Raw genomic sequence first — 72,089 nt, 5'->3', positions numbered from 1 at the left:
TTCCTGTCCAAATTCAACGTATGGATCGATGCACACTCTAACGGCTGATATTGCCCACAACCCATTGCGAGTTGGCCGAGGATTCAATTAGAACTACAAACAGGGATAAAAAGCGTTAAGAAACTAAAAACATGACAGATGTTTGAGTCCGACGGTTAAGTAGAGAAGTTTAGATAAAGGGGTTTGAGTGATCAGTATTTAATAGTGTTGCAGTACTCGAGATCGGCCTTGGTCTCGAGTCTCGAGACCACTTTTTAAAGGTCTTGGTCTCGTCTCGGTATCGACCGCATTTTTACTCGGTCTCGTCTCGGTCTCGGGCGAAGATGACTCTGGATATTGTCTCAAGACCGGTCAAGACCACAGCTGAAGGCATATAAAGAGCAGAGAACTCCACCCTGCGCACACTCTCTCTGTCTTCAAAATAAGCACATAAGCTCTCTCTGATACTTCACATATTAAGCTAAATCAAAAGTTCAGAAAACCGATTCCATGTTGAATGTTGCGCGTTCGGACTTCGGACAACTGTTTTGAAGTATACCGCTCGGTGTGAATTGCGCTCAAAAAACGTTTGACCAGCTAAACAGCTGACATAAATCATACATTAAATAAACAGGAAACAATTTCTATCCAGTTATGAAGTGTTTTCTGTGTGACAACCTTCCGCGATGTTCTAACAGCTGTGATTCACACACAACGGGTCTGCTAATGTCCGATTCACGACCAATTGACTCATTTGAACCGAATCATTTTAACGACGGTAATAAGAACTGATCTGTTCAACAATGAACTGAACGAATCAGTTTAATCATTTACTCAGAACACCTCAGAAATGAGAACACAAGTGCGCTTACCCAATTTAGCAAGAGTGAAGAGTAAAAATTATTAGTTTTAACCATCTACAGCAGGGGTCGCCAACTGGCGGACTCCGGTCCGGATCCGGACCGCGAGATGCATCCATCCGGACCGCGAAGCCTTTTGACGCAATGAAATAAATAAATGCCAAATGCGATTTAAAATAAACAAATAATCACAGTTATATCAGGCAGTTCAGTAGAACCCTTTTTTCCTATGTTGCCACGGTTGCGTTGACAGTTAAAAGGGGTCGCACACCGGACTGAAGCTCAGCTCCGCGTCTCAGGTATCTCACACCGAGACGCACATACGCGCGAGCTCCGTTAATGGACTTCTGACAGAAGAGCTGCACGATGGTTGTATCTTGTAGCACAGGGTGAAATCAGTATGTACATGGACGATTTGAGGGAAATGTAATATAAATGTAATACATCGTGCAGCTCTTCTGTCAGAAGTCGATTCAAAACTGAGCTCGCGCGAATGTAAGCGTCCGGTGTGAGATCCTGAGACGCGGCGCTGAGCTTCGCTTCCGGTGTGCGACCGCGTTTAGGCTACGTTACTATGCTCACTGTATGTTCAGACGCGCAGTCACGCGTGCAGTGAAGAGACTGAGAACAGAAAGCGGCGCGCAAAACAGAGGCTGAATCAGAAATTGGCCCCTTAACCCTCATTCACTATATTCCCTACGTTAGTCCACTATTACAGTTCACTTGAAGGAGTGAATGAAAATGAGTGCGTGAAGTCGCACAGCTGTTGTGTGTACATCGGCTGTACACTCGATATCGCGGTGCAACATGTGATTGAATGAGTGCACTCAAACATCCACTGTGGTTTCGCACACCACTATATGGCTGTCCCCTAAAATAATGCCCTATTTAGGGTATAGGGGCGATTTCGGATTCAGTCATACACATTTTTATCCTCAGCAGTCTGAGGTAAGGGCGCAGAAAAATTAGCCAATTTCTCCCATGCACTGAAGTTCAGACAATGTAGCAGCCTATATGCAATTTATTATTATTATTATTATTATTATTATTTTTTGGAACCAGGTATTTTTATGCTTCCGTTCCATCTTTAAGTTCAACTCAGCTCAGCCTTTTGAAATGTTATTTGAGGTTATTTACGTTTTTCTGGATTTAAAGGAACAGTTGAAATAAAGAGATACAATGTTTCTTGCACTTTTTCATTTTTCCAACACTGGTGGCACTTTATTTTTACCTGTTTGTGTTTCTGGATAATATTGCTAATGATTTTTTACCAGTGCAATTTGAAGCACAGAGAGAGCAGTGCTGAAGATTGGATAGCCTACATTTAGTTAGGTAGAGACTATACATGTGAATGAACATAAAATTATGTTATGAGATTTCTGTTTTGTTTTTTAACCAGGACGGTTTGTGTTCATTGATTGTTACTGTTTATCTCAGTTCAGCAGAAAAAGCAATTTAGTTGCTAGTTATGTTGAAATTAATGTATTTTCAGTGCAGATTTAGAGATGAAGGCATTTTTTCATTCATCATATTTTTGGTCAGACATGGCTACTGGTTGAATTTAGATATTTTGTACCAAAGCAACTTAAACAGAACAACCTCAAAATGAAATACATTTTGTGAAGGATTACCTATGTTTGCTTTAACAATATGAAAATACGTGTTTATCTATATGAGAACATATTATATTTTGTTCAATAAAGACATTTTTTTTTAATCTACACTAATTTCTTTAGTCTGGCAAAAAAGACATCAATTCATGTTTTTAGGTATATAATTGTCCGGACCTCGGCCGGTGAGGAAGGTTTTTTTCTGGACCCCAAGCTATTTTAGTTGAAGACCCCTGATCTACAGTATTTCAGCTTATGTATGTTGAATGTGTAGTAAAATAAATAGTCTAAAATCATTTAGTTTAGACTGGAGTGAGGTGAAAACAGAACAAAGTTGTTTTTTAGCTAGCTGATCATTTTATTAAATTGTATATGGCAGAAAATGTGGCTATTTGTTAACTGTTAATGCTATTTCGAATATTGATATGATTATATACCAAAACAATTCAACCTGTTGGAACAAAAGAAACATCAAGATAAGAGATCATACTTAATATTATTATCTTATGTGAGATATAACATAAGATAATAAAAAATTATTGTTTCGTTGCATTTTTTAAAAAATTGTGTGTGTGTGTGTGTGTGTGTGTGTGTGTGTGTGTGTGTGTGTGTGTGTGTAGGTCTATCAGCCACCACCAAAGACCATTTATGACTCAGGAAAAACCCTGCACATGTGAGATATTTGTTAAATCAAACTGTAGTTAATCAAAAAATGCAAGTACAGGGTTTCTTTCCCTTTTTGTTGCACAATAAAGCTGGACAATAACATTTTCAAATTGTAAATGAAAAATATGTACATATATAAAATAATTTGCTTAAGCAGCATACTAATGCATATCTGTATGATACATCTTCCACCTCCTGTTATTCACATTCATTTAAGACATAATGGACTGTGTCTGAGATTAATACCTCAACGAGATTAGCATTCTTAGGGAACTTTGAGTTTTTAAATGGGAGTGAGCGCTTTTCACAAAACAAAACACAAAGCTCTGTTAGTGTCAGTTTGGTGTTTGTGTCCACAGACTGTAAACAATACGATACGACAATACATTGACGAAAAGTTAAGTGTTATTTGCTTATAGAAGAAAAAGATTAATTCCCACAAAGCTGCAATGCCTTTTGATTATTTGATCAAAACTTCTCTCATGGTACACTTACTTACCCACACATACGAGAGAAGTGCCAATCATATGCATATTCCACATTTTATCATAAGCGTGGGGACATGCACTGGTCTCGGCCTGTCTTGGTCTTGGTCTTGGTCTTGACTCGGTCTCGGCCTGTCTTGGTCTTGGTCTTGACTCGGTCTCGGCCTGTCTTGGTCTTGGTCTTGACTCGGTCTCGGTCTCGGCCCTTCAAAGTCTTGGTCTTGTCTTGGTCTCGGTTTAGGTGGTCTTGACTACAACACTAGTATTTAACCTGACAAAAATATATTTATTCAGTGTTGTCCACATTATATTTCACCTGCAGCAGAATTGTGAACTTTTGTAATGACACGTTTGGCCATTAACTTTTAAATGCATCATTATATTTAAACTGCAAACACGAGAGTCTCTGCATTAAAGACCCACAAATGGGAGATCAACGTGCGGCTACATTTCTCTCCGATATGGTAGGAGATTAAACTGAATGAATGTGGAGGATTTAAACTGTGTGAGGATTGACAGAGCAGTTTAAGCGGTGACGGGATACACGTAACTAAAGCTGCCTTCACGTGCTTTCGGAAGTTTCCTACTTCCCACTTCAGAAGTCGTGATTACAAGCTTGTTGTGTTCAGGTGCTTTGTTGTCGGAAAGAATGGAGGACGCAAGGTTCATACTTTTATGCGTCTTTGGAAAATGTTATTTTAACACTATAGCCATTTCAGTCATTTCCCGGTCCCAGAAAATAGAATCACTGGCAAACACTAGCAGCACAACACAAAAGCATATTGTTTATAATCACATTCACAAAAAAGGCATAATATAGACAATAAAGGCTGCTTAAAGACTAAAATGGCAATAGTTTTCAGCCATACATGACGCTATTGTATTACTTTTACCGCATTATCTAGATAGTCAGCTTGTTCACTATTCTGGAATGATGGTCGACTAGATGCGATTTTCGATGTGTTTAAAATGCACAATATGCTTAAAATTATTATTAATTTATGTAAATATGTACTACTTTAATGACAAGACAAGACAATGAAATTGTTGTGAAAAAAAAACAACTAATAAAACACCCGCCACAGCAGAAATTCGTCTCCCATCCGCCATTTTTAACGGTTATGGCACGCCCATCTCGGGAACTTGGGTATCAAAATTATTTCCGAACTTCCCAGTGGTAAACACGACATCAGAGGGCGTTCATGTGCAATTTTTACCTCAAAAACTCGTATTTACGATAATTCCGACAGCACGTGAAAGCAGCATGAGCAACAGATTCCCTTAAATATGACGAAGTAGTATGTCCCGAAGCTTGCATACTTTTCTGCTACACACTCAAAATTATGTTTTTTTTTTCTTCACAAAAAGAGTACATACTTTTAGGATGTAGTATAAGTAAGCCAATTAGGACGCAGCACTACACAGCGCTCTCGCTCACCTGAATACTAACTGTCTACACCTGTTTACAATCAGCAGCAGCAATCAGTTCTTGCATAGAAGCACACAACTTACACATTATTGTCTGGTTACATTCATGGACTTTTAACCTGTTGTACTCACCTTGTGATTATCTGTGATGTCTCCTACCATCTTCCTGTGAATCCCTTCCCACAATCTCCTTGTAATCTCCTGTGCAACCTCCATTATATACCATTCCTTCCTGATATAGCCTATACTCACATGCTACCAGCAATGAGGTGTTTGCTCTGCTACTCAGGCCACATCCATATGAAGCCAGAGATTTCCCTATCTAATCTTTTTTTTTCCTCATCTTGAGAAAATTAATATACAATATATACAATATATACATATACTTATACTTATACAATATATACAAATATTTTTTTTAAAAATTCAACCTTCTCACAGTTTGTCTTGAATGGCAAAATTAGTTGCATAGACCAAAACCTCAAATTGTACCAGGCTTTAAAAGTTTTAATTTTTTTTTTTCTGTAAAGTTGGCCATTGTAAGGGTGCTTTCACATCTCTAGTTCGGATCATTTAGTTCGAACCAAGGGCAAACAATTATACATTGTTGCATTTTTCAGCTTTTTTGGTTCTTTGATCTGAACCAGTTGAAACGAACCAAAATGCAGGCACATGACAACATCCGCATCACTCATTGGCCATGGCGTATACCCTAAACTGCTTTTCCATGGGTCTGAATTAATGTGGGAAAATTCTAACAGAAAAGGAAAAGCCAGCAAAAACACAACACTATGGAGAGACGACTGCATGGGCTGGTTTTGTCGCAGGCCATAATGTATTACATTGTTTGTATACACCACAGTATGCAAACAATACATTTCTATAATGAAGCGCGGATGCGACTTGAAAACAACGTAACACACTGAAAGCGGTGATCGCGCATCGCTCGTCACTTCAAGAGGAGGAGTGAATTAATTCTCCTTAACTCTAATATGCTCCACTTCCAAGAATATTGCCAATGATCTAGCATGTAATGTCATGCACATAATGTCAGCACAGCTGACTATGGCAGCTGGTTTAGTCCAAAAATTATCAGTAATTTTGCAGTTGGTTCTGTTTGAGGTCGGATCACGTTCTCACCACAAACTAACCACTCCAGAGTTCGTTTGAAAGCATACCGAGACCACCTCTTCAAGGAGGTCTTGGTACGCCTTTTTGGTCCGCTTTTGGTGCGCACCCGAGTGCGATTGCAGCTTTCACACCTGACCAAATAAACCACGCCAACGAGGTAAACAAAATCTTGTACGATTCAAACAAATTTAATGAGGCAGGTGTGAAAGCACCCTAACATAGGCTCAATATGCTCCCTTCTGGAGCCTGTCTAGCAGTCAGTCGATGAATTGCAGATTAAGTCACTTCCGTATTGGCTTCAAGAGAAACTGGGGGAGTTGCCGCTTGGTCATATCTGGGTCAATCAAAACTTATGTTGTTCTCAAATGCAATATTCAAAGTCACAGAACCTTCTACCCATCACTACTTCACAGGGCTCCGAGATTGAGTCTGTCTCTAAATTCAAGTATCTTGGTATCCTAATTGATGATACACACTCTTTTAAACTTCACATTCAACATGGGTAAAAAATCTAAAGCTGAAATTGGGTTTTTATTTTAGAAACAAGTCATGTTTTTTCCTTTGAGGCAAAAAGGAGGCTTGTTGCTGCCACTTTCTTGTCAGTGCTGGACTATGGCGATGTTATATAGATGAATGCTTGCATCACAAGCTTGAAACTGTTGGATACTGTTTATCATGGAGCTCTTAGGTTTATCACAAACTTTAGAGCACTTACTCATCACTGTTCTTTGTTTGATCGGGTTGGTTGGTCTGCATTGTCCACCCGTAGACTTAATCATTGGTACATTTTTATCTACAAGGCAATTCTTGGTCTGCTTCCCCCATACCTCCAGTCTTACATCGAAAAGAAAAGTGCAGGAAGATATTGTCTTCGTTCTGAAGACTTATTATTATTATCTGTTCCTCAAGTCCGGACAGAATTGGGAAAAGGGGCTTTCAAGTACAAAATGTGCTGAATCTTAAGGAGCCAGTTTCATTGGTTGATTTTAAATTAGTTTTAAACAACATGGAAGCTACACAAACTGGCTGTAGATGTTATGACTGACTCAGTTATGACGGACGATTGTTGCTGTTGTTTATCACTTGCGATAATATTCTTTCAAATTTTAGTCAAATTTCTTATGACTTTATAATTATTTATTACTTGTACAATTGTTATATGTTGATGTTATATATGTTTTTTTTTTTGTCTGTAACCTTGTTAAATGTGCTGCTGCCTGTCTTGGTAAGGACACTCTTGGAAAAGAGATTTTTAATCTCAATGAATTTTTTTCTGGTTAAATAAAGGTAATAGTAATGATAAAATCTTATACCTGGCGCAATGCGATTGAAAGAACGCTGCAAGTCTTTTTCTATTTTCAGGTGCAATGGACCATTGACCAACAAAAACCTGGTCTAAAGTCAAAAGAAGTATTGTTTGTGTCATTTAAAGGTGAGATAGGTAGGACTGATCTAAAACACTTTTGTCCAAATTTGTTTAAACTTTCTTTGTATGTCAATACATCATTAAAATGTAAGTACTCTGAAAAGGAGAGTATAAAAATCGAGTGACTCTAGAATTTTTAAAATGCAATAAACACCGCTCATTATTTTCGTTCGGGACGAAACAAATGATTGGCTTGGGCGACTGTCAGTCTCTCTCGCTACCATGGCAACCACCGCTTTCGCTACAGGATCTGCCCACATGCGCGCGCTCGTTTGATTTGAGCAGTTCAAGAGGCAAAAAACCTAGGCTAAATAAAATAATGGCAGAGAAAGAGCATTCAAAATTCACAGTGCCGGGTTTTGCAGTCAGCGAAGGCAAATAATGCAAAAAAGGAAGACAGTATGAGAAAAGGCAATGCACAGAAAGTCTTTGGATAAACAAAGAAATCAAACGCGAGTAAATATCTGTGTGGCTTTTCAACGATGGTGAGAACTGAGGGACCTGAAAAACGACTCATTGCTGGCTGTATTTCTGCTGGACAGGTAATCTTTCATTTTGATTATAAATTTTTTTGGTTAATGTTTTCATGAAGCATGTATCAAGAGCAAATGAAGCTGCCTAATATAGCTAATAACATTACTTAGCATAAAGTTACAATAATATACACTTGGCCATTAGTAGAGATAATAAATACTCAACATGTTTAGCTCAAGTTGATCGCTGTTGTATTGAATTTTGCAAAATTTAACTTTAGATAACAAAATGCATGTGTAAAAGCTAGTACTCCGCATCCAGGAACTTTTTTTTAAACTAAGTTAGCTTTAGCTACTGCTAATCAACAATGCTTTCATCATGGAAACTCTTACATGCAAAACACGGTATATGTCATGAATCTTACACGAAATTCATCTTCATTACAGTATAACTGATGTTATTGGAAAAACATGATGCTATACCCGTTTTCTTTGCCTTATAAATATAACTAGCTTGTTACCAAATCAAACAAAAATATATTTTAAACTTCATCAGTATCGGTATTCTAGCTTGATAGTGAGTACTAAAATACATCTTATGTGTTTATATTCATACTGATAAAGTTCGATTTTTTTATTACATGTGATTCTGACATGATGTCACTACATACACTCCGCTCGTCTCAGATTAAAGGCACAATATGTAATGTTTCAGCATTAAAAATATAAAAGATCACTATATCTATGTTATATATTTTTTAAAGTTGTGTGTTTACATTATCCCGACAGTTCCAATTAACTTCTAAATCCAGAGAAATTAATATTTTAATTCGAAGACACGGACCGTGTCTTTATTTCCGTTATGTCGCCCGTCTTTCACGTCATATCCACGTTTGCGTCTTGCTTCCTGCAGAACTCGGCGGAACCGCCAAACTCAAAGAGGAACACTGACAGTATAAGGGGAACACCCGTATAAAAAAGTCTGTATGATAATGGATCATGACTACTCTTTGCCTGTACGTTTTGCCAGCTCAACAAAGCGCAAACGTACGGGTGAAAAAAAATGACCCGAGAAGATTTTGGGACAGTAGAAGAAGCAAGAGACGTGTAAACCTTGGAGAAGCCTTTGAAAGATGGCGAAATCTTCGTGACAAGCTCGGACTGCAGAGAGATGCTGATCTCGCTTGCGTTTTAATAAACAGGTCATTTAAGTAACCATTCAGCTAACATAATAATCATATAATCATAACATGCTGTATGTTTGCATATTGCATAGCGATCTTGACCACATCGAGACGTGTTTAGCTGAATACGTATACATTTTGTATTGTATCGGCTTTTCAAACAGGCGGATTCTGTGTTTTTGGAGACTGAAACTGAGACTTTTTAAAACTGATTCAAAAGTATATTTATATCCGTATATTTGGTGACACGATGATGTCATGTGTAAAACGCAGATGGACTAGCTATTATTGGTTTTATATGTAGCTGGAGAAAGTAACGTTAGCTTCATAAGGTAATATGCCACTATCTTGGTCAATTAATATAAGGTGACCGTCACTTTTATCATATGTTAATACTAGCTACATATAACATCGATTTAATAATGATCTACTTATTCATATATCTCTGAGTTCCAAAATAAATGTTTATTAGAATGATTGATGAACGTGGGGAGCGACACAGCGCGTGTTCCAATGAACAACGTATTGCTGGTGCTGGTTCTCTCATTTACTATGTTTTATGTTGGTAATGATAAACTAAATTGAAATGTATTTCCGTATTGAACAGTTGATATACAGAATGTTCGACAATCGCGGATGCCATGTCAACATATCTATAATTTGAGTAACTCAAATTATGATGCACGGTTAATATGTCAACATAGCCTACCAACTTATAGGTATGTTGACATAGCGACCGCCCGCACAACATTCTGTCTCACACATTAGCTAACGTTACTGATAAGTTTGTTAAGTAACGGTAGCTCGCTGCTATTTCATTAGATTGACATTCTATAAAGTGAAAAGCCGTAACTAAACTTAACAATAATAGAGATGTAATATAACAATTACCTTGTCAGTGAACATGTTTTCTGCTGGAGATGCCAGATTCGCTGGTTGACAGTGACAATGACAACAACTCCCATGAGCCCACGCACTTTCCCGACGTCATCAAAGTACGTCTGTTGTTATTATTTTGAATGAGTGACCCCTAGTGGCCAAAAGTTGCATACTGCACGTTTAATAATGCTTCTTCCAGCTGAGCGATCGGTGAGGCGCGTTCATGTATTTTGGGGGGATGGCTTTGGAAAGAGCCCAGAAGGGAGAAGGTGGAGTGAATGGAAATAATGAGCTGTCTTTAAAACAGTCATGTGTTACATGAGTCATGTCTTACATGAGTTCCTGTGAGAAATGTTTTTTTGGTTGTTGGTTGGGGATGCCACTTGGTCTTGTAGATCTTGTAGTTTGTGCACCTTCGTTGTTTTATGTGCAATGAGCGCTGTTAAGAAAAGAAGAAGACAGACATCAAGAAAACTTGTTGTGTATTGTGAGCACCATTGCAATTTGTGTCTTATATGTCTGTAGTGTGAGCTTAACCTTAATGGTATTTGCACTACTATTTACCTGCCTGAAAAAAAAAAAAAAAAAACATGTTTTAAACCACGCTAATTTAGTTTGCTCATTAGATTGCATTTGTGTTCGGTATGGACTGTTATCTGTTATTTGTCCAAAAACAAGAAATAAAAAAACACCTCCTCTACTGGAATAAACCCTGTAAAGCATTTGAAGTAAAATCAGAAGCGACCTTGAGAATAATTGGTAGCCATAAGTATGCTGCCTTTGCCCAATGCAAGTGGCCTTCAATAACCTCCTGTGACCATCCATTAGCTTCCTATGGTCAAGTATAGCCTGCATTTTCTATTAATGCCCTTGTCTTTTATACTGCAAAGTGTGTTTGGGCTGTTTTATGACCCCTCACCCTCAATATTAGGCTTAGTACTAAATACTAATAATATAAGATTTTCAAAGCACAGTGAACATAGTTTGCTCTAAAATAAATATTTTATTTCACTTCTCCATCTGATATACATTGGGTTCTTAACCCTCTGAACCCTGAGCTGTTTTCTAGGCCCTGGAGGTGTTTTGACATGCCCTGATGTTTGACATGCCCTGTCTTATTTCTGTTACTTGTAACATTTTGTGAGCTGTGTGTATGTAAAAGTTTGTAGTTTTGAGAAAATTATGTTTTTGCGTGGTTTGAAAAATAAAATAAAAAAGTTACTGAAATAAGGCCATAAAACCCATAATGAATATTTGTTTACAAGACTTAACTGGATCACGTTGGTTGCTGAAAATCACTCTGCCCACACATTCACATAAAACAATTTGTTGTTTTAAAATTTTGTAAGGTGAATCATCATGAATATTGATGTGTTTTACACCTGGAAAGACAAACCCTCCCCTAATGGCCCTACCAGGTGGGACTGTGAGGGAACTAGAATGTGAAGAGAATAAAATAATTGCTTTTTGATTTTTTTTGAAAAACCAAGTTGCGCACAATCATTTGAATAAACTCCAGGGTTTCTACTGATACAAAGCCATATGTAAATCGCTGAAGTGACCCTTTAAAATTGTGTTCTTCTTCTGAGGTAAATCCAAAATAAACTCACAGTCTGTCTGAAAGCATGAAAAACAACGAGAGGTCCAGTTTCTCAAGCTTCTCGATAATAAGCTTGAGAAACTGGACCTCTTGTTGCTTTCATACGGATTACATAAACAATATTTGTTTTTTGATATAAATGACTTCATTTAAAAGTAGATATTTCAGGCTTTATTAAGAATATATCAGTCAACTACTTGCTGAGTTACAGTTCATTTTTAGACGCATTTCAAAGTGAACTTATTGAGAGACGGATGGGAGAACGCACATCATGTTTGCTTTCTTTATTTAGCGACACAAATAAAGGTAGACACTTCAAGCTCTGTAAAGACATATCCAGAGGTGGACAAAGTACACTATTACTTGAGTAAAAGTAACAGTACTTCTGGTCAAATATTACTCTGTTACAAGTGAAAATTGTAAAGACAGATTTTTACTTAAGTAAAAGTACATAAGTATTTGTTTTCAAAAGTACTTAAGTATCAAAAGTACATTTCCTTTTTTATGTCATTGCATTATTTTATTATTGTTGTATAATTGCACAATATGCCATGGTTTAAGCCAGTCAGTGATGCTCCATCTGACATACTAGCATACGACTAACTTAAACTCATTTAAATACTTGTAGAAAAGTTACAAAGCTCTTTATAAAGCTGCTGTCACTTTAAGGCTGAAAGCACAGATCCAATACACTGATACCCATCTGATATTCTCCCAACTTTTTCTCTTCTCTTTTTGGGGGTTAGTTTATTTAAATTAAAAATTTGAGTTGATACAATGAAGGAAATTGGATTAATAAATAGAAACTCAAAATATTATTTTATCTGAACCACATAACAAATGGGATAAATCATGAAAATAGCATATTTTGGCATGTTTCACTGCGTCATCAGAAATAAAACACACAATTACCCAATATACTTACAAAATCTTTTAATAATATTTTAATAAGGGTTGTTGAATCTCAAAAAATGTTCATTGTATTAACTCAAAATATTAATTTCAATGAACTCAAAATTTTAAGGCAACCAGGTAACTTTTTTTCAAAATAATTTTTTTACAGTGCACTCGTCCGTGCAACACATCTGTCGCGCCGTGCTTCACTTTATTCCTATGGGTGACGTCAAGCAACTTCAACGCTTCAGCACAGCATTCCGGGAAGGCAGCGCTGCATTTGAACCGATTTGAACGCAGAAATGATGGGAAGCTTCACAACATACGCTTCGGTCGTGTCGCAAAAGTGGATCTCCACAGTCACTGCTGTCACAGGACTTCACAAAATCAACAGTTACCAAAGAAGTGTGTTTTTGACAGAGCGGTCCCAACGATAAAGGTTCACAGTCCTGCTTTGGAAGCAGGCAGTGAGTAAAACTGCTTCAAATATCTATGTTGTTGGCTATCGTTGCGTAAGTAAACATCAGTAAACAACACGATCGTGTATAACGTTAGTTAATTTATCAATGGAGCATGCAATCTATGGTGTGTGTTTAAATACATTTGTTTAGCTGACCAATATAGGTGTCAGTTTGTTTATTGTAAAACCACCCAAACATAAACCTTCGCACAAAGCGTGCTTCTTCATTCGAATGCGCTAATGGTTACTCCATTGTTCTTCTATGTATAACGTTACACTAGTCTGACGTGCAAAACCGTTTTGCTTGCTACTGCTAAGGTTTAGTCGCATACAATAGTTCATAAACCGAATCATGTCCTCATTAACTGCAAGTAAAGACATACAAATGTTGACAGGCCACTAAATACAGGACATACCACAGAGACGGACGTCCTGCTGTTGTTGCTTCTCCTGTTCAATTTATTTCAGCCTCCGGATCTGATTCTGGATCATATCTGTATTAGTTGAATCTGATTGATAGCCATGGTTTATTTAGGGTAGCGTTTTCTTCTCCACACTTGAGGACGTCACCGCTTTGCGCGCTCGTCATTCTTTAGCTCCGCCCACACGATACGCCTCCAGGCGCTCAGTTTTTTTCCGGAAAGACTCGGTACAGCCTATATTTCTTTTATAAATATAATAAAACTAAAGACTTTTCAGAGATATGAAGGATATATTTCCCCAAAATTCTGAAATATAGTGGACTGGTGAAGGAATCTTGTGTCTTTGCCAAATACTTGATTTAAAAACTCACATTTGTAAATTACACTTCCACAGTTGGTTTCAGTATAGAAATGGATGTCTTACTTTTCAGTCATTACAGAGAAACTATGGGCCTATTTACATCTGGCCATGATCGGATAGCTATTGTGAACTCCATTACATTTGCATATAGGCCAGAATTGAAGATCGGATTTATATTTGTTTTGTGGAGATATATTTATATGGTCAAGTGTAAATGGAACCGTTTTAACAAATCAGATATCCAATCAGCAAAAAGAGTGAATGTGGACTGGATAAGGATACTTATGTGTTTGATGTTTTGATCATTTATCATAAACTTATCTAAAAAAATCCATGTTAATTGATTTACTCTGTTTTACCACAGCTTTTTTGTTTAGATGTATAGATGTATTTTCCGTCATTAGAGCAAAACAGTGCACCTACAGCAGGTTTATGCTCCAAAATCAGCTTCACCACTTGGCCTGTAGCTTTACTTGAAAATGCAACATGTTGCATGGGTTACACAAGAACTATCTGGCACTGGTTTATGAGACATACTAAATGTTGTGAACGATTCAAATCAAAGACATACATATATTAAAGATGCTCTACAAACAGATCAGATCAGACTTCTAATAACATTTACTTCAGTGAAATATTAACTCAGATATTATATCAGATATTTTTTCTAGGATACCTAAAGTTTCTTTTTTTGCTTTCTCTCACATAACCCCATACGGTAAAACATGTGTATAATATTCCTCGCATCGAGTCACCAAAATAAAAACATGAATTAAATCACAAATGTTTTTCACAAATGTGACAGGTGCAGTTTTATAGAAAGAGATTGACTGTCTCATTTCATGCAAGATGGGAACACGGTATTATACTGCAAGTAACAGTGTGCTGTGCAGTTACACAGGAGAAAAACAGCTGTTTTTATTTAATTGAATGCATTTGGCAGCTATTGCAAAAAGTTAACTTTTGGTAAATCCCTCAAGTGACTAAGCACATTACACAAAATGTTGTTATTTAGCTTTAAATACATAAGGAAGCCAGTTCTTACAAATAAATGTGTGTGCATGTTGCTGTTGCTAGACTGCTTCTCACATTTCCAGTTTGGGTTTAAGAGCTTTTGTTTAAGGTTTGACAGTAAAATAGCACTTAAAATAAAGAAACACACACATTTGCACTTGGGCAGATACACATCTATTTTATTTTCATTTATGAGGCTGCTGGAAATGGTTCTTACGTCTGTCTAAGTGCAGGGCTAGGTTTGAGGACTTTGATTAAGGTTTGACAGTGTGATATTGTTTTGATTATGGAGACAGCATGAAGGGGTTTATTCTGCCTCCAGAGATGAATATTAACTGTCAACGTCCAGCAGAAGCACTTTGAAAGGATCGCGCTGAAAAGTATTTGCTTCTATTTTCCTCTGTCTCATTAAAATGAAAGGGAGAGATGCTGAAGAGACTTTTGTATGGTAATGTATATGTGCAAAATCAGCACCTTTTTTAGTTATTGTGTTGCTTTGGACTGTAAACACACTAAACAATTTTTCATCTCATATACTTAATTGAGATCGGAATCCATGAATCTAAATAGAAAGCTGGATGAAAAACAATGAAAATATGGTCATTATTTACTCATGATAAAGAAAAAATATATATATATTTTTTTTTTATTTCTGACCCCAAAATTGTGAATAAACTCAATGTGAGAAAAATGGCATTTATATAAATATATATAGTACATTTTATAAAAGATATATAGATATAGATATATTGACAGAAGGCTTGTTAGGGAAGGAACATGTATCAGTCTGATACAATGTTTTGCTTGTAGTGTCTTTATGCAGATACAGTAAGTTGTTGGCGTGTGTATAATTTTAAATTAATTTAAATTGGTGGTTGGCAACATTTTTAATTATAAAGTTGAAATCAAATTTATTCAAAACATGGAGATTAGAAAAGCTTAAATTTTGTAAATTATTTTTAAAAAATGTTTTTAAGGGGTGGTAAAATACATTCTTTCGAAGGCTTGATTGTGTATGTGGGTTGCACTTTTTTCATGCTTCATTTTTAAAAAATTGCATAATTTTTCATATATTTTAACCGTATTCTACACTGCTCTGTCCCTCCTTGTAAAAACAGTCTGATGGTTTCCGGGTTTCTATGAAGCCGGTCCCTCAAAAATACGCAGTGGGATCAGATTGGTGTCCCAGTGTGTTGTGATTTGCTAACCGCCTACTGCACGTGTTTCGGAAACGTCACGCCCCTTATCTTTACCAGTAGTCTGTAAAGACTGCGGATCTATCATGATCACTACTGAATGGTACCTTTTGTATTTTTGGAACGATTACAGCTAAATATCTGTCGCAAGAACTATTAACCCAAAATGAACAATAAACATTGGTTTTACTACAGTAGCCAAATCAAACACAGAACCATGTTAAGCATGTCTGTGGATAAACAAGCATGTAGATAAAAAATACATAAAACTTCTAATCGAAGAATAATTTGCACTAATTCCAAGTTCGCTGTTGAGATTTTAAAAAGTTTGTCGGATAACGTTTCGTATGAATGAGCATTTAATAAACTGGTTTGCAGAGCCAAACAGTGTTGTCATTTGTTTACTTCCTTGTTAACGTACAATTAACAATACAAACTATTACAGGAAAACACATCGATGAAAAATAAATCATAATTACAGGTTGTGGCCTGTTTTTAAAGTTGGAACTGCTCCATCTTTCAGGAAAAGCCGTTGTGCGAATCCTACATTGAAGCAATGATTCTGGAAGCTTTCCTCCGTAAAATGTGCAGCACAGAGAGTGATTGGGTAATAATTATGAGGGACCGAGTTAAAAAAATGTAACCATTGATCACTAGCTCCCCCGTCCCTAGGAAGGCTGAACAAAGTGGACCTTTAATCCGGATTAAAATAACAGTGTTTTGTCTGCATTGTGGCAACAACACTCCAGCCTACACCACAACAACTCTTCTCCACAGCAATAAAAAATGGCCTCGGCCACCTTATTTAATATTCTCGGAGGAGAAGTTTATGTAAATATTCGAGCTGCTGCTGTCAGCTACTCTGGAGGAAAAGTATGTAGTCCCTACCGGCCGTTTGCTGTAGTCCTTAGAAATTGATTTCTTTAAAAGCAAATATCTCCCTTTGCTTTAAACTTTGAGTGTTGTAACTTTGCAGATTTTGTTTAAGCTCCAACAGCAACATTACGCACTGGTTTAAGTTAGAAAAGTGAAATTGGGTTTTACCACAATTTAAGTTTTTTTATGCATCTATAATAGTTTAGTGGAAAATTTGTATGGTATGGTTTACTGGATAACCCATCCTGATCTCCAGCGATTTGATTTCACCCTGCAGCTCAGGCTGTAAAACTGTACATTAATTTATCCTGCTTCTTTTACACATTTGCAGGAAACAATCACAGACATATCGATCTGGCACGCTATTGGCGGGTTTAACACAATGATCGATAGAAAGCGATTAGTTGATGTCCGTTGATTACACCTGTTGTGGTCTGATTGGTTTAAGGACCAATTGCGTACAGTCATTTGAATTATGCTCGTTGATCATGCCGCTTGTGCAGTAGACAATACTGTGCAGACTCCCCAGACAATAAAAGATTGAGTTTGGTCTGGTGATAGCCAGACAAATGGTATGGTACAACATTTTTGCTAAAACACAATTAATCTTTTCAAAACTTTATAACTAAACTGAATTAGCTTGTGCTGTTACACAGGTATAGCCTGGTCCTACCAGACAAAAAGTCAAATTAATTCTCACAAAAGCCATAGAGAGCAAATTGTTTTATTACATTAGAAATTCTATGGCTACAAGAAGTTTTTACAAAACACTAAAAGTTCACAGAGACACAGCTGGCAGCGTTATTCATAAGTTTAAAAAATGTGTACCAGAAAACCTTTGAAAGTGTTGAAGTAAAAGCACATCTCATTAAGAGGAAAACAATGTTTGATCAGAGCAACTGAGAAAAAACCCTAAATTTACTGCCAAATATTGCAGGATGACCTGATAAAAGGAGGAAAAAAACATTTCAATGCAGACTATAAGAACACTAGGCAAGCATGGCCTTCATGTTAGGACATCTTGATGAAAGCCACTCTTGACCAAGAAGAACAAAAAGGCAAATCTGAATATGCTAAAGTTCACAGACCCATGGAGTTCTAGAAGAGTGTTTTATGGAGTGATTTGACCAAACTGGATCTTATTGGGCCCATGGATCTCGGTATGAAGCAAATATCTGAAGCAAAAAAGAGAAAGTGTATAAGCAGAAGAACATCTTCCCAATGGTCAGTCTTGGAGGCGGTCAAATATTGTTCTTCTTCCTGAAGGACAGCCATCCCAACTTCCAAATCTACTTAAGTTTTGATTCAGGGATCAGTCATAGAGTGTTCTTGAGTGGCCTGTACAGTTGGACACCATTACGTTTTTTTGGGTCAACATGAGAGAGAGAGAGCTCTGATTGGCTGTTCAGCTTAGCAAATGAGGCTGTGCATGAGAATAATAGCCAAGCAGGCTGTGATCAGCAGGATTGCTGGTCAAAAAGTTTGTGTATCTGCGTTGGTTTCCCTTTTGAATGACGAATATACATGAAGATATATGCAGAATTAGACAATTGAGGAGACAGAGGAGACAAAAGCTTCTAAGCCCTTACAGACAGCGTTTATTGGAGGTTATAAAAAATTTAAGATTCTGCACAAAAAAAAAATACTTTTGGTGGTTGAGTAATTTTGTACATTAATATTTAGAGTCAATTCGATTTTTTATTTTTTTCATGAACTTTACATTTTTAGAATCCCTCAAATGTGTATTAATAAATGTTCTACAGTAGTTTACTGAGGCCTTTGTTGAAATGTTCTCATAAAATGTTCTCATAAAACAACAGAAACATGTCTTGCAGGTCAAGGGGGTTGTATATTTTTGATTGCAACTGCATTGCCTGAGAGCCTTTTTCAGCCATGTGATATTTTCCCAGTATCAGCACTGATACTGAGGTGACTCACATTTTACAAAAATACTATTTTACAAATACAACTGTTGTTTGTCACGGAATGTAGTTTTAACAGTTTTTAGGATAATAATATATTTAGACCTCAGATAGTGACATACACACACACACACACACAGCGCGTATTTTATAATTTGTTTAGACACTTTCTATAATTATAATTTGTTTAGATGCCAGACCAGCAGCGGCCCTTCAGCACTCATGTACCCGCCGAGAACAGCTTTATCTCAGCCAGTCCTTCGGGAATTTCCTGCTGGCTCTTATGCAGATAGTGGTTAAACATGAGATATAATTAATTTGGGGTATATCAAATGGGCAATCTTTGGTCTTATTAATTTATTACTTGTTCCAGAGCAAATCAAATTGGGTTAAGTTTCATAACTTCATTTTTAGGCTATATTTAACCCAAAAAAGGTGCTTTTGTACATTTGACTGAATGTTTACTGGTGTTTATTTCCTATTGTATTTTATAGCGGCTATTGTTCTTAATTCAAATATTATTGTTCAATTAATATTATTTTATATTCATAATATGCCGTATTTGGTATTGAGAAAGGGTCCGTTAGTGATTGTGATTTTGACTTCAGTGAAAGGTATATTATTACACCATTAGATGGCAGCCAAGACAAAACAAGGAAGTTGTTTTAGCACTGTCTATGAAATCTTTTAAAAATACAAAGATATTGCTTTCCTCAGTGGATATTCAAACAGATTTTTGTCCTGAAGACTGAATGCTACACTGTAAAAAAAAAAAAAAAAAAAAAAAAAAAAAAAAAAAAAGGTCTCTAATTGAAAATTTCCTAGTAACTGATCTCATCAAAATTTTATATAAATATATAATTGTTTTATATCAGATGCAAGTAATACTCTCGTTTAGTCCATATTACTTTCATAATACCATAATACTCTGCATAATACCATAAGCTTCAATGAAGCGATTCAATGTTCAATTGTTACTAGTTATAAAGGGACGTTTTAGAATTAGTAACAGAGGCTTGGGCTCAACTGTTAAACTGTCAACAATTTAAATCTATGGTGGAAGGAAATAGTTCTGCACAAAAGAGTGTTCACAAAACGTATATAATTATATTTCATATAATGGCTTAGTTTTATCTAAAAGCAATAGTTTTCATTTTTGGGTTAACTATCCCTTTAACTAGCAAGGTTGGCTGCTATGAAGTGCACAAAGACAAAGATTCAAACAACGTAGTCTTTAATCCAAAAGTCCAATAAATACAGGAGAATAAAATAACAGAGAAACCACATAACTTTTGATGACACCGAACAATGAACAGAGGGAACACTGGACTTAAAGCTGCTGTCCGTAACTTCAAGATCAATAAAATGATATAGAGAATGTACAACATGAATCCATTTTCCAAACCTTACCCTGAATCAATATGGTACTCTTATAATAAGTGTTTATAGTTAGACTATTTCAGACCGGACTGTTAGGAACCGCTGCGGAGGAGCACAGTCCCTGCGTGACACAGTCCCATAGACATAAACAGAGATAAGTAGCTCCGGCTGCAATGTTCTTCCGCAAGACGCATGCAGTTCTGCTTATTAACAACTAGAGCTCAAAAAGTTATGGATTGCAGCTTTAAATAACAAGGAGAACTAATGAGAGAATGAACAGAACAGTTGAACAGAATCATTAATCAGACACACTGAAAAACTGGGTCAGTTTCCAGACACAGGGAAAACAGAAACAAAACCAACAGAACCCTGACATTTACTACATTTTAATCATACCAGCACATATGTTTTTTTCAAACATATATCATACAGTTCCTATAGCATCTTAATCTGTAGTGTGCATGATGTATGAATGCACTCACAACAACCTTTGTGTACCTGTAACTCAATGTGTGTTTTCACACACCAGAGATGCATCTCATGACTGCTGCCTGTCTCCCCGGTTGAAACACGGAAATAGTGTGATATATCAGTTTCACATCTGTTGGCACGAGGAGTCCACTCTCACCAGTGAACCACTGCTTGCGTGGAACTCATTGCATGTAAATGAGACATCACAATGCCGCTTACCAGGAGAAAGCTGTCAGCAATGATTACCAATCACCTTGAAATGATAATTATCTTCCATTTGCTGGGTGTTATCCATAAGCAAGATAGACAGGTCAGGGCTTAGAATGGATGTTCAGGACTCCTTTTCTTATTTAATATTTACCTGGTCATTAAAAATTGCTGGAGAGAATCTCAGCACTTTGCTTTGATTTAGTTAGTTATTATGCGAGACACTGATTGAAAGGAACACTCAAACTCGTCCGATTTTTGAGAGGCCATTGCACAGTTTTCTAGTGACAAGACATGCTCTTTGATAAAGAGATGCCTATATGATCCTGATGTGAAAACTGTTTCAAAAGAGAGACAGCTTAATAGTGCTAACTTAGAGGAATAGTTCATCCAATAATGAAATTATTTTGCCATTATTTACGCATGTACAGTATTGTTATATACTAGCAGTATAAATAATAGCAGTACAATGTGACTAACCAGAATAATCAAGGTTTTTAGTATATTTTTTATTGCTACGTGGCAAACAAGTTACCAGTAGGTTCAGTAGATTCTCAGAAAACAAACAAGACCCAGCATTCATGATATGCACGCTCTTAAGGCTGTGCAATTGGGCAATTAGTTTTGTGATTTACTTTTTATTAAATTTCCAAAAGAACATACAATAAACAGACAAAAAAAAACAACAAAACCAAACAGAAAAACAAAACAAAACATAAGAAACAAGTTCTGTCAGCACTGCTTACATAACACATGAATGTTTTAGAAGACATAGTTATACCCTAGAAATGAATACTTCACCATGGCAGGGAGATACATCTACATCCCACTACCTAATGAAGAGGTCACAAATACACTTTACAGCTCTTTGCCAAGCCTGTACCATTCTTGGTTTAGCTTTATTAAATCTAGCTAAGGAGCATTCCATCGTAACTATTTGTTGCATATTCAGTAACCACAGTCTTGAAATGTCTGCCTTAGTGTCCCACCAAAGTGCAATTATTGATTTCTTTGCAGCAGTGAAACCCGAAAAAAGAATCCTTTTGTCTACCATACTAAGGTTCAGGGAAGAGACATCATTCAGCAAGCACAGGCAAGGATTCGGAGTGATCTTATGATTAATCAGTTGTTCTAAGTCCAAACAAACTTGAATCCAAAAATTATTAATTACTGAACATTCCCAAAACATGTGATACATTGTACCAGTTATGGAACTTTGACATATAGTGCAGTTAGGGTCAGATATTAATCCCATTCTGTATCGTCTATATGGCGTCGCATAGGCTCTATGAATAGTTTTAAAATGAATAAGTTGGTGACTCCAATTTCGAGATGTTTCACTCATATTTGACCATACCGAGAGCCAATCAGGACGAAGTCCAGCCTGCTCGAAGTCCTTTTCCCATACTATCTCAACTGATAAACGTTTATACTGTGTTTTTAAAAGAGAATTATAAATTTGTGAAACCAGGCCTCTAGACTCTTTTCCAGGATAAAACAATCCTGCCAATGGATGCGAAGGTAGTGATGTGTTCCATGGAACTCCGTAAGTTTTCATGGCTGATCTCAGTCTCAAATAAAGAAAAAAAGAAGAACCAGGTATGTCAAACAAAGTCTGTAGATTATTAAATGAATATAAACCATCTTTACCATAAATGTCTCCCAGCGTACAAATTCCCTTAGCCGCCCAAAGTGGGGATGTGAAAGGTTTCTTATCTGTCAGTATGTTAGAATTGTTCCATAAAGGGGAGAGTTTATGAAATTTAGGTACTGTTTCAAACAGTTTCTCTGCTTTTTTCCAAACTGTCAAACAATTAGCAATTATAGTGCCAAATTTAACTTTGAATCTCTTGCCTTTTAAATTTGTGTATGGAAGATCTTGAAGCCTGTTCGGCTGTACCAATGCGGTCTCTATGGATTTCCAAGGCACCTTGCAATTCTCGTCCATCCAGACCTTTAAAGCTCTTAGTTGAAATGCCCAGTAATAAAATTTTAAGTTAGGAAAAGACAATCCTCCCATCAATTTAGGACGCTGCAAAGTGGAAGACTTAATTCTAGCTCGTTTATTGTTCCATATAAATTTGGAAATCAAAGATTGGGTTTGCTCAAGAAATTTAGGTGGGGGCGAAATTGGGATCATGAAAAATAAATAATTGAGACGTGGGAGAATGTTCATCTTAACGATGGAAATTCTTCCTTGTAAAGAAATTGGAAGATTACTCCATCGCTGTAAATCTTCTGTCACCTTTTGAGAGATTTCCCTATAATTTTTGTGACTGATTTCTGACAGCTTTGTGTATATTTTAATTCCTAAATAGGAGATAACATTGCTTACAGGAATGGAGGAAGGATATTGAACATTAGTGGCAGGTGAATTTAGAAGGAGTAGTGTGGATTTATGCCAATTTATTTTATAACCTGCCAGATTCTTAAATTTATTGAATAGGGCTAACACATGTGAGATTGATGTTTGGACGTTGGAAAGAAACAGAAGAATGTCGTCTGCATAAAGTGATATAGAATGTTCAGAACCATGAACAACAATGGGATATATGGATATGTGCTCTCTTATGGCTTGAGCAAGGGGTTCTAATGATAACGCAAATAATAATGGGGAGAGAGGGCAACCTTGCCGTGTGCCCCTCTGCAATGAAAAAGATGAAGACTGACAGGTGCCTGTAATAACAGAGGCCAAGGGAGTTTCGTATAGAATTTGTATCATAGATAAAAAATTTGGACCGAACCCCAGATGTTTCATTACTGCCCACAGATATGGCCATTCCAGCCTGTCAAAGGCCTTCTCAGCATCCAAAGAGAACACAGCCCAGTCTTCAGTATACAATTCTGCCCTTTCCAAAATGTGAAACAATCTACGGACATTGTCTGCAGCCAAACGACCCCTAATAAAGCCTGTTTGATCGGGGTGAACTAATTTATCCATTACCTTATCCATTCTTAGCGCAAGAGCTTTAGCGTATAATTTAATATCTCCACATATCAATGATATGGGGCGATAACTGGAGCATTCCATGGGATCTTTTCCATCTTTTAACAGTAATGATATAAGAGCAGTCTTTTGATCCCTATGAAACGTTTTATGTTCTAGAGCATAGTTTATAGAATCTAATATTAACACTCCTACTGTGTCCCACAAGGCCAGATAGAGCTCAGGGGGGATTCCATCTGAGCCTGGGGACTTCCCTTTTTGAAGAGATTCTACTGCCATCTTTAACTCTTCCAATGTTACGGAGTCCTCCAAAAAATCTATATCTGCCAATTGTAATTTCGGTAAAGTAATGCTATTAAGAAAGGCTTTGCATTTATGCAAATCTACAGGATTATCAGAAGTGTATAAACTCTTATAAAAATCATAAAATACCTGATTAATTTGTTTGGGCTCTGTTATAATATCACCCCTATTATTTCTTATGGCATTTATTGAGCATTTTGCCTCATTTTGTTTCAGTTTCCACGCTAACAAATGAGAGGGTCTGTCTCCCTGAAAATAATATTTTAGTCTAGTTCTATGCACGATGAACTCAGCCTTGTGCAAAGACAAAGAATTATATTCCCCTCTCAGAGCGGATATAGTATTACTTCTTTGCTCTGTGAATTGTACTTTTTGTTGTCCCTCCAATGACTGCACCTCTTGTTCAATCTCCGACATTCTCCTCATTCTAAGTGCTTTCAATTTTGAAGAAAAAGCTATACAAGACCCTCTTATAAAACACTTGCAAGTTTCCCATAATGTCTGTGGATTTTTACAATGTGATCTGTTAATCTCCAAGAACTCCTTAATCTGTTTTTTGATTTGCACCATAAACTCTGAGTTTGTCAACAGATTGTCGTTAAATCGCCACCTATAACATTTGGGAGTGAAGGTAGAAGGAGTAATATTGCAAAGTATTGGGGAGTGATCAGAGATAAGAATGGGTAACATTGTTATATGCGGAATACTGTTAATCAAAGATGGCGAAACACATATATAATCAATCCTAGAATATGTGTGGTGACGAGCAGAGTAAAAAGAGAAATCTTTCAAATTGTTATTTCTAAAGCGCCATAAATCAACTAAGTTTAAATTGGATATAAATGTTTTAAATGCAAGCGATGAGATTGATGGAGAGGATTGTCCTCCAGATGATCGATCCATCACTGGGTCTAGATAAGAGTTGAAGTCACCTCCTATAATAAGTGGTATATCAGGAAATTTGCTTAAACTTTTTTCAAGTGATATAAAAAATGATGGATTAAATATGTTTGGGGCATAGACAGAAGCTAAAAGCATTTTAGTATTATTAATTTCAACAAGAGCGCACACACATCTTCCATTCATCAAATTCTCTGTATAGTCTATAGAAACCTGTAATTTCCTACGTACTAAAATTAGAACTCCCTTTGTTTTAGTGTCAGCACATGAGTGCGCCACCAACTTGAAACGCCTGTTTTGAAAACGATGGACATCTACAGATTTTAAATGCGACTCTTGAATTAATGCTATGGGTACAGATTTACGGTGTAAAAATTCCAAGCATCTTGTGCGCTTGATGGGAGAATTCAGCCCGCGTACATTCCAACTAATAATATAGAGCCCCGCCATTCAGACCGAGAGAATAACGTACGTCATACAGAATGGGATTTTGAAAGCGTATCTCCATGCGACCAAACATTATGATATCTAACATCTTGAGTGAACGAACAGTTGTGCTGACAGTTATAACTATGTACACCAGCCGCCAGGTCATATAGCGACCCTGAGGCTTGAAGAAAGAAAAGAAAAGCAAAATCACGAGCCGTGACTCTTTTTAGACGGCGATGCAATTAACTTGGTTTCCTCATTCCCCGATTTCTTCACATGATGTCCCGTGCGTTATAAATAAAATTACTTAAACTCAAGTAACTAGACCAAATACACAATGTCCAGACCCACATATCTTTCAGGGGGACGTAACGTTACCATATTTTCCAGCCTAGGCAGTCATCTCCTGCACATCATCTTCCCAGAGATTGCGTTGATGTCCAGTCGAAGCTGTTGCTGAAAGCTTCTTTAATGGAGTAACGTTACCCGGAATCTCCTTGGTGTCGAGGAATTTCTCTGCTTCTTGTGGTGTTTTGAAGATCAGAGGTTGGCCGTGATGTGTCAATTTGAGCTCAGCTGGGTAAACGAGGAATGGCCTGAGACCAAGGGCAATCATCTTCTTTCGCACTTGGTTGAATTCCATCCGCTTCTTCGCCGTCTCGTTACTGAAGTCGGGATAGAAGGATAGGATTCGTTCCTTGTGTTTCACAGGGTAAGCCTCTCTCGCGCCTTTCAGAATTGACTGCCGATCCGCGTAATCCAATAGTTTGAAGATCAAAGTGCGAGAGCGCGAAGTTTCAGTTTCCCTCCTGTTGTAAAGACGATGTGCTCTCTCAATTTTAATCTCACGACCAGCCAGGGAGGGAATCCACAACGGTAAAAACTTCTTGAGAAACCCAATCGGATCCGATCCCTCCTCAGATTCCGGTAAGCCCACTAGCCTCAGATTCGAACGGCGGTTCCTGTCTTCCATCTCCGTTACTCTTGCGGAGAGTGATGCGATCTGTCTATCGTGGTCTCTAATATCTTAATTTTGAGCACGGACCGTGGCATGGACGGAATCAAATCGAGAGTTCACCTTTTGAAAGGATTTACCCAGTTCTTCAACGTCACGGGCGAGACCGCTGACAGATTCGTTCGCCTGTTTGACTTGACATTTCAGGTCTGTTAGTTGCGGTATCACCAAATTATCTACAGCTCCTTTAACCGCTGCCTGAACTGCCTTATCGAAATGCTGTTGTTGTTCTGTCAAGGCCTGTTTAACAGCTCTTAAAATGGCGTCGTCGAGATCCTCGGTTGATAGTCCTAGGATTTCTTTCGGTCTTTTCTTAATTGGGGAATCTGTACATTCCCTTTTTGTTGTAGATTTGCTAGACGACATTAGTAATCAGATGAGTACGATTTTTAGCACGGATTTCTCCAATACGATGACTTTATGGGGATTTGAGGACGAGCCTAAAAACTTACAACCGCATCGCTTGTCGGGGTCACGTGACTCCCATTGGGCAATTAGTTGAAAGGGGTGTGTTCAAAAAATAGCAGTGTCTACCTTTGACTGTACAAACTCAAAACTATTTTGTACAAACATTTTTTTTTCCTGGGATTTAGCAATCCTGTGAATCACTAAACTAATATTTAGTTGTATGACCACAGTTTTTTAAAACTGCTTGACATCTGTGTGGCATGGAGTCAACCAACTTGTGGCACCTCTCAGCTGTTATTCCACTCCATGATTCTTTAACAACATTCCACAATTCATTCACATTTCTTGGTTTTGCTTCAGAAACAGCATTTTTGATGTCACCCCACAAGTTCTCAATTGGATTAAGGTCTGGAGATTGGGCTGGCCACTCCATAACATTAATTTTGTTGGTTTGGAACCAAGAGCCCGTTTACTAGTGTGTTTTGGGTCATTGTCTTGTTGAAACAACCGTTTAAAGGGCATGTCCTCTTCAGCATAGGGCAACATGACCTCTTCAAGTATTTTAACATATGCAAACTGATCCATGATCCCTGGTATGCGATAAATAGGCCCAACACCATAGTAGGAGAAACATGCCCATATCATGATGCTTGCACCTCCATGCTTCACTGTCTTCACTGTGTACTGTGGCTTGAATTCAGAGTTTGGGGGTCGTCTCACAAACTGCCTGTGGCCCTTGCACCCAAAAAGAACAATTTTACTCTCATCAGTCCACAAAATGTTCCTCCATTTTTCTTTAGGCCAGTTGATGTGTTCTTTGGCAAATTGTAACCTCTTCTGCACATGCCTTTTTTTTAACAGAGGGACTTTGCGGGGGATTCTTGAAAATAGATTAGCTTCACACAGACATCTTCTAACTGTCACAGTACTTACAGGTAACTCCAGACTGTCTTTGATCATCCTGGAGGTGATCATTGGCTGAGCCTTTGCCATTCTGGTTATTCTTCTATCCATTTTGATGGTTGTCTTCCATTTTCTTCCACGTCTCTCTGGTTTTGCTCTCCATTTTAAGGCATTGGAAATCATTTTAGCTGAACAGCCTATCATTTTTTGCACCTCTTTATAGGTTTTCCCCTCTCTAATCAACGTTTTGATCAAAGTACGCTGTTCTTCTGAACAATGTCTTGAACGACCCATTTTCCTCAGCTTTCAAATGCATGTTCAACAAGTGTTGGCTTCATCCTTAAATAGGGGCCACCTGATTCACACCTGTTTCTCCACAAAATTGATGACCTCAGTGATTGAATGCCACACTGCTATTTTTTTGAACACACCCCTTTCAACTAATTGCCCAATTGCACAGCCTTAAGAGCGTGCATATCATGAATGCTGGGTCTCATTTGTTTTCTGAGAATCTATTGAACCTACTGATAACTTGTTTGCCACGTAGCAATAAAAAAATATACGAAAAACCTTGATTATTCTGGTTAGTCACGTTGTACTGCTATTATTTTGAACAATACTGTACTTCCAATCCTGTAAGACATTTTCTTCACCAGAACAAGGAGACTGGTAGCCTAGAAATCTAGACGCACCCTAGCGGCCGCAAATTTAATTTGCCCGCAAGTGTCGTCTAGGCACTCTCAATACCATTCTGAGCTGTGTTCCTCAAAATCTGGACGGCCCAATCACATCGTGTATAGAGTCGGCGGGCGGGGCCATAATGACGACGGCCGAGTTGCGTTTGCGTGCTTCTAGTTAACACAGAAACTGGCGAACGGCGGCGGTCTTTCGAATCAGCTTTGACCGCGACTCTGGAAGACTTGGAGTTAAGCTTTTCTCTGAGAAAAGAACAAAGAGCGGGAAGATGTGTTCGTAGTTTAGCCGACCGGATACGGCGAATGTTTAATCAGTCAGCAAGCTCTGCTTCACCTTCGTTGCTCTGGTTGGTGTAACTTAGCGCTATCCTATCGCGTGCAGAGGGAATTTGAAAGACAACCGTTTATCCCGCCCCTCGGATTGAGCCCCGTCTATGGTGAGTTTCCAGACCAAACATCTTGATGTGGGTCTGGCTTGTCAGGCTAGGAGACTGGCACAAACATGAGGAAACTGTTGCCCCCCCCGATGTCTTTACTACTTTTCTGACCCTTGAAAGTGTTAATTAAATAGCTGTATATGGAGGGATCAGAAAGCTCAGATTTAATCAAAAAATTGCTTATTTTGTGTTCTGAAGATAAAAAAAGGTCTAACTGTTTTGAAATGACATGAGGGTAAGTAATTATTAACAGAATTTAAATTTGTGGGTGAACTTACCCTTTAAGTAGAAAAGAGTAATATCAATCAATATCAATCGATTGATTGACGTACTTTTGGCCAAAATCTTGGTAGCATCAAATACCCTTTCAGAGAATGCAATCTCAAAATACATTGGAGTGAAAAATCCAGTCAAGATAGTAGATAAGGCAAGACATTTTGATTATAAATACACTTATTGCTACAAAGAAACATGCTAAAGTCAAACTCTATTAAAATCAGCTCGCTAGGTTGTGGAAAAGAGCTAGCTAGAGATAAACGCTGGGGCATTACAAGTGGATGTCATATTCTGATTCTAATTATTGGATACAAAACTATCCAATTTAATTTGAGACTTGTAATTTCGGAGATGTACAGAAAAAGTGAATATCTTCAGACTGCTGGTTGTTGAACTACACACTGAGATAAACTCGTACGTTTTCTCTTCCACCAACCGAAGGCATGCATAGATGGATGCTCTTACACACACAGCATGATGAATGTGTCAGCTAATGCTTTTGTTTCAGATGAGAGCTGTAATGAAATGTGACAGGCTGTGTGTGTGTGTGGGGGGGGGGGGGATTTGTCGATGGCTAATTGCAGGGCTTGTTTAGTGAATAGGCTCATTGATAGACATCCGCAGGTCTGCATAATGTCATGTAAATGGGGCATGATGGTGTCTTAACCTCGTTTAACCATCTCCGCTCATCTGTAGGGTCTCAATCCCCCGATCTGTCCCCCGTCTCTCCCTCTCATGTGCTGTCGGGCCATATGATTTAATTCAGATGCTGAATGTCAGAGAGCTCCTGGAACCAGTTTTCTAATTGCTGATTAGTTGTGAGAGGTCCAGGAGTGTACGGAGCGTGCTGAAATTTGTGAACGGGGTGGCAAATCTCTTAGGAGCGGCTTGGCAATGAGCATGTTGTCGCTTTTGTTTCCCACTGTATGTAATAAATGCCATGGTTAACACTATTTAATTGTAGAGGATATTTGAACGGTTGTCGCTGCATGAATCACAATTTAGAGCTGTATCAGAGGTCAATGGACCCTCGCTGGTTGCCATTTGTTCTTGCTCAAGTACTCATGATGCTGTATGGCATGGGTGAAGATAAGGGCTGGTGTTTTTTAATCAAAATAGCCTGGTGCTGATCTTGACCCATGGTGTCATTCATTTAAAAAGCATATTATTTTTACAAGGCTTCACAAGTCTTTCAAGGCCAAGTCTATATACAATACATTTAGTTAATAATTCTGCTGAATATGCTACAAGTTATTATAAAATTCTCTGTTGCATGGCAAGTGAAAAATTTTTAAAAAATAAGTTATCTTGTTGCCTTAATTTTGAGTTCACTGAAATTTACATTTTTAGTTAATAGAATTAAATTTTTTGAGAAACTCTAAAAACTCCAATTAATAAAATGTTGGAAGAGCAAAAAAAATATAACTAATTTTCTTACTTGTGCTTAAGAAGACATTATATTAAGTCTGCAGAAATATATTTGAAAAACATTAAATGAATTGATATTTTCAAATCCAGTCAACATTTAGAATTGCAAATGTTGACTGAACTAAAAAACGCGAATCCAGTCAATAACTTATAAAAGTAGGCTATGGCTAACACAATATTTTACACACAATATTTTACTATGGTAAATAGATTTTTGTTTGTGCTGTTGAAACAAACTGTTAGAAACATTTGATAATAGCCTATATCAAAACAATATTTGTGAAATTAGATGTATTGTTGATGTTTTATTTATGCTGGTATCTGCATTATAATGAGAGGATGGATCCTACAACACTTGCATATTACATATTTAATATACATATATAATTCATGAACATATGTAGTAAATTGTGGCATTTAATCTGCCTGATTTTAACGAATACGCACAAGAGCTTGTTTGACTACGCGGAAGGATCTGTATTGCTCGTTTTTCGCGGAAGGATCTCTGGGGTACTTGTTTGATTTCGCGGAAGGATTGAGATCAAAGGACTTCGCGAGTTTCACCAGAGAGGCAGCAGCAGCAATGTTCAGGGTGTAGTTCACACGTCAGGTAAGCGTTAATGATTAAATTGCAGACAAATATGTCAAACATATTAGGCTTGTATGGATATTTAACGTTAGAGGTGAAGTAAGAAGTAAATTAGAAGTAAATATATCCTAGGGAAATAGGGATTATTTAGGCCTAAGTGATGTCTATGTTAAGTTCACTCGTCATCGAATAAATTATTTACGTTACGTTAATGTTCAAAATCTTAATTCAGGTAACAATTTCTAGAACAATTTGCTATTTACTAAATAATAATTAGTTGAAAGCACTAGAATTTTTTTACAGTGAATCGAAAACCTTTATTCAAATATTATTTAAAGTTTTTGTAAGCATATTGGGTAATTCTGTGTGTTTTATTTGTGATGACGCAGTGAACCATGTCAAATTTGATTTATCACAAATAATAATAATAATAATAATAATAATAATAATAATAATAATAATAATAATAATAATAATAATAATTCACATGAAATAAATGTTTTTTCTCCAAACCACATTGGCCACAAATTTTGGCACCCCTAGAAATTCTTATGAGTAAAATATATCTGAACTCTACTTCCATTCCTATGTGCTTTTTATATTTTAGCTCACCAGGGTGACTAGAAACATGACATTTTCAGCCATGATTTCTTATTTCAATGGAGCATAAATATGAGGAAACACAAAGGCACAATTCCCTTAATCATCCACAATCACATTCATTACAAGTTCTGATGTGAGGCAATATATTGAGCTTCACAAAACAGAAAGTGGCTTCAAGAAAATATAGCTAAAGCATTGAAAATTCCAATTTCTGCCGTCAGACCAATAATAAAGAAGTTTCAATCAACTGGAAATGTTATGAATCTGCCTGGAAGAGGGCCTGTGTCTATATTTGTTTAATGCAGGGTGAGGAGGAGAGTTTGAGAGGACAAAGAATATCCAAGTGTAGCAGGGCAAATATTCAACACTAAACTAAGCAACAGGGTCCTCCGTCCAATGCTTCAAGATGTTCAGAATTTATTTTATACATAGCCACCACATGCACAAGTATGTGTGTGCAGATAACTAGGAAGGTAACAATTGTTAACTGCAAACGGCCTACCCGGAACTAACAGGATAGGTAAGACACCACCAGTGTGTGTGTGGAGTGAATCAATTTAAAAAGTTCAGTCAAATCAAAATAAAGTAGAAAAGACATTAAGTGAGAGAAAATTAACAACCTTGTGATTGTTTCAGTTGAATCTTAAACAAAAAACAAAAAACAAAAAAGTAATTCAGTCATTTCACAAGCTACAGCTTCCAGCAAGGCAGATTGAGAGGACGAACAAAACACGGCCCTATCCGACAACTTAGCAAACTCTTCTCACACGACAAGCAACAACATCCGTTACATTTTAAGCTTGTTTCAACAAATAAAACAAAAACTGTGATACATGACACAGGAATATTCAACTCCACTGGCAAATAAAACTTAACAGGCCTATTGCCCAGCTCCACAGACAGGCATGGCAGAAAACTTGTTTTGTCACTTTTAACAACAGACTCCTCCGTGGTTGGATCTTCCATCAGGACAATGATCCAAAATCAACAGAAAAATGGGCCACTGAGCACACAATGAAACTTCTGCTATTGCCACTCGATTCCCCTGACATGAACCCTTATAGAAAATTGAGGAGAGTGTATCAACATGGACTTGGGAATCTGAAGGATCTGGAGAGATTCTCTATAGCCCCTTTCACACTGTGATTCCGGCAAATACACGTATAATGCGACCCGGCCACTAGATTTGGCCCATTCACACTGCCAGCGAAAAACCGTAATATGTGCGCTTTCACACACAACCCGTAATGGTCCCGGATCGAGTTGACACGTGACATCCGGATGTGACGTATAATGGCGAGTGATCTTTTTTATTATTATTTATTTATTTACAGGGACAGTGCATATTAATAAACATTTCTGTCAATATGCCAGAGTTAGCCAAAAGGCTATTTTTCACCTGTAGTCCCTAGACATCTCCGCTTCAGCACGGATAGTAAGCACTTGTGTCCAGTTTGCGTACATTTCTGCTTGTTTAATTTTAGTTTCTTTTGTATACGAACACTCTCTGCGTTTAAAACACCGACTAGCTCTTCTGGCACTGCAGGGTTGTATTATTGAAAAAACAAGCTCTAGGAGTCGCACAATAACTACGTACACGTTGCGGCATTAGTTTCGGCTTTTGTTCACACAGCGCTCGTCCCGGGTCGAATACCGCAATATTACTAGGTCCCCGACCCGGGTCGAATTCGGTAATCAATCCCGGGACGTGGTTGCTTTCACACATAAGGCGACCCAGCAATGTTCCGGGAATATTGCGGGTCCGACGTGCAGTGTGAAAGGGGCTTATGGAGGAATGGTCTCTAATCTCTTGTCAGGTGTTCTCCAAACTCATCAGGCATTATAGGAGAAGACTTAGAGCTGTTCTCTAAAAATAATCTTCATTTGAAGATTGAACACAAACGCGGAAGAGAAGACAATGCTGAATAAAGTCGTAGTTTTTGTTATTTTTGGACCAAAATGTATTTGCGATGCTTCAAGAGATTCTAATTAACTAACTGATGTCACATATGGACTAATTTGATTATGTTTTTATTCCCTTTCTGGACATGGACAGTATAGTGTGAATACACTTGTACACGCTCTCGGACTAAATGTGAAATATCTTAAACTGTGTTCCGAAGATGAACGGAGGTCTTGCGGGTGTGGAACGACATTAGGAACGTGTGGAACGACATTCATTAATGACATACATTTCATTTTTGGGTGAACTAAACCTTTAAGCAGTAAATTAGGAGTTTATTGAGGCAAAAGTCGTAGTTAATAGTGAATATGTATCCCCCATACTAAAGTGTTACCGAAATAACAAGGTGTCATTAATTGTGGCCAACTTGCATTAGAGAAAAACATTTATTGCATAAATAGATTTATTTAATAAAGATATGAATAAAATATATGAAGATATCCTTTAAAGATTGTTGAGCTTCGCACAATAGAAAGTGGCTACAAAAATAGTTACAGCATTGAAAATTCCCACTTCCACCATCGTGCCAATAATTAAGTTCCAAGTTCCAATTAACTGGATATGTTATAAAGATATGACATACATAAATTACCCGTAGCAGATCTATACAGGTGGAGCTGGTAAGCTGGAGGGTTTCTGAAAGAGCACTGTACACTTCTATACATATGCTGACCATGTATTTGGAAGTTTAGCAGCAAGCTGATTGGCTACTGATCCAGCAGGAATCAAGCTGTGCCCTACAGAGAACAAAGTGTTTGCAAGCAGACCAGTAAGCGTCATCTAGAGATTCATGACATATTTCTCATTGCAGATTCTATTTTGTGCATTTGCATCGATAATCTGATTGTAGATAATAACTAGAATAAGGAATTACTCAAAACAAGATGTTACCAGGACATGGGAAAACCTCTCCCACACCTTTATTTGCATGATAAGCCTGCATATAAAAATGGTTTCCTTATAGACCCTTTTAAGGTGTTTTTAATGATGTATTTTACATTCCAAGTGCAAATTGAGACTGTAATGTCTGTCACTGGCACAACATGTTCCCCATATTTCCTGGAACATTATTCAAAAGCATGGTGATAACTTGTGAACCACGCTAAGCAATATCAAAACTGTGACAGTTGAGCACTGTAAGACTGGTAAAATGTTATTCTTCTTACCTATTCCACAAGATTTAAGAAAAGCTGTACCTGAGTGAGTACTTACCCACAATTTGTTATCAAATATTTGGTCAAATGATTTTGCAGCTAATGGCATCGGTCAAATGTGGTGGTAAAATGTATTAATGTTTGTTTACAGTCGCTCAAAATGTTTTGATGATCTAGACATACACCTCCTTCTTTGCCCTATTTCATCAATCACCAGGTTGCTGCAGGGTTTTATTGAATTTTTGTTCCCTTTCGAAAGCTACTCTCAATGTTGTGCTGATCAGTGCTATGGGAAAACATTTTGTTTGACCAGTTATGAACATGTGTGGCAAATACGGCAATAATTTGTCTTTTAAAACCTCTAATGATGACGTAATCGAACTGCCCACATCCGAGGCTATAAACATATGTGAGTCAGGCGCACTTTCAAGGGACAATCTCGAGCCATATAAGGGTTACGTGCCATGGGATTTGTACCCATTCTATGTGGCTCAGGGCCAGGTTCCTCATCTTGGGTCCCGATCTAGGTTTTTTTATAGCAGGATGCTAACGACAGACACTCCCCTGATAGGAAGGGGAGTGCTCTTAGATGGTCATCCAGCCCAAGGGGTCTGAAGAGGCCGTCACCCCCACTGGCCATCAATTGCTTTGAATTAATGGATGTATTTCTGGCCCTGAAATACTTAGTTAAAGGGCTACCATGTCCTGGTGCAGGTGGACAACACAGATGTAGGCGCTTATATAAATCGCCCAGGACGGACTGCGTTAGCATTGTTTGAACAAACTGGCACAACAGGTACTGCTTTGGGCTCAGTTCCTGTCCCTCAGGGTGATTCACATTCCTGGAAGCATGGATGTTAGAGCCAATTTACTGTCCAGACACTGTGATATACAAGGATTGGAAGCGCCATACCGATGTAGTCAGCCAGATATAGGAACGATTTCACAAAGTAGAGGTGGACCTCTTTGCTTCACAGGAAATAGCGTAATACCCGCTTCCCACAGACTCCTCCAGCCCCCCTGGGTCTGGACTCCATGGCCCAGAAAGCATCTCTGTTGCTGACCAGAGTTTGGTTTTTGGAAATAAAAATCGGCCCTCGGCAGCTCGCCCTGGTCGATACCAAACAGGAGGGGCATTCTGTCTCAGGTGCAGAGGATGAAATTCCCTCTTGGCCAGAGCTTTGGAACCTTCATGTTTGGACCATGAGGTGGATCGGCTACCGGACATCTAGCAGATGTAAAAGAGACTATTCTGAGTGCTAGTGCCTCCTCCACTAGAAGAATGTACACCTTTAATTGGTGTGTCTTTGGAATATGGGCTACTATACATTATGTACACCCAGTCCACTGTCAGATTGTTTCAGTGCTGGAGTTTCTGCAGGAAAAAATATCAGCAGACATATGTCCGGCTACTCTCACAGTATCTGTGGCTGCCATTTCGGCTTTCCATGCTCTGATTGATGGGATTTCAGAGGGGAAACACCCTCTGATTGCCCGCTTCATTTGTGGAGCTAGGCAACTGAGACCACCTATCATAGTGAAAGTTTCCTCATGGGACTTAGCTGAGTTCCTTGAGTGGCTAGTTGGTATTCTCGTTCCCATAGTGCTTAAGAGCGCAGCATTGAGAGTAGCTTATGAAAGGGAACTTCTGGGGTTACTTAACAGTAAGCCTGTTCTCTGAAAGTTTTTGTAGGTTTGGAATGACATGAGGCTCTCAAATTATGACCATTTTTGTTTATGAGTGAACTAACTTGTTTTAGTTTTTTTATGGGTAAACATTAATAATAAATAATTTAACATACCAATACATATTTATTCTGATATTGATATTGAAAACTCAAAATTTATCAAAATTGTTTACCATATATGTTTAAAATGTGTGTGAGCATTTGCAATCTGTCAACATAAAGCAGGATAGACCACCAGGGAGAGGAACCAATCAATGACTGTTTCATCAGAGAGGTCAAAGAGGTGGACATGAGTCCTGTCAAAGAAGCAGGCATGGGTCCCGTCAACGCGGTGGGCATCAGAGGGAGGGAGGCAGAAGGCAGAGAAATGCTGTCAAAGGAAGTCCAGGCTGTCCGTTTACAACATGCCATTTGATAAACAGAAGCCTTGCCATGTGCATCCAAATGTTTAGAAACAATTAAAAACTGCAGTGCCCCAAATGAGTAATTTGTTTAATGGTCTGTAAATTATCAACGTATCTTGCCCACTAGTTTCAAAATATGCATCACTAATGTTTTTTTTGTTTTGTTTTTGTTTGTTTTTTACTCAGGAAGATCCAACTTTTTGGTTATCTTGACAGATCGGAGTTGTCCCATTTGGTGTGTTTTTAAATAGGAGAAACCTTACCAATTTTACAGATTTTTTTGGTAACCTTTTACAATACGGGTGCACTAGTATGCATTAATTAGTGTTTAACTAATGCACAGATAATCATGAGTTAATGTATGACTCATGAATGAAGTAAAGTAAAGTAAAGTAAAGTAAAGTAAAGTAAAGTGAAGTGAAGTGAAGTGAAGTGAAGTGAAGTGAAGTGAAGTGAAGTGAAGTGACCTGACGTGGTGACCCATACTCGGAATTTGTGCACTGCATTTAACCCATCCTGCACTGTGAACTCACACACACACTGAGCAGATTGCTGCGGCACCCAGGGAGCAGTTGGGAGTTTGATGCCTTGCACAGGGGTCTCACCTCAGTTGTGGTATTGAGGGTGAAAGAGGGCACTGGTTATTCACTCCACGGACCTGAGACTCAAACCTGCAAACTTCAGGTTACGAGTATTAATTTACTAATAACATATATTATCTAATAGTCTAAATTCATGTGTTAATTACCACAATGGGTCAAAGCCATGCATTTCAACTTCCAGTTGTCTGCTTTAATTAATCATTAGCTAATGATTTGCAAAGGTGTAATTATGTTACGACTTTACTCGCCTTTTGCTTATGGCTTGCTCAGTTGGGGAGACTACATTTTCAACTGTATTACTGATCTGCCCACATTGACACTTTATGATAATTGAAATGACCTGGGTGACATCACCATTTTCTCAAGAACGGCTCTACAGCCGAATCAGATTCTATTGCATTATTTTCCTATTTAACACTGTGAAGCTGCTTTGAAACAATCTGCATTGTAAAAAACATTATATAAATAAAGGTGACTTGACTTGACTTGTTGAGGTACATGACTGTTAACTAATTGTTAAGTAATATATAATTGTGGTTACGGGTAAAGTCAAAATATTAGCTAATGATTAATTAAAGCAGACAAATGAAAGTTGAAGTGCATAGCTTTGACCATTGTTGTAATTAAAAAGTTAATTTACATTATTTCAAATGGAATGGAATAGAATAGAATAGAATAGAATAGAATAGAATAGAATAGAATAGAATAGAATAGAATAGAATAGAATAGAATAGAATAGTAATGACTTCAGTCTCATCTGTTTTCCTCCTCATTGTTTGCATGTTTTGTTTGTCTTGAGCACATGGGGTTATGACGAGTGCCAGGTGATCGCTATCTTTGTGGTATTTCCCCCTCCCCTTTATTATCCTTAATTCCTGGTTGGGCTCTTTGTTCACCGGTTGCTGATTCTCCCTCATTAATTTATAAAATCTTCGACGTTGCGTCACTGGTGACGCTTGGGACCTGCCATTGGTTAATGTTGCTCACCGGACCAGTGGACATTTGATTTGGACAGTTTACATTCCTTTTGTGTTTCTGCTATTTTTTGTCCGTCTTGAGCTTAATAAATTCTTCTCTTACTCGCAACTGAATCCGCACTTTTTCTTGGAATAGAATAGAATAGAATAGAATAGAATAGAATAGAATAGAATAGAATAGAATAGAATATAATATAATATATAATATAATATAATATAATATAATATAATATAATATAATAGAATAGAATAGAATAGAATAGAATAGAAAATTTTTATTGTCCACACATGCTAATTCATCTTTAGTCTCACAAGAAACATAACAAAATAAACCGCAATGAACCACAACAAAACATACCTATAGAAAACAAAAATTGCATGCTCCATGCATTACAAACACATAAACACAATAAATATATATACACTTATTACAAGACCATAACTAGGAATATTACTAAAATAAGAACCCTTCATTTCATGCCATTTATTTAATAAACTAATAGCAGATGGTATGAATGATTCCTTAACTATATTTATTTTTTGCTATGCTATTGCCATTATTAGGGGATTAATGCATAATGAAAAACATTTAATTAATAGCAATTCCTTTATTACCTAATCTATTATTCATATTAAATGTCCATTAGTGGCTGATGCTTTTTTAAATAATCTTGCAATAACAATCAAGTTTTTTCCAAAAAGATCTCAGTATCATGTAACTATGAGTAAACTACCAAGACTGGCCTACCTAAAGCATTCTCTAATAACAATCGAGTGTTTCAAAAAACAGTCTACAATTCAGGTTACATCCAGGCTAGAAGCGGCTTAGTTTCGGTGGGGAAGCAGGATTTGACCATGGTAAACTAGAGTAGAACAGATTATTTCAGGCTTGATAAAACGGTTCCTATGGAAAGGTAGCAAATTCGGAGGGGCTCAAAATGCCCCTCAGAATGAGCTACCACCTGTATTGCATTACAGTGTACTCAAACTATAGCAACTCTCTCCCACATATTCTGCTAGTGTGATAACACCCTACTGGCCTCACTAAATAATCTTCCAATAACAATCAAGTTTTTTCCAAAAAGATCTCACATTCATGTAATTGCAATACAGGCCTGTGAGTAAACAACCAAGACTGGCCTGTCTAAAGCATCCTCTAGAAACAATCCAGTTTCAAAAAACAGTCGACAATTCCGGTTACATACAGGCTAGAACCCGCTTCACTTCGGTTGGGAGCAATGATTTGACCATGGGACGCTAGAGTAGAAGAGATGTTTTCTGGCTTGATAAAACAGTCCATATGGAAAGGTAGCTAATTCTGAGGGTCTCAAAATGCCCCTCAGAATGAGCTACCACCTGTATTGCATTACAGTGTACTCAAACTATAGAAGCTCTCTCCCACATATTCTGCTAGTGTGAAAACACCCTACTGGCCTCATTAAATAATCTTGCAATAAGAATCAAGTTTTTTTCCAAGAATATCTCAGTTTAATGTAACTGTGAGTAAACTACCAAGACTGGCCTACCTAAAATATTTTCTAATAACAGTTGAGTGTTTCAAAAAACAGTTGACAATTCTGGTTACATCCAGGCTAGAACCCGCTTAGTTTCAGTGGGGAAGCAGGATTTGACCATGGTACACTAGAGTAGAACAGGTGTTTTCTGGCTTGATAAAATGGTCCATATGGAAAGGTAACAAATTCTGAGGGGCTCAAAATGCCCCTCAGAATGAGCTACCACCTGTAATGCATTAGTGTGTACTAAAACTATAGCAACTCTCTCCCACATAATCTGCTAGTGTGAAAACACCCTACTGGCCTCACTAAATAATCTTCCAATAACAATGATTTTTTTTTTCAAAAAATGTCTCACTTTCATGTAATTGCAATACAGGACTGTGAGTAAACAACAAAGACTGGCCTATCTAAGGCATCCTCTAGAAACAATCCAGTGTTTCAAAAATCAGTTTACAATTCCGGTTACATACAGGTTAGAACCCATTTAGTTTCAGTGGGAGCAATGATTTGACCATGGTACGCTAGAGTAGAACAGATGTATTCTGGCTTGATAAAACAGTCCATATGGAAAGGTAGCAAATTCTGAGGGGCTCAAAATGCCCCTCAGAATGAGCTACCACCTGTATTGCATTAGTGTACTCAATCTATAGCAACTCTCTCCCACATATTCTGCTAGTGTGAAAACACCCTACTGGCCTCATTAAATAATCTTGCAATAACAATCAAGTTTTTTCCAAAAAGGTCTCACTATCATGTAATTGCCATACAGGATTGTGAGTAAACAACCAAGACTGGCCTATCTAACGCATCCTCTAGAAACAATCCAGTGTTTCAAAAAACAGTCTACAATTCCAGTTGCATCCAGGCTAGAACCCACTTAGTTTCGGTGGGGAGCAATGATTTGACCATAGTACGCTAGAGTAGAACGGATGCTTTCTGGCTTGTTAAAACGGTCCATATGGAAAGGTAGCAAAATCTGAGGGGCTCAAAATGACCCTCAGAATGAGCTACCACCTGTATTGCATTAGTGTACTCAAACTATAGCAACTCTCTCCCACATATTCTGCTAGTGTGAAAACACCCTACTGGCCTCACTAAATAATCTTCCAATGACAATCAAGTTTTTTCCAAAAAGGTCTCACTATCATGTAACTGCAATACAGACCTGTGAATAAACTGCCAAAACTGGCCTATCTAACGCATCCTCTAGAAACAATCCAGTGTTTCAAAAAACAGTCTACAATTCCAGTTGCATCCAGGCTAGAACCCACTTAGTTTCGGTCGGGAGCAATGATTTGACCATGGTACGCTAGAGTAGAACAGATATTTTCTGGCTTGATAAAACGGTCCATATGGAAAGGTAGCAAAATCTGAGGGGCTCAAAATGCCCCTCAGAATGAGCTACCACCTGTATTGTTTAAGTGTACTCAAACTATAGCAACTCTCTCCCACATATTCTGCTAGTGTGAAAACACCCTACTGGCCTCATTAAATAATCTTGCAATAACAATCAAGTTTTTTTCCCAAAAATATCTTAGTTTTTTATGTAACTGTGAGTAAACAACCAAGACTGGCCTATCTAAAGCATCCTCTAGAAACAATCCAGTTTCAAAAAACAGTTGACAATTCTGTTTACATCCAAGCTAGAACCCGCTTAGTTCCGGTGGGGAGCAAGGATTTGACCATTGTACGCTAGAGTAGAACAGATGTTTACTGGCTTGATAAAACGGTCCATATGGAAAGGTAGCAAAATCTGAGGGGCTCAAAATGCCCCTCAGAATGAGCTACCACCTGTATTGCATTATTGTACTCAAACTATAGCATCTCTCTCCCACATATTCTGTTAGTGTGAAAACACCCTACTGGCCTCACTAAATAATCTTACAATTAAAATCAAGTTTTTTCCAAAAAGGTCTCACTTTCATGTAACTGCAGTACAGGCCTGTGAATAAGCTGCCAAGACTGGCCTATCTAACGCATCCTCTAGAAACAATCCAGTGATTCAAAAAACAGTCCACAATTCCAGTTACATCACGGACAGAACCCGCTTAGTTTCGGTGGGGAGCAAGGATTTGACCATTGTACGCTAGAGTAGAACAGATGTTTACTGGCTTGATAAAACGGTCCATATGGAAAGGTAGCAAATTCTGAGGGGCTCAAAGTGCCCCTCAGAATGAGCTACCACCTGTATTGCATTAGTGTACTCAACTATAGCAACTCTCTCCCACATATTCTGTTAGTGTGAAAACACCCTACTGGCCTCACTAAATAATCTTACAATAACAATCAAGTTTTTTCCAAAAAGGTCTCACTTTCATGTAACTGCAGTACAGGCCTGTGAGTAAACAACCAAGTCTGGCCTATCTAAAGCATCCTCTAGAAACAATCCAGTTTCAAATAACAGTTGACAATTCTGGTTACATACAGGCTAGAACTCGCTTAGTGTCGGTGGGGAGCAAGGATTTGACCATTGTACGCTAGAGTAGAATAGATGTTTTCTGGCTTGATAAAATGGTCCATATGGAAAGGTAGCAAAATCTGAGGGGCTCAAAATGCCCCTCAGAATGAGCTACCACCTGTATTGTATTAGTGTACTCAAACTATAGCAACTCTCTCCCACATATTCTGCTAGTGTGATAACACCCTACTGGCCTCACTAAATAATCTTCCAATAACAATCAAGTTTTTTCAAAAAAAATCTCACATTCATGTAATTGCAATACAGGCCTGTGAATAAGCTGCCAAGACTGGCCTATCTAACGCATCCTCTAGAAACAATCCAGTTTCAAAAAACAGCCCACAATTCCAGTTACATGCAGGCTAGAACCCGCTTAGATTCGGTGGGGAGCAAGGATTTGACCATTGTACGCTAGAGTAGAACAGATGTTTACTGGCTTGATAAAACGGTCCATATGGAAAGGTAGCAAATTCTGAGGGGCTCAAAATGCCCCTCAGAATGAGCTACCACCTGTATTGCATTAGTGTACTCAACTATAGCAACTCTCTCCCACAAATTCTGTTAGTGTGAAAACACCCTACTGGCCTCACTAAATAATCTTGCAATACCAATCAAGTTTTTTTCCCAAAAATATCTTAGTTTTTTATGTAACTGTGAGTAAACTACCAAGACTGGCCTATCTAAAGCATCCTCTAGAAACAATCCAGTTTCAAAAAACAGTCGACAATTCTGTTTACATCCAGGCTAGAACCCACTTAGTTTCAGTGGGGAGCAAGGATTTGACCATTGTACGCTAGAGTAGAACAGATGTTTACTGGCTTGATAAAACGGTCCATATGGAAAGGTAGCAAATTCTGAGGGGCTCAAAGTGCCCCTCAGAATGAGCTACCACCTGTATTGCATTAGTGTACTCAACTATAGCAACTCTCTCCCATATATTCTGTTAGTGTGAAAACACCCTACTGGCCTCACTAAATAATCTTACAATAACAATTAAGTTGTTTTCAAAAAGGTCTCACTTTCATGTAATTGCAATACATGCCTGTGAATAAGCTGCCAAGACTGGCCTATCTAACGCATCCTCTAGAAACAATCCATTGTTTCAAAAAACAATCCACAAATCTAGTTACATCCAGGCTAGAACCCGCTTAGATTCGGTGGGGAGCAAGGATTTGACCATTGTACGCTAGAGTAGAACAGATGTTTACTGGCTTGATAAAACGGTCCATATGGAAAGGTAGCAAATTCTGAGGGGCTCAAAATGCCCCTCAGAATGAGCTACCACCTGAATTGCATTAGTGTACTCAAACTATAGCAACTCTCTCCCACATATTCTGCTAGTGTGATAACACCCTACTGGCCTCATTAAATAATCTTGCAATAACAATCAAGTTTTTTTCCCAAAAATATCTTAGTTTTTTATGTAACTGTGAGTAAACTACCAAGACTGGCCTATCTAAAGCATCCTCTAGAAACAATCCAGTTTCAAAAAACAGTCGACAATTCTGTTTACATCCAGGCTAGAACCCGCTTAGTTTCAGCGGGGAGCAAGGATTTGACCATTGTACGCTAGATTAGAACAGATGTTTAGTGGCTTGATAAAACGGTCCATATGGAAAGGTAGCAAAATCTGAGGGGCTCAAAATGCCCCTCAGAATGAGCTACCACCTGTATTGCATTAGTGTACTCAACTATAGCAACTCTCTCCCACATATTCTGTTAGTGTGAAAACACCCTACTGGCCTCACTAAATAATCTTACAATAACAATCAAGTTTTTTCCAAAAAGGTCTCACTTTCATGTAACTGCAGTACAGGCCTGTGAGTAAACAACCAAGTCTGGCCTATCTAAAGCATCCTCTAGAAACAATCCAGTTTCAAAAAACAGTTGACAATTCTGGTTACATACAGGCTAGAACTCGCTTAGTGTCGGTGGGGAGCAAGGATTTGACCATTGTACGCTAGAGTAGAATATATGTTTTCTGGCTTGATAAAATGGTCCATATGGAAAGGTAGCAAAATCTGAGGGGCTCAAAATGCCCCTCAGAATGAGCTACCACCTGTATTGTATTAGTGTACTCAAACTATAGCAACTCTCTCCCACATATTCTGCTAGTGTGATAACACCCTACTGGCCTCACTAAATAATCTTCCAATACCAATCAAGTTTTTTTCCAAAAAAATCTCACATTCATGTAATTGCAATACAGGCCTGTGAATAAGCTGCCAAGACTGGCCTATCTAACGCATCCTCTAGAAACAATCCAGTGTTTCAAAAAACAGCCCACAATTCCAGTTACATGCAGGCTAGAACCCGCTTAGATTCGGTGGGGAGCAAGGATTTGACCATTGTACGCTAGAGTAAAACAGATGTTTTCTGGCTTGATAAAACGGTCCATATGGAAAGGTAGCAAAATCTGAGGGGCTCAAAATGCCCCTCAGAATGAGCTACCACCTGTATTGTATTAGTGTACTCAAACTATAGCAACTCTCTCCCACATATTCTGCTAGTGTGATAACACCCTACTGGCCTCACTAAATAATCTTCCAATAACAATCAAGTTTTTTCCAAAAAAATCTCACATTCATGTAATTGCAATACAGGCCTGTGAATAAGCTGCCAAGACTGGCCTATCTAACGCATCCTCTAGAAACAATCCAGTGTTTCAAAAAACAGCCCACAATTCCAGTTACATGCAGGCTAGAACCCGCTTAGATTCGGTGGGGAGCAAGGATTTGACCATTGTACGCTAGAGTAGAACAGATGTTTACTGGCTTGATAAAACGGTCCATATGGAAAGGTAGCAAATTCTGAGGGGCTCAAAATGCCCCTCAGAATGAGCTACCACCTGTATTGCATTAGTGTACTCAAACTATAGCAACTCTCTCCCACATATTCTGCTAGTGTGATAACACCCTACTGGCCTCATTAAATAATCTTGCAATAACAATCAAGTTTTTTTCCCAAAAATATCTTAGTTTTTTATGTAACTGTGAGTAAACTACCAAGACTGGCCTATCTAAAGCATCCTCTAGAAACAATCCAGTTTCAAAAAACAGTCGACAATTCTGTTTACATCCAGGCTAGAACCCGCTTAGTTTCAGCGGGGAGCAAGGATTTGACCATTGTACGCTAGATTAGAACAGATGTTTAGTGGCTTGATAAAACGGTCCATATGGAAAGGTAGCAAAATCTGAGGGGCTCAAAATGCCCCTCAGAATGAGCTACCACCTGTATTGCATTAGTGTACTCAACTATAGCAACTCTCTCCCACATATTCTGTTAGTGTGAAAACACCCTACTGGCCTCACTAAATAATCTTACAATAACAATCAAGTTTTTTCCAAAAAGGTCTCACTTTCATGTAACTGCAGTACAGGCCTGTGAGTAAACAACCAAGTCTGGCCTATCTAAAGCATCCTCTAGAAACAATCCAGTTTCAAAAAACAGTTGACAATTCTGGTTACATACAGGCTAGAACTCGCTTAGTGTCGGTGGGGAGCAAGGATTTGACCATTGTACGCTAGAGTAGAATATATGTTTTCTGGCTTGATAAAATGGTCCATATGGAAAGGTAGCAAAATCTGAGGGGCTCAAAATGCCCCTCAGAATGAGCTACCACCTGTATTGTATTAGTGTACTCAAACTATAGCAACTCTCTCCCACATATTCTGCTAGTGTGATAACACCCTACTGGCCTCACTAAATAATCTTCCAATACCAATCAAGTTTTTTCCAAAAAAATCTCACATTCATGTAATTGCAATACATGCCTGTGAATAAGCTGCCAAGACTGGCCTATCTAACGCATCCTCTAGAAACAATCCAGTGTTTCAAAAAACAGCCCACAATTCCAGTTACATGCAGGCTAGAACCCGCTTAGATTCGGTGGGGAGCAAGGATTTGACCATTGTACGCTAGAGTAAAACAGATGTTTTCTGGCTTGATAAAACGGTCCATATGGAAAGGTAGCAAAATCTGAGGGGCTCAAAATGCCCCTCAGAATGAGCTACCACCTGTATTGTATTAGTGTACTCAAACTATAGCAACTCTCTCCCACATATTCTGCTAGTGTGATAACACCCTACTGGCCTCACTAAATAATCTTCCAATAACAATCAAGTTTTTTCAAAAAAGATCTCACATTCATGTAATTGCAATACAGGCCTGTGAAAAAGCTGCCAAGACTGGCCTATCTAACGCATCCTCTAGAAACAATCCAGTGTTTCAAAAAAAAGTTCACAAATCTAGTTACATCCAGGCTAGAACCCGCTTATATTCGGTGGGGAGCAAGGATTTGACCATTGTACGCTAGAGTAGAACAGATGTTTACTGGCTTGATAAAACGGTCCATATGGAAAGGTAGCAAATTCTGAGGGGCTCATAATGCCCCTCAGAATGAGCTACCACCTGTATTGCATTAGTGTACTCAAACTATAGCAACTCTCTCCCACATATTCTGCTAGTGTGATAACACCCTACTGGCCTCACTAAATAATCTTCCAATAACAATCAAGTTTTTTCCAAAAAGATCTCACATTCATGTAATTGCAATATAGGCCTGTGAATAAGCTGCCAAGACTGGCCTATCTAACGCATCCTCTAGAAACAATCCAGTGTTTCAAAAAACAGTCCACAATTCCAGTTACATCCAGGCTAGAACCCACTTAGTTTCAGTGGGGAGCAATAATTTGGCCATGGTACGCTAGAGTAGAAAATACTTTTTCTGGCTTGATAAAACGGTCCATATGGAAAGGTAGCAAAATCTGAGGGGCTCAAAATGCCCCTCAGAATGAGCTACCACCTGTATTGTATTAGTGTACTCAAACTATAGCAACTTTCTCCCACATATTCTGCTAGTGTGATAACACCCTACTGGCCTCATTAAATAATCTTGCAATAACAATCAAGTTTTTTTCCCAAAAATATCTTAGTTTTTTATGTAACTGTGAGTAAACTACCAAGACTGGCCTATCTAAAGCATCCTCTAGAAACAATCCAGTTTCAAAAAACAGTCGACAATTCTGTTTACATCCAGGCTAGAACCCGCTTAGTTTCAGTGGGGAGCAAGGATTTGACCATTGTACGCTAGAGTAGAACAGATGTTTAGTGGCTTGATAAAACGGTCCATATGGAAAGGTAGCAAAATCTGAGGGGCTCAAAATGCCCCTCAGAATGAGCTACCACCTGTATTGCATTAGTGTACTCAACTATAGCAACTCTCTCCCACATATTCTGTTAGTGTGAAAACACCCTACTGGCCTCACTAAATAATCTTACAATAACAATCAAGTTTTTTCCAAAAAGGTCTCACTTTCATGTAACTGCAGTACAGGCCTGTGAGTAAACAACCAAGTCTGGCCTATCTAAAGCATCCTCTAGAAACAATCCAGTTTCAAAAAACAGTTGACAATCCTGGTTACATACAGGCTAGAACTCGCTTAGTGTCGGTGGGGAGCAAGGATTTGACCATTGTACGCTAGAGTAGAATAGATGTTTTCTGGCTTGATAAAATGGTCCATATGGAAAGGTAGCAAAATCTGAGGGGCTCAAAATGCCCCTCAGAATGAGCTTCCCCCTGTATTGTATTAGTGTACTCACACTATAGCAACTCTCTCCCACATATTCTGCTAATGTGAAAACACCCTACTGGCCTCATTAAATAATCTTGCAATAACAATCAAGTTTTTTCAAAAAAGATCTCACATTCATGTAATTGCAATACAGGCCTGTGAATAAAATTGCCAAGACTGGCCTATCTAACGCATCCTCTAGAAACAATCCAGTGTTTCAAAAAACAGTCCACAATTCCAGTTACATCCAGGCTAGAACCCACTTAGTTTCAGTGGGGAGCAATAATTTGACCATGGTACGCTAGAGTAGAAAATACTTTTTCTGGCTTGATAAAACGGTCCATATGGAAAGGTAGCAAATTCTGAGGGGCTCAAAATGCCCTTCAGAATGAGCTACCACCTGTATTACATTACAGTGTACTCAAACTATAGCAACTCTCTCGTACATATTCTGCTAGTGTGATAACACCCTACTGTCCTCACTAAACAATCTTCCAATAACAATCAAGTTTTTTCCAAAAAGATCTCACATTCATGTAATTGCAATACAGGCCTGTGAGTAAACAACCAAGATTGGCCTATCTAAAGCATCCTCTAAAAACAATCCAGTTTCAAAAAACAGTTGACAATTCTGGTTACATCCAGGCTAGAACCCGCTTAGTTTCGGTGGGGAGCAAGGATTTGACCATTGTACGCTAGAGAAGAACAGATGTTTTCTGGCTTGATAAAACGTTCCATAAGGAAAGGTAGCAAATTCTGAGGGGCTCAAAATGCCCCTCAGAATGAGCTACCACCTGTATTGTATTAGTGTACTCAAACTATAGCAACTCTCTCCCACATATTCTGCTAGTGTGAAAACACCCTACTGGCCTCATTAAATAATCTTGCAATAACAATCAAGTTTTTCCCCCAAAAATATCTTCGTTTTTTATGTAACTGTGAGTAAACAACCAATACTGGCCTATCTAAAGCATCCTCTAGAAACAATGCAGTTTCAAAAAACAGTTGACAATTCTGGTTACATCCAGGCTAGAACCCGCTTAATTTCGGTGCGGAGCAAGGATTTGACCATGGTACGCTACAGTAGAACAGATGTTTACTGGCTTGATAAAACGGTCCATATGGAAAGGTAGCAAATTCTAAGGGGCTTAAAATGCCCCTCAGAATGAGCTACCACCTGTATTGCATTAGTGTACTCAAACTATAGCAACTCTCTCCCACATATTCTGTTAGTGTGAAAACACCCTACTGGCCTAACTAAATAATCTTCCAATAACAATCAAGTTTTTTCCAAAAAGTTCTCACTTTCATGTAACTGCAGTACAGGCCTGTGAGTAAATAACCAAGACTGGCCTATCTAAAGCATCCTCTAGAAACAATCCAGTTTCAAAAAACAGTTGACAATTCTGGTTACATACAGGCTAGAACTCACTTAGTGTCGGTGGGGAGCAAGGATTTGACCATTGTACGCTAGAGAAGAATAAATGTTTTCTGGATTGATAAATTGGTCCATAAGGAAAGGTAGCAAATTCTGAGGGGCTCAAAATGCCCCTCAGAATGAGCTACCACCTGTATTGTATTAGTGTACTCAAACTATAGCAACTCTCTCCCACATATTCTGCTAGTGTGAAAACACCCTACTGGCCTCATTAAATAATCTTGCAATAACAATCAAGTTTTTTTCCCAAAAATATCTTAGTTTTTTATGTAACTGTGAGTAAACTACCAAGACTGGCCTATCTAAAGCATCCACTAGAAACAATCCAGTTTCAAAAAACAGTCGACAATTCTGTTTACATCCAGGCTAGAACCCGCTTAGTTTCGGTGGGGAGCAAGGAATTGACCATTGTACGCTAGAGTAGAACAGATGTTTTCTGGCTTGATAAAACGGTCCATATGGAAAGGTAGCAAAATCTGAGGGGCTCAAAATGCCCCTCAGAATGAGCTACCACCTGTATTGTATTAGTGTACTCAAACTATAGCAACTCTCTCCCACATATTCTGCTAGTGTGATAACACCCTACTGGCCTCACTAAATAATCTTCCAATAACAATCAAGTTTTTTCCAAAAAGATCTCACATTCATGTAATTGCAATATAGGCCTGTGAATAAGCTGCCAAGACTGGCCTATCTAACGCATCCTCTAGAAACAATCCAGTGTTTCAAAAAACAGTCCACAATTCCAGTTACATCCAGGCTAGAACCCACTTAGTTTCAGTGGGGAGCAATAATTTGGCCATGGTACGCTAGAGTAGAAAATACTTTTTCTGGCTTGATAAAACGGACCATATGGAAAGGTAGCAAATTCTGAGGGGCTCAAAATGCCCTTCAGAATGAGCTACCACCTGTATTACATTACAGTGTACTCAAACTATAGCAACTCTCTCGTACATATTCTGCTAGTGTGATAACACCCTACTGTCCTCACTAAACAATCTTCCAATAACAATCAAGTTTTTTCCAAAAATATCTCACATTCATGTAATTGCAATACAGGCCTGTGAGTAAACAACCAAGATTGGCCTATCTAAAGCATCCTCTAAAAACAATCCAGTTTCAAAAAACAGTTGACAATTCTGGTTACATCCAGGCTAGAACCCGCTTAGTTTCGGTGGGGAGCAAGGATTTGACCATTGTACGCTAGAGAAGAACAGATATTTTCTGGCTTGATAAAACGGTCCATATGGAAAGGTAGCAAATTCTGAGGGGCTCAAAATGCCCCTCAGAATGAGCTACCACCTGTATTGTATTAGTGTACTCACACTATAGCAACTCTCTCCCACATATTCTGCTAATGTGAAAACACCCTACTGGCCTCATTAAATAATCTTGCAATAACAATCAAGTTTTTTCCCCCAAAAATATCTTCGTTTTTTATGTAACTGTGAGTAAACTACCAAGACTGGCCTATCTAACGCATCCTCTAGAAACAATCCAGTGTTTCAAAAAACAGCCCACAATTCCAGTTACATGCAGGCTAGAACTCGCTTAGATTCGGTGGGGAGCAAGGATTTGACCATTGTACGCTAGATTAGAACAGATGTTTACTGGCTTGATAAAACGGTCCATATGGAAAGGTAGCAAATTCTGAGGGGCTCAAAATGCCCCTCAGAATGAGCTACCACCTCTATTGCATTAGTGTACTCAACTATAGCAACTCTCTCCCACATATTCTGTTAGTGTGAAAACACCCTACTGGCCTCACTAAATAATCTTACAATAACAATTAAGTTTTTTCCAAAAAGGTCTCACTTTCATGTAACTGCAGTACAGGCCTGTGAGTAAACAACCAAGTCTGGCCTATCTAAAGCATCCTCTAGAAACAATCCAGTTTCAAAAAACAGTTGACAATTCTGGTTACATACAGGCTAGAACTCGCTTAGTGTCGGTGGGGAGCAAGGATTTGACCATTGTACGCTAGAGTAGAATAGATGTTTTCTGGCTTGATAAAATGGTCCATATGGAAAGGTAGCAAAATCTGAGGGGCTCAAAATGCCCCTCAGAATGAGCTACCACCTGTATTGTATTAGTGTACTCAAACTATAGCAACTCTCTCCCACATATTCTGCTAGTGTGATAACACCCTACTGGCCTCACTAAATAATCTTCCAATAACAATCAAGTTTTTTCCAAAAAAATCTCACATTCATGTAATTGCAATACAGGCCTGTGAATAAGCTGCCAAGACTGGCCTATCTAACGCATCCTCTAGAAACAATCCAGTGTTTCAAAAAACAGCCCACAATTCCAGTTACATGCAGGCTAGAACCCGCTCAGATTCGGTGGGGAGCAAGGATTTGACCATTGTACGCTAGAGTAGAACAGATGTTTACTGGCTTGATAAAACGGTCCATATGGAAAGGTAGCAAATTCTGAGGGGCTCAAAATGCCCCTCAGAATGAGCTACCACCTGTATTGCATTAGTGTACTCAAACTATAGCAACTTTCTCCCACATATTCTGCTAGTGTGATAACACCCTACTGGCCTCATTAAATAATCTTGCAATAACAATCAAGTTTTTTTCCCAAAAATATCTTAGTTTTTTATGTAACTGTGAGTAAACTACCAAGACTGGCCTATCTAAAGCATCCTCTAGAAACAATCCAGTTTCAAAAAACAGTCGACAATTCTGTTTACATCCAGGCTAGAACCCGCTTAGTTTCAGTGGGGAGCAAGGATTTGACCATTGTACGCTAGAGTAGAACAGATGTTTAGTGGCTTGATAAAACGGTCCATATGGAAAGGTAGCAAAATCTGAGGGGCTCAAAATGCCCCTCAGAATGAGCTACCACCTGTATTGCATTAGTGTACTCAACTATAGCAACTCTCTCCCACATATTCTGTTAGTGTGAAAACACCCTACTGGCCTCACTAAATAATCTTACAATAACAATCAAGTTTTTTCCAAAAAGGTCTCACTTTCATGTAACTGCAGTACAGGCCTGTGAGTAAACAACCAAGTCTGGCCTATCTAAAGCATCCTCTAGAAACAATCCAGTTTCAAAAAACAGTTGACAATTCTGGTTACATACAGGCTAGAACTCGCTTAGTGTCGGTGGGGAGCAAGGATTTGACCATTGTACGCTAGAGTAGAATAGATGTTTTCTGGCTTGATAAAATGGTCCATATGGAAAGGTAGCAAAATCTGAGGGGCTCAAAATGCTCAAAATGCTCACAATTCCAGTTACATCCAGGCTAGAACCCACTTAGTTTCAGTGGGGAGCAATAATTTGACCATGGTACGCTAGAGTAGAAAATACTTTTTCTGGCTTGATAAAACTTTCCATATGGAAAGGTAGCAAAATCTGAGGGGCTCAAAATGCCCCTCAGAATGAGCTACCACCTGTATTGTATTAGTGTACTCAAACTATAGCAACTCTCTCCCACATATTCTGTTAGTGTGAAAACACCCTACTGGCCTCACTAAATAATCTTACAATAACAATCAAGTTTTTTCCAAAAAGGTCTCACTTTCATGTAACTGCAGTACACGCCTGTGAGTAAGCAACCAAGACTGGCCTATCTAAAGCATCCTCTAGAAACAATCCAGTTTCAAAAAACAGTTGACAATTCTGGTTACATCCAGGCTAGAACCTGCTTAGTTTCGGTGGGGAGCAAGGATTTGACCATTGTACGCTAGAGCAGAACAGATGTTTTCTGGCTTGATAAAACGGTCCATATGGAAAGGTAGCAAATTCTGAGGGGCTCAAAATGCCCCTCAGAATGAGCTACCACCTGTATTGTATTAGTCTACTCAAACTATAGCAACTCTCTCCCACATATTCTGCTAGTGTGAAAACACCCTACTGGCCTCATTAAATAATCTTGCAATAACAATCAAGTTTTTCCCCCAAAAATATCTTCGTTTTTTATGTAACTGTGAGTAAACAACCAATACTGGCCTATCTAAAGCATCCTCTAGAAACAATGCAGTTTAAAAAAACAGTCAACAATTCTGTTTACATCCAGGCTAGAACCCGCTTAATTTCGGTGCGGAGCAAGGATTTGACCATGGTACGCTACAGTAGAACAGATGTTTACTGGCTTGATAAACCGGTCCATATGGAAAGGTAGCAAATTCTAAGGGGCTTAAAATGCCCCTTAGAATGAGCTACCACCTGTATTGCATTAGTGTACTCAAACTATAGCAACTCTCTCCCACATATTCTGTTAGTGTGAAAACACCCTACTGGCCTAACTAAATAATCTTCCAATAACAATCAAGTTTTTTCCAAAAAGTTCTCACTTTCATGTAACTGCAGTACAGGCCTGTGAGTAAATAACCAAGACTGGCCTATCTAAAGCATCCTCTAGAAACAATCCAGTTTCAAAAAACAGTTGACAATTCTGGTTACATACAGGCTAGAACTCACTTAGTGTCGGTGGGGAGCAAGGATTTGACCATTGTACGCTAGAGAAGAATAAATGTTTTCTGGATTGATAAATTGGTCCATAAGGAAAGGTAGCAAATTCTGAGGGGCTCAAAATGCCCCTCAGAATGAGCTACCACCTGTATTGTATTAGTGTACTCAAACTATAGCAACTCTCTCCCACATATTCTGCTAGTGTGAAAACACCCTACTGGCCTCATTAAATAATCTTTGCAATAACAATCAAGTTTTTCCCCCAAAAATATCTTCGTTTTTTATGTAACTGTGAGTAAACAACCAATACTGGCCTATCTAAAGCATCCTCTAGAAACAATGCAGTTTCAAAAAACAGTCAACAATTCTGTTTACATCCAGGCTAGAACCCGCTTAATTTCGGTGCGGAGCAAGGATTTGACCATGGTACGCTACAGTAGAACAGATGTTTACTGGCTTGATAAAACGGTCCATATGGAAAGGTAGCAAATTCTAAGGGGCTTAAAATGACCCTCAGAATGAGCTACCACCTGTATTGCATTAGTGTACTCAAACTATAGCAACTCTCTCCCACATATTCTGCTAGTGTGATAACACCCTACTGTCCTCACTAAACAATCTTCCAATAACAATCAAGTTTTTTCCAAAAAGATCTCACATTCATGTAATTGCAATACAGGCCTGTGAGTAAACAACCAAGATTGGCCTATCTAAAGCATCCTCTAAAAACAATCCAGTTTCAAAAATCAGTTGACAATTCTGGTTACATCCAGGCTAGAACCCGCTTAGTTTCGGTGGGGAGCAAGGATTTGACCATTGTACGCTAGAGTAGAACAGATATTTTCTGGCTTGATAAAACGGTCCATATGGAAAGGTAGCAAATTCTGAGGGGCTCAAAATGCCCCTCAGAATGAGCTACCAGCTGTATTGCATTAGTGTACTCAAACTATGGCAACTCTCGTCCACATATTCTGTTAGTGTGAAAACACACTACTGGCCTCACTAAACAATCTTCCAATAACAATCAAGTTTTTTCCAAAAAGATCTCACATTCATGTAATTGCAATACAGGCCTGTGAGTAAACAACCAAGACTGGCCTATCTAAAGCATCCTCTAGAAACAATCCAGTTTCAAAAAACAGTTGACAATTCTGGTTACATACAGGCTAGAACTCACTTAGTGTCGGTGGGGAGCAAGGATTTGACCATTGTACGCTAGAGTAGAATAAATGTTTTCTGGATTGATAAATCGGTCCATATGGAAAGGTAGCAAATTCTGAGGGGCTCAAAATGCCCCTCAGAATGAGCTACCACCTGTATTGTATTAGTGTACTCAAACTATAGCAACTCTCTCCCACATATTCTGCTAGTGTGAAAACACCCTACTGGCCTCATTAAATAATCTTGCTATAACAATAAAGTTTTTTTCCCAAAAATATCTTAGTTTTTTATGTAACTGTGAGTAAACTACCAAGACTGGCCTATCTAACGCATCCTCTAGAAACAATCCAGTGTTTCAAAAAACAGCCCACAATACCAGTTACATGCAGGCTAGAACCCGCTTAGATTCGGTGGGGAGCAAGGATTTGACCATTGTACGCTAGATTAGAACAGATGTTTACTGGCTTGATAAAACGGTCCATATGGAAAGGTAGCAAATTCTGAGGGGCTCAAAATGCCCCTCAGAATGAGCTACCACCTCTATTGCATTAGTGTACTCAACTATAGCAACTCTCTCCCACATATTCTGTTAGTGTGAAAACACCCTACTGGCCTCACTAAATAATCTTACAATAACAATTAAGTTTTTTCCAAAAAGGTCTCACTTTCATGTTACTGCAGTACAGGCCTGTGAGTAAACAACCAAGTCTGGCCTATCTAAAGCATCCTCTAGAAACAATCCAGTTTCAAAAAACAGTTGACAATTCTGGTTACATACAGGCTAGAACTCGCTTAGTTCCGGTGGGGAGCATGGATTTGACCATTGTACGCTAGAGTAGAACAGATGTTTTCTGGCTTGATAAAACTTTCCATATGGAAAGGTAGCAAAATCTGAGGGGCTCAAAATGCCCCTCAGAATGAGCTACCACCTGTATTGTATTAGTGTACTCAAACTATAGCAACTCTCTCCCACATATTCTGTTAGTGTGAAAACACCCTACTGGCCTCACTAAATAATCTTACAATAACAATCAAGTTTTTTCCAAAAAGGTCTCACTTTCATGTAACTGCAGTACACGCCTGTGAGTAAGCAACCAAGACTGGCCTATCTAAAGCATCCTCTAGAAACAATCCAGTTTCAAAAAACAGTTGACAATTCTGGTTACATCCAGGCTAGAACCTGCTTAGTTTCGGTGGGGAGCAAGGATTTGACCATTGTACGCTAGAGCAGAACAGATGTTTTCTGGCTTGATAAAACGGTCCATATGGAAAGGTAGCAAATTCTGAGGGGCTCAAAATGCCCCTCAGAATGAGCTACCACCTGTATTGTATTAGTCTACTCAAACTATAGCAACTCTCTCCCACATATTCTGCTAGTGTGAAAACACCCTACTGGCCTCATTAAATAATCTTGTAATAACAATCAAGTTTTTTTCCCAAAAATATCTTAGTTTTTTATGTAACTGTGAGTAAACTACCAAGACTGGCCTATCTAAAGCATCCACTAGAAACAATCCAGTTTCAAAAAACAGTCGACAATTCTGTTTACATCCAGGCTAGAACCCGCTTAGTTTCGGTGGGGAGCAAGGATTTGACCATTGTACGCTAGAGTAGAACAGATGTTCACTGGCTTGATAAAACGGTCCATATGGAAAGGTAGCAAATTCTGAGGGGCTCAAAATGCCCCTCAGAATGAGCTACCACCTGTATTGTATTAGTGTACTCAAACTATAGCAACTCTCTCCCACATATTCTGCTAGTGTGATAACACCCTACTGGCCTCACTAAATAATCTTCCAATAACAATCAAGTTTTTTCCAAAAAAATCTCACATTCATGTAATTGCAATACAGGCCTGTGAATAAGCTGCCAATACTGGCCTATCTAACGCATCCTCTAGAAACAATCCAGTGTTTCAAAAAACAGCCCACAATTCCAGTTACATGCAGGCTAGAACCCGCTTAGATTCGGTGGGGAGCAAGGATTTGACCATTGTACGCTAGAGTAGAACAGATGTTTACTGGCTTGATAAAACGGTCCATATGGAAAGGTAGCAAATTCTGAGGGGCTCAAAGTGGCCCTCAGAATGAGCTACCACCTGTATTGCATTAGTGTTATCAAACTATAGCAACTCTCTCCCACATATTCTGATAGTGTGAAAACACCCTACTGGCCTCACTAAATAATCTTCCAATAACAATCAAGTGTTTTCCAAAAAGATCTCACATTCATGTAATTGCAATACAGGCCTGTGAGTAAACAACCAAGATTGGCCTATCTAAAGCATCCTCTAAAAACAATCCAGCTTCAAAAATCAGTTGACAATTCTGGTTACATCCAGGCTAGAACCCGCTTAGTTTCGGTGGGGAGCAAGGATTTGACCATTGTACGCTAGAGCAGAACAGATGTTTTCTGGCTTGATAAAACGGTCCATATGGAAAGGTAGCAAATTCTGAGGGGCTCAAAATGCCCCTCAGAATGAGCTACCACCTGTATTGTATTAGTGTACTCAAACTATAGCAACTCTCTCCCACATATTCTGCTAGTGTGAAAACACCCTACTGGCCTCATTAAATAATCTTGTAATAACAATCAAGTTTTTTTCCCAAAAATATCTTAGTTTTTTATGTAACTGTGAGTAAACTACCAAGACTGGCCTATCTAAAGCATCCACTAGAAACAATCCAGTTTCAAAAAACAGCCCACAATTCCAGTTACATGCAGGCTAGAACCCGCTTAGATTCGGTGGGGAGCAAGGATTTGACCATTGTACGCTAGAGTAGAACAGATGTTTACTGGCTTGATAAAACGGTCCATATGGAAAGGTAGCAAATTCGGAGGGGCTCAAAATGCCCCTCAGAATGAGCTACCACCTGTATTGCATTAGTGTACTCAAACTATAGCAACTCTCTCCCACATATTCTGCTAGTGTGATAACACCCTACTGTCCTCACTAAACAATCTTCCAATAACAATCAAGTTTTTTCCAAAAAGATCTCACATTCATGTAATTGCAATACAGGCCTGTGAGTAAACAACCAAGATTGGCCTATCTAAAGCATCCTCTAAAAACAATTCAGTTTCAAAAATCAGTTGACAATTCTGGTTACATCAAGGCTAGAACCCGCTTAGTTTCGGTGGGGAGCAAGGATTTGACCATTGTACGCTAGAGTAGAACAGATGTTTTCTGGCTTGATAAAACGGTCCATATGGAAAGGTAGCAAATTCTGAGGGGCTCAAAATGCCCCTCAGAATGAGCTACCACCTGTATTACATTACAGTGTACTCAAACTATAGCAACTCTCTCGTACATATTCTGCTAGTGTGATAACAACCTATTGTCCTCACTAAGCAAAATCTTCCAATAACAATCAAGTTTTTTCCAAAAAGATCTCACATTCATGTAATTGCAATACAGGCCTGTGAGTAAACAACCAAGACTGGCCTATCTAAAGTATCCTCTAGAAACAATCCAGTTTCAAAAAACAGTTGACAATTCTGGTTACATCCAGGCTAGAACCCGCTTAGTTTCGGTGGGGAGCAAGGATTTGACCTTAGTACGATAGAGTAGCACAGATGTTTTCTGGCTTGATAAAACGGTCCATATGGAAAGGTAGCAAATTCTGAGGGGCTCAAAATGCCCCTCAGAATGAGCTACCACCTGTATTGTATTAGTGTACTCAAACTATAGCAACTCTCTCCCACATATTCTGCTAGTGTGAAAACACCCTACTGGCCTCATTAAATAATCTTGCAATAACAATCAAGTTTTTTCCCCCAAAAATATCTTCGTTTTTTATGTAACTGTGAGTAAACTACCAAGACTGGCCTATCTAACGCATCCTCTAGAAACAATCCAGTGTTTCAAAAAACAATCCACAAATCTAGTTACATCCAGGCTAGAACCCGCTTAGTTTTGGTGGGGAGCAAGGATTTGACCTTTGTACGCTAGAGTAGAGCAGATGTTTACTGGCTTGATAAAACGGTCCATATGGAAAGGTAGCAAATTCGGAGGGGCTCAAAATGCCCCTCAGAATGAGCTACCACCTGTATTGCATTAGTGTACTCAAACTATAGCAACTCTCTCCCACATATTCTGCTAGTGTGATAACACCCTACTGTCCTCACTAAACAATCTTCCAATAACAATCAAGTTTTTTCCAAAAAGATCTCACATTCATGTAATTGCAATACAGGCCTGTGAGTAAACAACCAAGATTGGCCTATCTAAAGCATCCTCTAAAAACAATCCAGTTTCAAAAATCAGTTGACAATTCTGGTTACATCAAGGCTAGAACCCGCTTAGTTTCGGTGGGGAGCAAGGATTTGACCATTGTACGCTAGAGTAGAACAGATGTTTTCTGGCTTGATAAAACGGTCCATATGGAAAGGTAGCAAATTCTGAGGGGCTCAAAATGCCCCTCAGAATGAGCTACCACCTGTATTGTATTAGTGTACTCAAACTATAGCAACTCTCTCCCACATATTCTGCTAGTGATAACACCCTACTGGCCTCATTAAATAATCTTGCAATAACAATCAAGTTTTTTCCCCAAAAATATCTTAGTTTTTTATGTAACTGTGAGTAAACTACTAAGACTGGCCTATCTAACGCATCCTCTAGAAACAATCCAGTGTTTCAAAAAACAATCCACAAATCTAGTTACATCCAGGCTAAAACCCGCTTAGATTCGGTGGGGAGCAAGGATTTGACCATTGTACGCTAGAGTAGAACAGATGTTTACTGGCTTGATAAAACGGTCCATATGGAAAGGTAGCAAATTCTGAGGGGCTCAAAATGCCCCTCAGAATGAGGTACCACCTGTATTGCATTAGTGTACTCAACTATAGCAACTCTCTCCCACATATTCTGTTAGTGTGAAAACACCCTACTGGCCTCACTAAATAATCTTACAATAACAATCAAGTTTTTTCCAAAAAGGTCTCACTTTCATGTAACTGCAGGACAGGCCTGTGAGTAAACAACCAAGACTGGCCTATCTAATGCATCCTCTAGAAACAATCCAGTTTTAAAAAAAAGTTGGCAATTCTGGTTACATACAGACTAGAACTCGCTTAGTTTCGGTGGGGAGCAAGGATTTGACCATTGTACGCTAGAGTAGAACAGATGTTTTCTGGCTTGATAAAACTGTCCATATGGAAAGGTAGCAAAATCTGAAAGGCTCAAAATGCCCCTCAGAATGAGCTACCACCTGTATTGCATTACAGTGTACTCAAACTATAGAAGCTCTCTCCCACATATTCTGCTAGTGTGAAAACACCCTACTGGCCTCATTAAATAATCTTGCAATAAGAATCAAGTTTTTTTCCAAGAATATCTCAGTTTAATGTAACTGTGAGTAAACTACCAAGACTGGCCTACCTAAAATATTTTCTAATAACAGTTGAGTGTTTCAAAAAACAGTTGACAATTCTGGTTACATCCAGGCTAGAACCCGCTTAGTTTCAGTGGGGAAGCAGGATTTGACCATGGTACACTAGAGTAGAACAGGTGTTTTCTGGCTTGATAAAATGGTCCATATGGAAAGGTAACAAATTCTGAGGGGCTCAAAATGCCCCTCAGAATGAGCTACCACCTGTAATGCATTAGTGTGTACTAAAACTATAGCAACTCTCTCCCACATAATCTGCTAGTGTGAAAACACCCTACTGGCCTCACTAAATAATCTTCCAATAACAATGATTTTTTTTTTCAAAAAATGTCTCACTTTCATGTAATTGCAATACAGGACTGTGAGTAAACAACAAAGACTGGCCTATCTAAGGCATCCTCTAGAAACAATCCAGTGTTTCAAAAATCAGTTTACAATTCCGGTTACATACAGGTTAGAACCCATTTAGTTTCAGTGGGAGCAATGATTTGACCATGGTACGCTAGAGTAGAACAGATGTATTCTGGCTTGATAAAACAGTCCATATGGAAAGGTAGCAAATTCTGAGGGGCTCAAAATGCCCCTCAGAATGAGCTACCACCTGTATTGCATTAGTGTACTCAATCTATAGCAACTCTCTCCCACATATTCTGCTAGTGTGAAAACACCCTACTGGCCTCATTAAATAATCTTGCAATAACAATCAAGTTTTTTCCAAAAAGGTCTCACTATCATGTAATTGCCATACAGGATTGTGAGTTAACAACCAAGACTGGCCTATCTAACGCATCCTCTAGAAACAATCCAGTGTTTCAAAAAACAGTCTACAATTCCAGTTGCATCCAGGCTAGAACCCACTTAGTTTCGGTGGGGAGCAATGATTTGACCATAGTACGCTAGAGTAGAACGGATGCTTTCTGGCTTGTTAAAACGGTCCATATGGAAAGGTAGCAAAATCTGAGGGGCTCAAAATGACCCTCAGAATGAGCTACCACCTGTATTGCATTAGTGTACTCAAACTATAGCAACTCTCTCCCACATATTCTGCTAGTGTGAAAACACCCTACTGGCCTCACTAAATAATCTTCCAATGACAATCAAGTTTTTTCCAAAAAGGTCTCACTATCATGTAACTGCAATACAGACCTGTGAATAAACTGCCAAAACTGGCCTATCTAACGCATCCTCTAGAAACAATCCAGTGTTTCAAAAAACAGTCTACAATTCCAGTTGCATCCAGGCTAGAACCCACTTAGTTTCGGTCGGGAGCAATGATTTGACCATGGTACGCTAGAGTAGAACAGATATTTTCTGGCTTGATAAAACGGTCCATATGGAAAGGTAGCAAAATCTGAGGGGCTCAAAATGCCCCTCAGAATGAGCTACCACCTGTATTGTTTAAGTGTACTCAAACTATAGCAACTCTCTCCCACATATTCTGCTAGTGTGAAAACACCCTACTGGCCTCATTAAATAATCTTGCAATAACAATCAAGTTTTTTTCCCAAAAATATCTTAGTTTTTTATGTAAATGTGAGTAAACAACCAAGACTGGCCTATCTAAAGCATCCTCTAGAAACAATCCAGTTTCAAAAAACAGTTGACAATTCTGTTTACATCCAAGCTAGAACCCGCTTAGTTCCGGTGGGGAGCAAGGATTTGACCATTGTACGCTAGAGTAGAACAGATGTTTACTGGCTTGATAAAACGGTCCATATGGAAAGGTAGCAAAATCTGAGGGGCTCAAAATGCCCCTCAGAATGAGCTACCACCTGTATTGCATTATTGTACTCAAACTATAGCATCTCTCTCCCACATATTCTGTTAGTGTGAAAACACCCTACTGGCCTCACTAAATAATCTTACAATTAAAATCAAGTTTTTTCCAAAAAGGTCTCACTTTCATGTAACTGCAGTACAGGCCTGTGAATAAGCTGCCAAGACTGGCCTATCTAACGCATCCTCTAGAAACAATCCAGTGATTCAAAAAACAGTCCACAATTCCAGTTACATCACGGACAGAACCCGCTTAGTTTCGGTGGGGAGCAAGGATTTGACCATTGTACGCTAGAGTAGAACAGATGTTTACTGGCTTGATAAAACGGTCCATATGGAAAGGTAGCAAATTCTGAGGGGCTCAAAGTGCCCCTCAGAATGAGCTACCACCTGTATTGCATTAGTGTACTCAACTATAGCAACTCTCTCCCACATATTCTGTTAGTGTGAAAACACCCTACTGGCCTCACTAAATAATCTTACAATAACAATCAAGTTTTTTCCAAAAAGGTCTCACATTCATGTAACTGCAGTACAGGCCTGTGAGTAAACAACCAAGTCTGGCCTATCTAAAGCATCCTCTAGAAACAATCCAGTTTCAAATAACAGTTGACAATTCTGGTTACATACAGGCTAGAACTCGCTTAGTGTCGGTGGGGAGCAAGGATTTGACCATTGTACGCTAGAGTAGAATAGATGTTTTCTGGCTTGATAAAATGGTCCATATGGAAAGGTAGCAAAATCTGAGGGGCTCAAAATGCCCCTCAGAATGAGCTACCACCTGTATTGTATTAGTGTACTCAAACTATAGCAACTCTCTCCCACATATTCTGCTAGTGTGATAACACCCTACTGGCCTCACTAAATAATCTTCCAATAACAATCAAGTTTTTTAGAAAAAAATCTCACATTCATGTAATTGCAATACAGGCCTGTGAATAAGCTGCCAAGACTGGCCTATCTAACGCATCCTCTAGAAACAATCCAGTTTCAAAAAACAGCCCACAATTCCAGTTACATGCAGGCTAGAACCCGCTTAGATTCGGTGGGGAGCAAGGATTTGACCATTGTACGCTAGAGTAGAACAGATGTTTACTGGCTTGATAAAACGGTCCATATGGAAAGGTAGCAAATTCTGAGGGGCTCAAAATGCCCCTCAGAATGAGCTACCACCTGTATTGCATTAGTGTACTCAACTATAGCAACTCTCTCCCACAAATTCTGTTAGTGTGAAAACACCCTACTGGCCTCACTAAATAATCTTGCAATACCAATCAAGTTTTTTTCCCAAAAATATCTTAGTTTTTTATGTAACTGTGAGTAAACTACCAAGACTGGCCTATCTAAAGCATCCTCTAGAAACAATCCAGTTTCAAAAAACAGTCGACAATTCTGTTTACATCCAGGCTAGAACCCACTTAGTTTCAGTGGGGAGCAAGGATTTGACCATTGTACGCTAGAGTAGAACAGATGTTTACTGGCTTGATAAAACGGTCCATATGGAAAGGTAGCAAATTCTGAGGGGCTCAAAGTGCCCCTCAGAATGAGCTACCACCTGTATTGCATTAGTGTACTCAACTATAGCAACTCTCTCCCATATATTCTGTTAGTGTGAAAACACCCTACTGGCCTCACTAAATAATCTTACAATAACAATTAAGTTGTTTTCAAAAAGGTCTCACTTTCATGTAATTGCAATACATGCCTGTGAATAAGCTGCCAAGACTGGCCTATCTAACGCATCCTCTAGAAACAATCCATTGTTTCAAAAAACAATCCACAAATCTAGTTACATCCAGGCTAGAACCCGCTTAGATTCGGTGGGGAGCAAGGATTTGACCATTGTACGCTAGAGTAGAACAGATGTTTACTGGCTTGATAAAACGGTCCATATGGAAAGGTAGCAAATTCTGAGGGGCTCAAAATGCCCCTCAGAATGAGCTACCACCTGAATTGCATTAGTGTACTCAAACTATAGCAACTCTCTCCCACATATTCTGCTAGTGTGATAACACCCTACTGGCCTCATTAAATAATCTTGCAATAACAATCAAGTTTTTTTCCCAAAAATATCTTAGTTTTTTATGTAACTGTGAGTAAACTACCAAGACTGGCCTATCTAAAGCATCCTCTAGAAACAATCCAGTTTCAAAAAACAGTCGACAATTCTGTTTACATCCAGGCTAGAACCCGCTTAGTTTCAGCGGGGAGCAAGGATTTGACCATTGTACGCTAGATTAGAACAGATGTTTAGTGGCTTGATAAAACGGTCCATATGGAAAGGTAGCAAAATCTGAGGGGCTCAAAATGCCCCTCAGAATGAGCTACCACCTGTATTGCATTAGTGTACTCAACTATAGCAACTCTCTCCCACATATTCTGTTAGTGTGAAAACACCCTACTGGCCTCACTAAATAATCTTACAATAACAATCAAGTTTTTTCCAAAAAGGTCTCACTTTCATGTAACTGCAGTACAGGCCTGTGAGTAAACAACCAAGTCTGGCCTATCTAAAGCATCCTCTAGAAACAATCCAGTTTCAAAAAACAGTTGACAATTCTGGTTACATACAGGCTAGAACTCGCTTAGTGTCGGTGGGGAGCAAGGATTTGACCATTGTACGCTAGAGTAGAATATATGTTTTCTGGCTTGATAAAATGGTCCATATGGAAAGGTAGCAAAATCTGAGGGGCTCAAAATGCCCCTCAGAATGAGCTACCACCTGTATTGTATTAGTGTACTCAAACTATAGCAACTCTCTCCCACATATTCTGCTAGTGTGATAACACCCTACTGGCCTCACTAAATAATCTTCCAATACCAATCAAGTTTTTTTCCAAAAAAATCTCACATTCATGTAATTGCAATACAGGCCTGTGAATAAGCTGCCAAGACTGGCCTATCTAACGCATCCTCTAGAAACAATCCAGTGTTTCAAAAAACAGCCCACAATTCCAGTTACATGCAGGCTAGAACCCGCTTAGATTCGATGGGGAGCAAGGATTTGACCATTGTACGCTAGAGTAAAACAGATGTTTTCTGGCTTGATAAAACGGTCCATATGGAAAGGTAGCAAAATCTGAGGGGCTCAAAATGCCCCTCAGAATGAGCTACCACCTGTATTGTATTAGTGTACTCAAACTATAGCAACTCTCTCCCACATATTCTGCTAGTGTGATAACACCCTACTGGCCTCACTAAATAATCTTCCAATAACAATCAAGTTTTTTCCAAAAAAATCTCACATTCATGTAATTGCAATACAGGCCTGTGAATAAGCTGCCAAGACTGGCCTATCTAACGCATCCTCTAGAAACAATCCAGTGTTTCAAAAAACAGCCCACAATTCCAGTTACATGCAGGCTAGAACCCGCTTAGATTCGGTGGGGAGCAAGGATTTGACCATTGTACGCTAGAGTAGAACAGATGTTTACTGGCTTGATAAAACGGTCCATATGGAAAGGTAGCAAATTCTGAGGGGCTCAAAATGCCCCTCAGAATGAGCTACCACCTGTATTGCATTAGTGTACTCAACTATAGCAACTCTCTCCCACAAATTCTGTTAGTGTGAAAACACCCTACTGGCCTCACTAAATAATCTTGCAATAACAATCAAGTTTTTTTCCCAAAAATATCTTAGTTTTTTATGTAACTGTGAGTAAACTACCAAGACTGGCCTATCTAAAGCATCCTCTAGAAACAATCCAGTTTCAAAAAACAGTCGACAATTCTGTTTACATCCAGGCTAGAACCCGCTAAGTTTCAGTGGGGAGCAAGGATTTGACCATTGTACGCTAGAGTAGAACAGATGTTTACTGGCTTGATAAAACGGTCCATATGGAAAGGTAGCAAATTCTGAGGGGCTCAAAGTGCCCCTCAGAATGAGCTACCACCTGTATTGCATTAGTGTACTCAACTATAGCAACTCTCTCCCATATATTCTGTTAGTGTGAAAACACCCTACTGGCCTCACTAAATAATCTTACAATAACAATTAAGTTGTTTTCAAAAAGGTCTCACTTTCATGTAATTGCAATACATGCCTGTGAATAAGCTGCCAAGACTGGCCTATCTAACGCATCCTCTAGAAACAATCCATTGTTTCAAAAAACAATCCACAAATCTAGTTACATCCAGGCTAGAACCCGCTTAGATTCGGTGGGGAGCAAGGATTTGACCATTGTACGCTAGAGTAGAACAGATGTTTACTGGCTTGATAAAACGGTCCATATGGAAAGGTAGCAAATTCTGAGGGGCTCAAAATGCCCCTCAGAATGAGCTACCACCTGTATTGCATTAGTGTACTCAAACTATAGCAACTCTCTCCCACATATTCTGCTAGTGTGATAACACCCTACTGGCCTCATTAAATAATCTTGCAATAACAATCAAGTTTTTTTCCCAAAAATATCTTAGTTTTTTATGTAACTGTGAGTAAACTACCAAGACTGGCCTATCTAAAGCATCCTCTAGAAACAATCCAGTTCCAAAAAACAGTCGACAATTCTGTTTACATCCAGGCTAGAACCCACTTAGTTTCAGCGGAGAGCAAGGATTTGACCATTGTACGCTAGATTAGAACAGATGTTTAGTGGCTTGATAAAACGGTCCATATGGAAAGGTAGCAAAATCTGAGGGGCTCAAAATGCCCCTCAGAATGAGCTACCACCTGTATTGCATTAGTGTACTCAACTATAGCAACTCTCTCCCACATATTCTGTTAGTGTGAAAACACCCTACTGGCCTCACTAAATAATCTTACAATAACAATCAAGTTTTTTCCAAAAAGGTCTCACTTTCATGTAACTGCAGTACAGGCCTGTGAGTAAACAACCAAGTCTGGCCTATCTAAAGCATCCTCTAGAAACAATCCAGTTTCAAAAAACAGTTGACAATTCTGGTTACATACAGGCTAGAACTAGCTTAGTGTCGGTGGGGAGCAAGGATTTGACCATTGTACGCTAGGGTAGAATATATGTTTTCTGGCTTGATAAAATGGTCCATATGGAAAGGTAGCAAAATCTGAGGGGCTCAAAATGCCCCTCAGAATGAGCTACCACCTGTATTGTAGTAGTGTACTCAAACTATAGCAACTCTCTCCCACATATTCTGCTAGTGTGATAACACCCTACTGGCCTCACTAAATAATCTTCCAATACCAATCAAGTTTTTTCCAAAAAAATCTCACATTCATGTAATTGCAATACAGGCCTGTGAATAAGCTGCCAAGACTGGCCTATCTAACGCATCCTCTAGAAACAATCCAGTGTTTCAAAAAACAGCCCACAATTCCAGTTACATGCAGGCTAGAACCCGCTTAGATTCGGTGGGGAGCAAGGATTTGACCATTGTACGCTAGAGTAAAACAGATGTTTTCTGGCTTGATAAAACGGTCCATATGGAAAGGTAGCAAAATCTGAGGGGCTCAAAATGCCCCTCAGAATGAGCTACCACCTGTATTGTATTAGTGTACTCAAACTATAGCAACTCTCTCCCACATATTCTGCTAGTGTGATAACACCCTACTGGCCTCACTAAATAATCTTCCAATAACAATCAAGTTTTTTTAAAAAAGATCTCACATTCATGTAATTGCAATACAGGCCTGTGAAAAAGCTGCCAAGACTGGCCTATCTAACGCATCCTCTAGAAACAATCCAGTGTTTCAAAAAACAGTTCACAAATCTAGTTACATCCAGGCTAGAACCCGCTTATATTCGGTGGGGAGCAAGGATTTGACCATTGTACGCTAGAGTAGAACAGATGTTTACTGGCTTGATAAAACGGTCCATATGGAAAGGTAGCAAATTCTGAGGGGCTCATAATGCCCCTCAGAATGAGCTACCACCTGTATTGCATTAGTGTACTCAAACTATAGCAACTCTCTCCCACATATTCTGCTAGTGTGATAACACCCTACTGGCCTCACTAAATAATCTTCCAATAACAATCAAGTTTTTTCCAAAAAGATCTCACATTCATGTAATTGCAATATAGGCCTGTGAATAAGCTGCCAAGACTGGCCTATCTAACGCATCCTCTAGAAACAATCCAGTGTTTCAAAAAACAGTCCACAATTCCAGTTACATCCAGGCTAGAACCCACTTAGTTTCAGTGGGGAGCAATAATTTGGCCATGGTACGCTAGAGTAGAAAATACTTTTTCTGGCTTGATAAAACGGTCCATATGGAAAGGTAGCAAATTCTGAGGGGCTCAAAATGCCCTTCAGAATGAGCTACCACCTGTATTACATTACAGTATACTCAAACTATAGCAACTCTCTCGTACATATTCTGCTAGTGTGATAACACCCCACTGTCCTCACTAAACAATCTTCCAATAACAATCAAGTTTTTTCCAAAAATATCTCACATTCATGTAATTGCAATACAGGCCTGTGAGTAAACAACCAAGATTGGCCTATCTAAAGCATCCTCTAAAAACAATCCAGTTTCAAAAAACAGTTGACAATTCTGGTTACATCCAGGCTAGAACCCGCTTAGTTTCGGTGGGGAGCAAGGATTTGACCATTGTACGCTAGAGAAGAACAGATGTTTTCTGGCTTGATAAAACGGTCCATATGGAAAGGTAGCAAATTCTGAGGGGCTCAAAATGCCCCTCAGAATGAGCTACCACCTGTATTGTATTAGTGTACTCACACTATAGCAACTCTCTCCCACATATTCTGCTAATGTGAAAACACCCTACTGGCCTCATTAAATAATCTTGCAATAACAATCAAGTTTTTTCCCCAAAAAATATCTTCCTTTTTTATGTAACTGTGAGTAAACTACCAAGACTGGCCTATCTAACGCATCCTCTAGAAACAATCCAGTGTTTCAAAAAACAGCCCACAATTCCAGTTACATGCAGGCTAGAACTCGCTTAGATTCGGTGGGGAGCAAGGATTTGACCATTGTACGCTAGATTAGAACAGATGTTTACTGGCTTGATAAAACGGTCCATATGGAAAGGTAGCAAATTCTGAGGGGCTCAAAATGCCCCTCAGAATGAGCTACCACCTCTATTGCATTAGTGTACTCAACTATAGCAACTCTCTCCCACATATTCTGTTAGTGTGAAAACACCCTACTGGCCTCACTAAATAATCTTACAATAACAATTAAGTTTTTTCCAAAAAGGTCTCACTTTCATGTAACTGCAGTACAGGCCTGTGAGTAAACAACCAAGTCTGGCCTATCTAAAGCATCCTCTAGAAACAATCCAGTTTCAAAAAACAGTTGACAATTCTGGTTACATACAGGCTAGAACTCGCTTAGTGTCGGTGGGGAGCAAGGATTTGACCATTGTACGCTAGAGTAGAATAGATGTTTTCTGGCTTGATAAAATGGTCCATATGGAAAGGTAGCAAAATTTGAGGGGCTCAAAATGCCCCTCAGAATGAGCTACCACCTGTATTGCATTAGTGTACTCAAACTATAGCAACTCTCTCCCACATATTCTGCTAGTGTGATAACACCCTACTGGCCTCACTAAATAATCTTCCAATAACAATCAAGTTTTTTCCAAAAAAATCTCACATTCATGTAATTGCAATACAGGCCTGTGAATAAGCTGCCAAGACTGGCCTATCTAACGCATCCTCTAGAAACAATCCAGTGTTTCAAAAAACAGCCCACAATTCCAGTTACATGCAGGCTAGAACCCGCTCAGATTCGGTGGGGAGCAAGGATTTGACCATTGTACGCTAGAGTAGAACAGATGTTTACTGGCTTGATAAAACGGTCCATATGGAAAGGTAGCAAATTCTGAGGGGCTCAAAATGCCCCTCAGAATGAGCTACCACCTGTATTGCATTAGTGTACTCAAACTATAGCAACTTTCTCCCACATATTCTGCTAGTGTGATAACACCCTACTGGCCTCATTAAATAATCTTGCAATAACAATCAAGTTTTTTTCCCAAAAATATCTTAGTTTTTTATGTAACTGTGAGTAAACTACCAAGACTGGCCTATCTAAAGCATCCTCTAGAAACAATCCAGTTTCAAAAAACAGTCGACAATTCTGTTTACATCCAGGCTAGAACCCGCTTAGTTTCAGTGGGGAGCAAGGATTTGACCATTGTACGCTAGAGTAGAACAGATGTTTAGTGGCTTGATAAAACGGTCCATATGGAAAGGTAGCAAAATCTGAGGGGCTCAAAATGCCCCTCAGAATGAGCTACCACCTGTATTGCATTAGTGTACTCAACTATAGCAACTCTCTCCCACATATTCTGTTAGTGTGAAAACACCCTACTGGCCTCACTAAATAATCTTACAATAACAATCAAGTTTTTTCCAAAAAGGTCTCACTTTCATGTAAATGCAGTACAGGCCTGTGAGTAAACAACCAAGTCTGGCCTATCTAAAGCATCCTCTAGAAACAATCCAGTTTCAAAAAACAGTTGACAATCCTGGTTACATACAGGCTAGAACTCGCTTAGTGTCGGTGGGGAGCAAGGATTTGACCATTGTACGCTAGAGTAGAATAGATGTTTTCTGGCTTGATAAAATGGTCCATATGGAAAGGTAGCAAAATCTGAGGGGCTCAAAATGCCCCTCAGAATGAGCTTCCCCCTGTATTGTATTAGTGTACTCACACTATAGCAACTCTCTCCCACATATTCTGCTAATGTGAAAACACCCTACTGGCCTCATTAAATAATCTTGCAATAACAATCAAGTTTTTTCAAAAAAGATCTCACATTCATGTAATTGCAATACAGGCCTGTGAATAAAATTGCCAAGACTGGCCTATCTAACGCATCCTCTAGAAACAATCCAGTGTTTCAAAAAACAGTCCACAATTCCAGTTACATCCAGGCTAGAACCCACTTAGTTTCAGTGGGGAGCAATAATTTGACCATGGTACGCTAGAGTAGAAAATACTTTTTCTGGCTTGATAAAACGGTCCATATGGAAAGGTAGCAAATTCTGAGGGGCTCAAAATGCCCTTCAGAATGAGCTACCACCTGTATTACATTACAGTGTACTCAAACTATAGCAACTCTCTCGTACATATTCTGCTAGTGTGATAACACCCTACTGTCCTCACTAAACAATCTTCCAATAACAATCAAGTTTTTTCCAAAAAGATCTCACATTCATGTAATTGCAATACAGGCCTGTGAGTAAACAACCAAGATTGGCCTATCTAAAGCATCCTCTAAAAACAATCCAGTTTCAAAAAACAGTTGACAATTCTGGTTACATCCAGGCTAGAACCCGCTTAGTTTCGGTGGGGAGCAAGGATTTGACCATTGTACGCTAGAGAAGAACAGATGTTTTCTGGCTTGATAAAACGTTCCATAAGGAAAGGTAGCAAATTCTGAGGGGCTCAAAATGCCCCTCAGAATGAGCTACCACCTGTATTGTATTAGTGTACTCAAACTATAGCAACTCTCTCCCACATATTCTGCTAGTGTGAAAACACCCTACTGGCCTCATTAAATAATCTTGCAATAACAATCAAGTTTTTCCCCCAAAAATATCTTCGTTTTTTATGTAACTGTGAGTAAACAACCAATACTGGCCTATCTAAAGCATCCTCTAGAAACAATGCAGTTTCAAAAAACAGTTGACAATTCTGGTTACATCCAGGCTAGAACCCGCTTAATTTCGGTGCGGAGCAAGGATTTGACCATGGTACGCTACAGTAGAACAGATGTTTACTGGCTTGATAAAACGGTCCATATG

This window comes from Pseudorasbora parva, chromosome 15 (genome assembly GCF_024679245.1).
Source record: "Pseudorasbora parva isolate DD20220531a chromosome 15, ASM2467924v1, whole genome shotgun sequence".
NCBI lineage: Eukaryota > Metazoa > Chordata > Actinopteri > Cypriniformes > Gobionidae > Pseudorasbora > Pseudorasbora parva.
This window is presented reverse-complemented; position numbering follows the sequence as displayed.